Source organism: Arachis hypogaea, chromosome 18 (assembly GCF_003086295.3).
Source record: "Arachis hypogaea cultivar Tifrunner chromosome 18, arahy.Tifrunner.gnm2.J5K5, whole genome shotgun sequence".
NCBI lineage: Eukaryota > Viridiplantae > Streptophyta > Magnoliopsida > Fabales > Fabaceae > Arachis > Arachis hypogaea.
Genome location: NC_092053.1, coordinates 58,344,846 through 58,416,934, shown reverse-complemented (window position 1 = coordinate 58,416,934; position 72,089 = coordinate 58,344,846). Strand labels below are relative to the sequence as shown.

The following is a 72,089-nucleotide window of genomic DNA, read 5'->3' as shown; positions in this document are numbered from 1 at the left end:
ATCAAATCGATAAGATAAAAAAATGGTTTTTTTACATCAAATTGATAAGAAAAAAAGACAGAACTATTTTTTACGTAAAAAATTGGGAATGAATTAAAAGGATAAAAGAATGACTAAAAATATAAATTAAATAAGTAAACTGAAGAGAAGGAAAAATGTAAGTGGAAGTTATGCGTGAAATCAAATGATGAAATTTGCAACGGTGGATAAAGGCAATGGAAGACGAAGGAGGCGATGCAATTGAGGGTGTTGAAAAAAGAGAAGGCCGATAGTAAGAGAAACACATAAAAGTGTGTATGAAGAACAAAATTAGTAGATTTTTCTAAAAAATTACAAATAAAACTTTAATAGAATAATTAGAGTGAAACCAAACTACCAGTGAGACTGTGAGAGTACAACGTACTATTTTGTCCTTATAATTTATTTTGTCCTTATAATTTGTTTTATGAAATAGTTTGTTAGAGAATAAATATAGTTAAAAAAAATTAGAAACTAAAGTTATGGTCAATTCTTCGTATTGACTTTATATATATATATATATATATATATATATATATATATATATATATATATATATATATATATATATATATTTTACCAAAGATAGGAGACTCGAACCCGCAACCTCTTAATTGAGTATGGGGAGAGACTATACCATTTGAGCTATAACTCATTAGCTTAAAATTTGGAAAGATATGTGACTCAAACCTGCAACCTCTTAATTGAGTACGGGGAGTCTATGCCATTTAAGCTATAACTCATTGGCATTGACTTTATATATTGTTATAGATACATATTAATATATAAATAAAAGTATTAATCGACTTTAATAAACATAGACTTTAATAATACGTATTAAACAATATAAAAAAAATATTGATAAATTTTAATAAATATAGAATATATTTATAGGTAAATAAATAAATAATTTTTTTACATATAACTTAAAATAAGAAATATAATCTCTTTTATTTTTAAATAAATTAAATATAATTTGTATAACTGCATAAAAAATATAAATTTTTTTATTCATTATCAATTATCACGTCATAAATTTTTTAAAATATTAAAAAAATTATATTTAAATGTTATTTTTAATTAAAAATATAAAATATAAAATAATTAACTTTATTACAATTACTATTATTAGTATTATGAATGTATTGTCTATTTTTAAATTTTTTATTTGTTAATTATCTATTTTAATTATTTATTATGAAATTCATAATCTTATTTGTTATTAGGCATTTTATACATAGTAGTGTGCAATAACACATCTTTAAATTTATTCATTATGAAAGATTCTTTGAATAAATATTATATATTATACGATGAAGATAAAATATTAAAAAAATTATTGTTACTATTTTATCTATTAAATTTATTTTGTGAAATGAATTATTTGAAGAGAGATGATTTCTTCAAAATTTGGAGATCAAATTGTAATATTCCCTTTATATATTGTTTGAAACTGGATAATATAAAAAACTTGTTTAGATATTGAACACTCGATCTACAGTTATACAAAAAAAAAATACAAACTTTAGATGTAAAAATGGAATAAGATAAAGAGTACTTGTTTTTTAAATTTTCTTTTAAAAATTAGAAATCAGTACTCAAAAATAAAATAAACCATAAATATAAAATATCACCCACTTATATTATCATGACGTCTATTATTTGGACCAGTTCCATTATCGTGTGTTTCTATTCCTGTATTTTTTAAAAGATAGAATATAGATACGGCAATGGAGTTGGCATAAAAATTGTATCAACTCCCTTTCTTAATAAATGCATGTCAGAACCAAAAGAGAGCAAGATGCAGAAAAAAGATCGACAACAGTGAGGTGAGGAATATTTATAAGTGGAGCAGTTATTTAATTTACTCACGATTGCAGTAGTTATTTAACTCTTTCGTGGGTTAGTGACTTTTTTTTTAATTAAAAATCTAAAAATGTATTGTTACTATTTTGTCCATAAATTTGATTTATAAAATGAATTATTTGAGGTTAAATAGTGTCTATAAAAATTGGACACCAAACTCTGGTATTGGCTTTATATATTGGTATACAAATTGTAATATCCCCTTTATATATTGTTTGAAACTGGATAATATAAAAAACTTGTTTAGATATTGAACACTCGATCTACAGTTATACAAAAAAAATACAAACTTTAGATGTAAAAATGGAATAAGATAAAGAGTACTTGTTTTTTAAATTTTCTTTTAAAAATTAGAAATCAGTACTCAAAAATAAAATAAACCATAAATATAAAATATCACCCACTTATATTATCATGACGTCTATTATTTGGACCAGTTCCATTATCGTGTGTTTCTATTCCTGTATTTTTTAAAAGGTAGAATATAGATACGGCAATGGAGTTGGCATAAAAATTGTATCAACTCCCTTTCTTAATAAATGCATGTCAGAACCAAAAGAGAGCAAGATGCAGAAAAAAGATCGACAACAGTGAGGTGAGGAATATTTATAAGTGGAGCAGTTATTTAATTTACTCACAATTGCAGTAGTTATTTAGGAATATTTATAAGTGGAGCAGTTATTTAATTTACTCACAATTGCAGTAGTTATTTAACTCTTTCGTGGGTTAGTGACTTTTTTTTTTAATTAAAAATCTAAAAATGTATTGTTACTATTTTGTCCATAAATTTGATTTATAAAATGAATTATTTGAGGGTAAATAGTGTCTATAAAAATTGGACACCAAACTCTGGTATTGGCTTTATATATTGGTATATATATATATGGTGATATAAAGTACGAAAATGAAGAAACAATGATGTAATTATAAAAATGTATTTTGAGACACATCTCGAATGCTGAGGGGGTAATCATAAAATGGGAGTATCTCAGATGCCGTGATCCCGTTATGTGATAGGGTGACGGCGAGTCACATCTTAGGTGGACCCGTGATATGCATAAGTGCTTATATCAAATACTCAACATCTGCTAAAAAAATGATGGGGTCTCAACACTTGAGATAAGAGCAATTCCGTCATTTCTCTCTCAGCGTCCGAGATGTAGTTAAAAACTCATGGTACAAATGAAACTGGTCCTAATTATTGGATTGTTAAAAGCTCATGGGTCGCTGAATGGGACGAGAAAAAAAAGCATATGTGATGGTCTTGATTATGTGAAATCGTCATTGATGCTTCGTATCTCACTGTGTGCCTATTTTCGGTGGATTCAAGTTTTTCTAAGAAATATTTTGAGGATATTTTTTAAAATTTTTATTTATAATAAATAAATTAAAATTAATTTCTTTTATAAAAAAATACGATTTTTTTATAAATAATGAATAGGTATATTTTTATTGAAATAAATTAAATAAATTAAAATTATAAAAATATTTCATTTAAAATTTAGATGATTCTGGTTGAAATTAATAATTTAATTTAATTCAATTAAAACAAATATACTTGTATTATTGTACTAGTTATTTATGAGTACTATAAAATTAATATGAAAAATAGACAGTTTTATCTCAAGTGACATAATTTAAAACTACGTAATTTAAAATTGTCCATTTAAACCATAGCAATCAAGTCATGTAATTTAAAACTGTCATCCAATTATTTTTCTAAAAACCATATCATTTTAAATGACGTATTTAAATGGACAATTTTAAATTACGTGATTTGAGTTAAAATGGCTCATTAAAACTGTTTATCTCTCATATTAATTGAAACGTTACAATTAAAATGATTATATCTCGGAGCCCTCATCCAAAACAATTGCATTTATCTAAGATGTTTAGTATCCAATATCAACGCATGTTCTTATTACGGTGCATCCAAAATATGACTGGCAATCACTCTATCTCTATCACATAATATCCGAGATATACTCATTTTTTAAAAACCCCCTAGCATCCGAAATATGAGCGAGTATAATTTTTGTAATTACTTCACTGTTTATTTATTTTCGTAAATATTATATTTATTTAATTTAAATAAAAAAATCCATGAATTTTAGGAGAACATTACTAAAAAAAAGAAATAAAGAAAGAAAAGCTAGCAAAATAGTAAAATGAATTCGTGAATAAATGTGATGAACCCAGATAATTGTCAATTTACTAGCATCAGAGACAGTCAAATACAAAGGGCCTGTTTCTCTTTCAGCCCAACGTTCCTTCCTAATCCTATCAGTCATTATTTATTTTTAGAGTAAAGTGACAATTAGTGGTGTGTTTGGCAAATACGTTGGTGAAGAAAGAAGTGCGTTTGAACTTCTTGAAAGTTTCACTTTTATGTTTGGCAATTTTTTTCTTTCTAAACGCAGAAATGATTCTGCTTCTGAACCCACGTTGAGAAGAAGCTAAAATTTGTAGCTTCTGCGTTTCACTTTCATGGTTGCTAATTACCTTTAGAAAATTAGGTGAGAAAATTTCTTCCTTTTTACCAATCTTACCCTTCGTTTTCTTCTATAAAAAGGATACCAATAACTATAAGCTTCACAGTAGTTCTCTCTAGTTCTTTCTACTTTTTCATAGTTCTTCCTTTCATTTTTTTTCAATCAAAATCGTTCAGATTTGTTTCAATCACTAGTAAATTGAATATTTTAATTTTTTATTATTTTTAGTATTCATTTTCATATTTTAATTTTTAGTGTTACGATTTTTTATGTTATGTTTTTATATAAGTTTTTTTTATCATTTCTTATACTATTTTTTATATGTATATTTTTTATGAATTTTTTTTATTTTTGTTTGACTTTGTTTATATGATTTTTTATTTATTTTATTATATTTATTTTATACATATGATAAATATTGTTGATTTTTTTGTTGTGCTATAATTTTTAGGTATTTTATTAAATTTTATGATTTTTTTATTATTTTTTGTTCATATGAATTCTTTTTTTCTATCTTTTATTACATTGTATTTATGTTGTATATGAAATTTTTTTATTTTTTATTTATATTATTCATATGAATTTTATTTAGTTTTTATTGTATTTTTTTATTCATATGATATATATTATTAGTTTTATGAAATTTTTATTATTTTTTATCTGTATGATTTTTTTTCTATTCTTTGATGTACTCTATCTTTATTTTATATTAATTTTTTATTTTTTATTTTGACTTTGTAAAATTTGTAATTGTAATTATTATTTACTATGTTTATTATCAAAATTTTGTATAATATAAACTATGATTCTATAAAAAAAGACAAAATAAATAAAAAAATTAATTATAAATAACAATAGAGCCATAAATAGTGAAAATTTATAGTCCAAAATAATACTAAATTAAAGAGTACCGGTAATATTAGAAAAATTATAGAATATTTTTTTTTAATATTATAAAATTTATAATATTCTCTTTCATATTTTTTTATTGTATTTATTTATTTATATAATAAATATTTTTTATATTATTTTTGTTAGGTTCTGTTTTTGCATGTATATAAAAAAAATTTAAATTGATGTCTCTTTTAGTAATTTTTTTATCTAAAAGTGATTTTGAGTAGTATAATCCAAACAACATTTATTTTGCTATAATCAATTTTGATACAAATATTGCCAAACATAAATCACGTTAACCCAAACTTACTTTTCATCAAAATCAATTTTATGCAAACTCACGTTTGCAAACTGAAATCCAAACACACACTAGGTTTCTGAAGATTTCAACTTGGGACTAATTTAGTAGTTAGAGAAAAAAAGTACCAATTTAATTATCTAGAATAGCAAATGGTGGACACATAATGTTCTTTTATCAATTCATCAACTAATATATATACTGTTAATTACTCTGACGTGTTTATTTATGAAAGATAGTCGTATAAATAATAACTTTTAGAGTAAAATTTCACTTGTTTTGATAGAAATTATGATAAATAGAGAATAGTTGATAATTGATATATGAAAACTCAAAAGATAATAAATATTTTACTATTAAAAATTACATTATTTTCTTGCTCATGTGATAGTAATGAGATATGCACTACTATAAATAACAAAATACATATATAAACTCATCGCTTCGCATTATCTGGATTTAAAGAATTAATCTAAAAATCGAAATAAAATCAAGATATCATATTTTGGTAGTAGAATTATAACAACTGAGATATTGGATAAAAAAAACGAATCTGATTATAAGTTGTAAAGCAATAAGAATATACAGATAAAAATGAAGGGTGAAAGAAAGAAAAAAGATATATCAATGATATAGAATTCGAATATGTAAAGGTCTTATGGCTATGAGCAGTGGCCTCTGAGATGGATTATGTGATTGTAATCTGCATTGTTCTCCGTCGTAGGGGCTGTTGCAGTCCCTCGCCTAGGTTTGGATGTAAGGGCTGTGGCAGTCTCCCGCTTAATAAACCCCATTTTTAGGGTTTATCTTGTGCTTAATTTAGGGAATTTTATCACCTTTTTTCACATTTATCCAAGGAAATAGCATGGTTTCATGATTGTCTCCTAATTTGTGCTTAAGTGTAAAAACACACTTTTTGAACCTTTTATGTGTTAATTTTGATTCACCTTTGATTTTCATTTCATATCGCATTATTAACTAATAAAAGGATATACATATTCACTATTTATTATCTTAGAGGACCTAATTAATATATTTTTTTTCTTTAAAGATTAAGGGTGTGTTTGGGAAACTCGTTGGAAGAGAAGAAACACGGTTAGACTTATTGAAAGCTTCAACTTTTGGTTTGGCAATTTTTTTTTTCATGAACGCAGAAGTGATTTTGCTACCAAAACCAACGTTTACAAGAAGCAACTATGTTTAGCTTCTGCGTTTTCCTAACGAGCTTTTAGCAATGAATACTAACCATTTATTTATCTTTTACCAACTTTATCCTTCATGTATGTTATTATATTATTTATAAAATTCTTGTTATTTCTATTTATATGAGCTCTATTTTTCTATTATTTATTATTTTTATTTTTTTCAACTGTTTATTTGATATTATACACTTTTATAATTGTGATTTTTGTGTATTATGTTTGTTATTATCTTTTTATAATATGATTTATTAATTCTATTAGGTAAAGTAAATTAAACAAAAAATTAACTATAAATAATAATAATAATAATAAATTATAGCATACTAAAAAAGAGTACTAAAAATACTAAAAATATACTATATAAAAAGATCATAAAAAATTTTCAAATTTGTTTTAATTACTATAAAATAAATATTTAATTTTTTTTATTATTTTTAGTACTCTCTGTTATAATTGTAATTCTCATATACTATGTTTTAGTGTAATTTTTTATAACATAGATTATGATTCTATTAAAAAAATAAATTAAATAAAAATTAATCATAGATAATAATAAAATCATAAACGTTGAATTCCAAATTAATATTAAGAATAAGATTATTGAGAGTACTAGAATAAGAGTACGATGTAAAAAAAATATTAAAGTAACATTCTTAGTTAATACTTAAAAAAAATATAACATATTTGATTAAATATTCTTTTATATATATATATATATATCTAAAATTTATATTGTTTTATTTTTATTTAAAAATATATTTTATCTACTTTTATATGTTATTTTTATTTTAGTAAGTAAATATTAATTTTATTATAAAATTAATTAATAAAATCTATTTAAATATCTAAATTAGAATGATATGATAATATAAAAAAATTATTTAAGTTGAGGTCTATTTTAGTAATTTTTTATCTAAAAGTGATTTTGAATGGTATAAGCTAAACAACATTTATTTTACTATAATCAATTTTGATACAAAAATTACCAAACATAAATCACTTTAACACAAACTTATTTTTTATCAAAATCAAGTTTGCAAAATCAATTTTATGCAAACTCCCGTCTACAAACTATAATCCAAACACAAACTAACTAATCTAAGGTCAGCATCTTCGAGAATCTAACCGGTCACTTACTCACTTTACTCTTTATTTTAAAATTATTATTAGTTATTAATTAATGAAAATTTAGTAACCCAAAAAGAAAAAGAAAAAAAAAAAAAAAAACGAACAGAAACGAAGACGGCGTTCTCTTGGCACATGCTTGCAGCTATGGCTGATGCTGCAGCTGCAGAGTGTTGTGGTACGCAATATTCATGCGTCACAGCGAGCAACACCCTCTCATGGATCAACGCCATCGTCGATTTCATCGCCCCTTTCAACTCTTTAATTAATGCCCACGTCGTCAATTTCTTCACGGTGCAGTCACCACTAACAGTTTCTTTCGAGAAAGGGAAAAGAAATAATTTTTTTTTTTCAAAATCAGGGCTAACTTGGTATGGTTAAATTTCAGGATAGGCTGTGGGAGAATGTTGACAAGGAATGGATGGATTGTCTCCGCAGAGAACCTGTTCAGAATCTTCTTTTGATACCATCTGGAGTGGTGCAGGTTATTTTTTTGGTTACATACTTACATTCCTCATTTATTTTGATTTTTTTAAAATTGAATTTTCTATTTTTAGCTGGGGTTTAGGGTTCAAGTTGTAGGATAAATAGATAATTGCACTAGAATAATTGAATGGGAGTTATGCGGCATTTTTTGCTTTTGGTGGAGTTATCCCTTTGGATTTGAAGGCTTAATATCCTAGCTTATAATGCAGGTAAATAGGCGTTAAGGAATCCCTTTTTTTTTGGTCTTTAGATATCCTTTGATGCATTGAGGAAGCAAGGGTGCTTTTTTGGATTTTATTTTTTTATTTATAATAGAAAAAAAATCCGTGCTTTTTTTTTTAGTGGTAGGTGTTTTTGATTCAACAGATTTTGCCAGCTTTAAGGTTAACTTAACTTTGCTCAGCTGAGTTAGGCCATGGGATCTAAATATCTAGTGTGATATGTAAGCTAGGGTTGAGTGACAACCAAGTGCCGCTCTGCGGTGGTCGAAAATGCTTGAATTGCTGCTGGTTCTGTAGATTTCTTTCTGTAGTGTGGTAGATGTTCAGCTCGTGAGATTTTGGCATTGTTTTATATGATTTTCATAGATACTTAATTGTGCCGCGGTGGTCATGCTCTGTTGGGAGTGTGTGTGCGTGATTCATACAAAAGAGCACAGTAAATGTAGAAGATAGGTCTATTGAATTGGGAATTCCTTCACACCTTCACAATATATCAAGAATCCTAGGTGATACCAAAGTGGATTTCTCTCCGCTGGGGGACACCCTCTAAAATGCCGTCACAAAATACTCCTAATTAACTCTGTCCCTCTGTTTTTTACAAGCGTTTCCTCTACTCTTTTGGTCTTCCCTAACCATTTTTACCACCCAACTAAGTCAATTGAGTTGTCCTATTCTGGCCCTTTCCTCTCTTCTTGCTATATACTTGCTCAAATTATTCCTATTTCCTACCAGAGTCTCTGTGCGTTTTTATTCTTGATGGCAAGTTCATCTTGTGTGTGCGCGCTTTACTTTAGCCTCTGGTTTCCAGGTCTTTATGATGTTTCTTGATTCCAGTCCTAGAACTCTAGAAGGATTCATGGAGTGGTGATTTTTCTGTCTGAGTTCTTTCTGAATGATAACATCCTTTTGTGCTTTCTTCCTTTTGGAATCCTTCTTGTGTTTACCCTTGGAAAAAAGTCTACCTCCTTGCTTGCCAAATTTGAATAAATTCCTTCTAATCCTATTTGGAAAGCTCAGGTTTTTATATGCTAAATTAAGTCTGTAATTTCTGCCACCATTTTACTTAATTGTATGTTTAGTTGTTGTTATTTATGCATTTTGTGTTTTATAATTCTTATAGTGGTTGTCATTTATTGTCATCTTTCTTTATTTTATTTAGTTTTGTGTGCCAATGTTCTGCTTGTTTACCAATATTCCTCTCTAATGAAAAAATTTTCTGGCAGGACCACTGGCCAGCTTCTTTGAAGCAATTTATCCTAAAGTTAAGGGCTTTAGCACTTTGTCAAGAACAAGTAGATGTAAACACAGTATGTTCACCTTTACCCTTTCTGAACAAGGTTTATACATTCTATTTCGTTATTGCTTACTAATAATTAATATCACATGCAACAAAATCCAAGGATGGCATTTGAATTAACTTTTTGCTTGGACTCTTGGGTAGTTTTTACTGTGAAATAATCTCTGTTGGGGTAGTTCCATATTGATTATGTTTTTGTCCCTTTATTTATGAGCTGATAGAAACTTGGTAACAAGTAGCATTAATCTTTCAGGTGTTTTGGTTATATCAATCCTAAGTCATGTTGATTATCTTTTGATATTTTTGTTTGTTCATTGGATTTAGTAACACCAGATTTAGGCCTTTAGGGAATGTTGGTTTGTTTTCAGTTTCAATTTTATGTTCATTAGTTCTCACTGATATGCTGAAAATAATGCTATGTTTAAATTATGTATTTCTTTTCCATTATTTTTTTGAAGGAAATAGATAAAAATAAAATAATAAATCGTGTTTTCTCTATTTCCTTTAAAAAATGCTTAAAACAGGAAACTAGATCAAAACAAGCTAGCAATTTTGTAATTAATAATGAAGATATCAACTTAAAATAAAAATAGAAGACAAAGCAAACAGCTCTTGTTGTGCTCCATGGCAATTTGTTTAAGTTCAAAATACTCTTGGAAAGTTTTTTCAGAACATAATAAGAAAAGTCACTTGAAGAATTAATATACTTTCTGTGTCCAAGCCGAATGGCTGCTTGAAGGATTTTGAATTCGCAGTTTTAAATGTTTTATACTTGCAGGCATTACCTGGTCTGTATATTACTTCACTTAACACTGTTCTTGCTCAAGGCATGAACGTGAAGAAAAAACATGAAGTAAGTCAACGTTTATCATGCTCTTGTATTGCTTTCTTTATTCCGCAAGTTGTTCCCCTGAACCAAAGGCTTTAATAAGAAAGTTTTGAATGTACATTTCACTTTCATTTTCAGCAAAAGATTTATTGGCTTAAAATGTATCAGGTAAATAGAGTTTAATTTGTGCAGGTAGAAATACTTTCGGCTGTTGTAAGCACAGTCGCCAATAATGTTAGAGCTGATGCTGTTATTGATGTTGGTGCTGGTCAGGTGTGGCTTCATTTACTCTTGCTTACATTTTTTACATGCATGATGCTGAACGCAGGTGGGACAAGGCTTTGGGAATTCGGGTAGCACTTAGAAAAGACAGTTGAATTTAACTTCAGTGGTTTGTGCATGGGTGGATATGGTCTGTAAAAGCTTGCACAAGGTTAGGATGTTACATGGAAGTTAGTCCAATAACAAGAGATAGAGGGAGACCTGTAAAAACTAACATGAAATTGTTACTAAAGATTTTTTAGTGTAATGACCAAAATATAGGCATGATTTATGATGGGATACTTTCGCTTTGTCTAATCCACTTAGTTAATCCATCTATTGGGAAAAGGTGGTGGTGGCTGTTGATGATGATGATACTGATCCTAGGCAAGTTGAGGGACATGGTATGGTACTCTGGTTAGAACTTATCTTCTTTTGAGTCCTTAAGAGCTAGTTGCCTCAATGTTGTGCCTTCCTCTATTGATGATTGTGGTATGATAATTTACTTCTGTCATTTGCAATCCCTCGTTTTCAAAATTGCAAATCTGTGATTTACTACTTTGTTGTTTCCATTAGTTCCATCAATACCAATGAGGAAATTTTGTTTGTTTTATGCTCTATTTATAGGGTTATCTTTCACAAGTGCTTGCCTTTCAATATCAGCATCCTGTCATTGCGATTGATGCATGTTCTCATCATGGAAGTGTTACTGATGCACGTGCAGAACGAATTAAAAAGCACTATGTGTCACAGATGTTAAAATCTGGGTATGTTCTCCTTATTTACTGCAATGTTCACTTATATTTTGGGGTACCTATGAGATCCTTGAGGTTGTACAAAATGGGCAAATGTATGATAAGGAACAGAATGAAGTAAAATAAGCATGCTAGGAATTCCAACCATAACCATTGGATATCACATGACAAATACACAAGTTTAGGGGAAAAAAGTGATGTGAATATGTCAATATTTGTGTTTGGGAGGATGATTTGCATTTGACGATGTCTCAATAGGTGGTCAAAGTTGTCCATATTATTATTTTAATATCTACCGCTACTATTATCATTAATTACTGTTGTTGCTGTTGTTTTTATGAAAATTCATTTGTGTTTACTTTCTTTTTGCTCTAGATCAGGCATGTGGAGTTTGAATGTTCCAAAGACAATCACATGTCATGTATTGTCAATTGATACATTGAAAACTTTGGTTGAAGCATCTTTGCCTGTAGATGATGCTTTGCAATCCACATCAATGGGGAACCAAAACAAAGATCAAGGGAAAATATGTTGGTCCAGTAATGCAAAGAGAAAACCTTCAACTGTTCTTGCTGGGCTTCATGCCTGTGGTGACCTTTCAGTGACTATGCTGAAGTTAGTTTCGAAATTTGGATAAGTTGCTTTGTTTCTTCCTCTTACTATCCTTGAATCTCTTTTTAGATTAAACAATAATTTTCAGAAAGAAAGGTAGAGAGTACTTTACAAGGAGACAATAAAAGAAGTCAGTGAAGCAAACATTCCAATCCCTGAATAATTTTAAAATATAATCAAGAAAATCCAACCACCCAAATGATTTATAATTTCTTTAAAACTCACAACTTCGGGACTTCTGTCCAAACAAGATATCTGATAGTTGACTAATATCTGATCCATTTCAATTTTTGTCCATACATCAAAGCACCACCTTTTTTTCGCTGTGACCATTGATTTTCTCCATGTAAAGTTGAGAAGCCTGTTTTATATCATTGCCATTGTTTGTGTGTGTTACTTTTATTATATATTATATAATCTACAATTTACATTCTGCAATGTTGTAATTCATCCAAATTCTTTTTTTGTTAGGACTTTCATAGAGTGCCAAGATGTTAAAGCTGTTGTTAGTCTTGGTTGCTGTTACAATTTATTGTCTGAAGGAAGTGCTAAGGATGGTGAATCTGAATTTGGGTTTCCAATGAGTCATGCTGTAAGATCTGTGGGTTTATCACTTGCAAAAAATGCGCGTGATCTTGCTTGTCAGGTAAGTGATATTTTTGGTCCCCTCTTCACCTTTTTATATACTAGCTTACTAAAGGGAGGGTGAAACAGAGTTATGAGAAAATGACTAATGTTTTGCTAATCGTGACACCTTTCTTCAGTCAGGCTTGTAAGTTTTGATGCCATTTAAAGGCATAGAAATCTCCTAATGCTTTTCTCCTTTCACTATCTTGAACATGCAGTGCAGTTATTGAATATGGTTCAATTAGTGTTACACTACTTATTTCATTGATATGTAAGGTATTATTAGATAAAGACCATAATTATGCATAACATAGACCATTTAGCTTATTTGATTAATAACCATATTTGTGAAAAATAGTTACATACCCTAATGAGGAGGTGGCTCTGCTTTTCTTTCTGCAGCCAGGTTCTTGCACAAATTCAGTGCATGATTCAAGTAAAACAATACAAATTAAAATTTAGGAATATAATAATGCATGACTAACTGAATAAACAATGGTTTAAGCTGAGGAGTACCAAAGTGTGTTGTAGGTCATTTAGAATCATATAAGCATTGTCTTCCTAAACAGAAAATTGTGCTCCTGTCATTTTTCTGCAGGCGAATTCTATGAATTTACTATTTTCTTTATCCTTTTAAGTTTTTACTTTAAGTTCATGTGAGAAACATACCACACCAACTGCATTTTATCTTGCTAGAGTGCAGATAGATGGAGGAGCTTGGATATGCATGCTGGAATTCATAACTTTGAGTTGCATGCTTTTCGTGCTGCATTTCAAATGGTATTGAATTATCACTTAGTCTTGTCATCTAATTTATGTGTTACTTTCCGGATGTCTTTTGGATGAATGGTACACATTTCATAATATAGGAAGATCTATTGAGGAAAAGATGGTAAAATCTTTCCTTAGGCAATTTAATTTTGTCATGTATGGAGAAGTTCAGTAAAAGTCTTAAGAAGTAGATCAGATGGAAGGTGACATTAAGGCTAGATGTTGAAAGCATTTAGGAAAAAAGTAGAAACAAAATCCAGTTAAGAAGTACTATTTTGTTTTTATTGAATGGGGGCTATCTTGTGATTGAGTCTATATTTGTCAAATAGGAAGTGACAAATAATTAAAGTGAAATCGGTAACATATGGAGACAGAGTGCTTTTCTTCTTTTCCAGGACGGACTGAGTATTTTCTACACTACATATATGTATGATGTGTAATACCCATTTCTGGTCAAGAGACAAAGATATTCAATTAACGATGCATTCTTCTCTTGTACCTAGATGTGACATCTCTATGTATATTTGCGATGGCAGGTTCTTTGTAAATATTATCCAGATTTCACAATGAACACTCCTTCAATTGGCCGTAAAGGCAAGGCTCTGCGCCGGAGACATCAAAGGAGATCTGCAGAGTCCCATCTGCATCTTAAAGGAAGTACTGGTCATCTGAGGCAAGATTTTCTGCCTGTAGTTTCCACGGAATCTGAAACCGGTATTTTTATCAGTCTCTTTTGAAAGTTTATGGCTGTTATTGTTGAAAATCCATTTTTCTGTCAACTTTCCACCCAATGACTGAATAGTTGGACGAACAAGGAACTTGAGATGAAAAGAGATGGGAAGTTATGATCTCAAACTAGGGGATGAAGTAATCTTCTTGGCTACTTTATGGCTATTGGCAAGATAATGGCTATTTTAACTAGATTTCTTGAATGGATATGCACAAAAATTGGAAATCTTTGTTTTGTTTATTCTTGTCCAATTCTTGTCTTTTATCATTTTGTAGGAGACCTTTTTGTTTGTTATTATACATGTTACTCATATTTGATATTCATCTCTCTGTGAATCAAGGAAGTAGTTACAATAGTAGTTAGTAGACACTTAAAAAGTTGATAATGAGAGTATATTTGACACATTTTAAAGTACCTTGTGATTGTTTGGTGATGTGCGGTGGTGTTGGATTCACTGATGTACATGCTTAGCCTTTCTCAATGTGTTACAGACGAGATTTTGGCCCCTCCAATAGAAGTACAAGCTGGGTGTGGAGGGACTAAATCCCGCGACACATTTTTACATTTTGAGAACTTCTGCCACTCTGGATTGTCTCATCTTGGTATTAAGCTTTCAAATGATATAAACCTTAAAGGCATATGGAAGGAAGCAGAACCATTTTTGGTACGTCACTTTCAATTTCTTCCATTATTTAAAAGTTCAAATGTCTGTGGTTATAAGGTCTGTAGATCTTAGTTTTATTACTTTGTCTAGAAAGTTATTATTTCTTTTCCATGAAGGGTGCTTGGGTTTAATTTTGCAGAACGGAGGGAAGAGAAGGAATTTTATAGTGAAGTACTCTTCAGTCTTCACCCCTTTCCTTCCCACCCTTCCACTTCATAATTTTGTTCACAAACAGAGACTACATTTTTTCTTTACCTTCCAGTGGGGTTATTATTATTATTATTAATTTTGTTAATTCAATATTATAAATATTAATTTTCATTAAAAGCAGGATGCAAAAGTTATTCTTATTCATTTATTACTTGCTTAGTTTCATGACTAAATTTGCATATTCTATTTATATTGACATCGGCATCATTTAGTTTGTTTAAGCTCCAAAGTCCAAACAGGTCTTTGGGATTGTAAGCATTCAACTTTCATGTGTGAACGAGATTTGTTAGTGCCAAACAGTTGGTTGGGTTGGGTGGAGCTTTAGTTGGATTAATAGGGCATGCAGGAGATGAAATCATGAATCCAGCCCCCACATTGTTTTCCATGTTTCCAGTCGTCTAAAAAGTATGATTAATTGGATTACCTTATCATTAAAGTTGGATTTATTAGGACAATATTTATATGGAATCTATGAAATATTTGGCATGAAATAAAAATCGCATTTGGACAGACTGAATATTGTTTAGCTATTCTAAGTTGCAAATTTTTTTTTTCAAATATATAAATGCTATTTATTTTTTATATTGTGCTTTTAGAAGGATGGCATCACAATTTGATTATAAAGGAAATCATTTTTCTGCAAACTTTATAAAACTTGTTTTAACTGCTTTTCGATGTTAGCTAGTTTTACAAGAAAAGCATGAAATTTTTCATAGGCCTAGTTTGGTAAAGTTTTGACTTTTCAAAAATAGCTTATTAAAGCTAGCTTTTCAAAGATAGTTTCCAAAACTTGTAGTAACTATGTTTGATAAATAAAAATAAGTGACTTTCAATAAATACAAACTATAAAACTTGTGTTTAGTAAAATTATTTTTAACATTTAAAATGACTTTAAAAGATATAAATGTAATAAACTGCAAAAATAAATATAAATATTCATTAATATATAAGGCTATATTAGGTTTTTTAACTTAAAAAGTATAAGCTAATTTTGAAAAGTATTTCATAGGTGCTTCCAAAAGCAAAAATTTCAAAGCTAAATGCATTTTTTTTATTTACCAAAACAAAGTTAGGTTAGGTGCTTATGCTTTTAAAGTATAGGTCTCCAAAAAATTTTACCAAATCAGTTATAGTCTTCTGATTTAGTTATTTTTTATGCCATAATCCAAACATGAGAGAACTGCAAAGTACTTAATGTAGCAATTACGTGCAGGACCTTATAGGACCCTTTTGGTCACTCAGAGCTTCTCTCGGACCTCTTTTGGAAACTCTGATTCTGCTTGACAGACTACTGTTTCTTCAAGAGCAAGATAGCACAGTGGAAGCCTACTTGTTACCCATATTTGACCCAATGATATCTCCAAGAAATGTGGCCGTAATTGCAAAAAAGACTGACAAACATTTAAGATCCTCCTGTTATTGAAAGGTAAATAGCTTCTGTCTTTGTGCAATTGCTTGTTACTGAGTGTGTCTTCTGGTCCTGTTATTCAACCACAGTTATCCTTATATCCTTGTTTTGATCTATTGGCTATTGCTGCATTTCTCTTTTGCAGCTTTTATTAAAGGTAAGGAAGCATGAACGTGAAGCAAGCTTACTGACTGGCATCAAAAAGGTTTTTGAGATTTATACTGAAAATTAAAAATGTTGTACTAGTTGTTCTTTATTAGATATTTTTCATTCACTTAAACCATAGAGAGTACTAGTAGGATAAGGTTTTGTTGTTGTAAATGATATACTGTACTAGTATTGCTTCATTAACGCTTCGCTGCCGAACGGACTTGTGATTTCCGTAGAACTTCTCAACGTCAGTTAAGAGGATGAAATAGTGCCAAAATGGTACTTCCATTGCTCAATCCCATTTGCTTCCCTTGTAACACCTTTTCAGCTGGTTTATTTGTAAGAATTGTTATGTGGTTTGATTTTGAATCTTAATATATTTACATTTTATTTCTTGTATGAATAATACATTGCCATTCTTCTCAGATGTGGTTCAAGTATTATTTTATTATTCAGATTTTATTCTCATGGAATTAAATATATCCATAGAGAATGTGGAAATTGAAATGATATTTTGATTCTCTGAAATCAAATTTGTTTGGAAATAGCTTTTCAAATTTTGAACCAAACATAAAAATATGATATTTCTATCTTAAAATTTTTAGAAATTATTTATAATTCTTCCAACCACATACACCCATAAAATATACGGAATATAAATAGTAGAAATATTTACAAGCAATTAAGTGTAATAATCATTCAATACAGGCAACTATGTAATGCATAATCATGATGAGATTATTCATCGAAATGTTTGTTTTGCACACTTTATATAAAATTGTATACCGTCTCGCTTATCATTCATAATTCTTAAATGAAAAACATTATTCATATGCTGAAATTCTTGACATTCGCATAAAAATATAACTATTATTAATTAATCGTATATTTAAATGATTTTTTAATTAATAAATTTTTTTATGTAATTGTTAAAAAAAATGCTGATGTTAAAACAATATTTATTATAAAAGATGTAGACATACCAGAATCGTTCTTAAATCAATGTTCTACGTAAAATAAGTACAGTTAATAGTTTAATACAAAAATGCTGGTAACATAAGACGTGATTAAATAGCCTAGTACAGACAGTATATATATATATATCATGGTTGAGAATGAGATTCTCTTTGCCATGTGATATATACCTAAATAGAGCTATTATATCCACTTATTTGATAAATGATATGATATATTCATGTAAATCGGTCTATAGAAGCTGCTTGATTGAAAACCGAAACATAGTTGATAATTGAAGTAGATTACTCCATATTTCTCCAGTTAATCAATTTATTTTAATTCAGTCATTCCGTGATTTCGTCTAGTACTTGTGTCATCAATTCTTCTTTATCATGAACCATGATGCTCCAATAGCTAATCAGTCAAATTTGTTCTTATACATGCGTGCATTTCAAAATTGAAAAATCTGAACATTTTTCAGAGGCGCGATAAGTTTTTCTTTGTCAACATTGGGGTAATTTTGGAAAGTTAAAGGGGTCGATAAGACGTGTTTTTGACATTAATTGCGCTAAGTTCAAAGTTTGAGCGACTTGTCACTAATGAACAAAACTATTGATGTCTTTAGTATGTGGCGGTTTTGTCACATTATTATAAGATTTTATGTTAAGATACATTTTTTAATCATTGGATAGAATAATGGATAAATACTGACAATTAAGTATGGGAATGAATAAGCAGAAATAAGTAAATAACAGAATTCTTCTAAGAAAAATGATACTAATGTTGCCATCAACAAATGGTAAAACAGATTAAAATAAAGTTTGTTATCCAACTGAGATGACTTCAAAGCCTTTTCCATAGTTTCAGATAGCCAAGACATTACAGTCATAAATTGGTCAATTATCATGTTAAAAACAATGACCACATTCTTAGCATTTTCTATATAATTTCTGCCTTGTGCTCTGATGTCGCTACTCTTCGTTTAACTTCTCTTTTTATTTATTTTATTTTTTTGAAAAAGACATTGCATTATATCCATGATAATATTGTATGGTTTATTGAATTATATTTTGTAGAACATTTTAAATTTTCAAGAGTTAGTTAACCATCATTATCTTATTAGCATATCTGTATTTTACCTCTCTTAACATAATACATTAGTATGTTACATTGTCTTAACTATTTAGATATAATCTATATAGTGTTGACATGTGATGTTTCTTTATAATTTTAATCTGTTATATTATTTGTTACAGTGATAATCTATAATGATAATTCTTAGTTTTAGTTGGTCAATACAAATGACATATTTATTATATTGTATTATTTTAGCAGAACATATTAGCAAATAATAGTAGTTGACAGCTGATAGTTGAGACTAAAATGTTCTACCAAAACACTACTGATACTTTAATTTTTTTGAAAATGATGATAAATTATATTTTTATTTTGAAAAAAGAAATTGAATCATTAATAAAAGGAAACTTTTTTTTTTCTTTTGAACTGAATAAGATACTTTTCTTTATTAAATTAAATTTGAGATACATTTAGCCTAACCAAATTCTTTTTTATTTTTTTATTTGTGAACAAGAGTCTAATCAGGTAATTGAATAACAGTTACTTCAATTTCCCAAAATTCTGAAGAAGTGAAAAAAAAAAAAAAAGTAAAAAAAACCCGTCTCTCTCGTCGTCCCCCTGCTCTGGCCGCTACCAACCGCCCAGGCCACCACTGACATCATCACCGTCACCGTTGTCGAACTACTCTCCGTTGGCAGTTGCGCTGTTTCGACATTGCACTAAGAGTAAGTGATTGTGAGTCCTGTTCCCTCTTTTCCAATTTTTCTGTTCACAATCTCTTGCCTTCTTCTTTACCCAATTAATTAATTTGCCAGTTTACTATAATTTTAATAATAAAGTTGATATTAATAGATAATTTTATTTTTTGGTGACTATATTAATAGATAATTTAGATATACATAAAAATATTATATTGATAATAAATATAAATACGGTACTCCAAGAATACTATCATGTATATCTTTTTTAGAATAGAAAATTCAATATATTTTTTTATTAGTCATGAACATATATATATACAACTTTTGATATGAAACTATATCAAATATTTCCTATCTTAAAAAGCATAATTTACGATCCTAACAAATTAGAATGCATAATTTTCTATCCTAGTAAAAATATATATGGAAGTACTCTTGGAGTACCATATTTATACTTAAATTATAGAAATATTATTTCTATGTATATGTAAATGTATTTGTTTAATTGCTTTTCTGATTTTGTTTAATTGCTTTGGTGATAATTAAGAAAATGAAAGAGAACAGTACCTATTGGTTGTGCCAATTTTGAAGTTTTCTTATTTTTTTTGTCGCTGTAGATTCTATGATAGACTTGAAAACACAACGGGCTATACTGTTGGTGACAATAGCGGTTACTATTGTCCTGTTTATGGTTTTTCTCTACATGTGGAAGAAATGTAAGCGAGTTACTTCAATTTACCAAAATATTGAAAAAATAAAAAAATAAAAAAAAAAAGTCAAAAACCCGCTTCTAATAATAAAGTTGATATTATAATATTTCTATAATTTAAGTATAAATACGGTATTCTAAGAATATTCTCATGTATATCTTTATTAGAATAGAAAAGTTAACTTGTTTTTTTATTAGTCATAAATAGATATATACAACTTTTGATATGAAACTATATCAAATATTTCCTATCTTAAAAAGTATAATTTACAATCCTAACAAATTAGAATGCATTTCTATCCTAAATTATAGAAATATTATTAATATACTATTTCTATGTATATCTAAATTATCCATTAATACATTTAAATATATATAGAAATATTATTAATATAATATTTCTATAATTTAAATTATCCATTAATAGTTGATTTAGGTTTTGAATTTTTGGTAAGCTAATTAATTTTCTATTTCGCTGTTGCTGTGATTGTAATTATAAGATTTTTTTTGAATCAAAGGGAGCTCAACACAGTAGAGTGGAGCAGATAGCAAAGCTATAGTAAGAATAAAACAAGATAACATACAACTCCTAGACACTGTGACCCGGCCATCAACACCCAAAGCGCTCAGCACCACTCCATTCTTCGTAGAACGTAAACGATCTGTTAATAATGTCCCCTAATCTTGAACTCTTATTTCGGAAGAGCCTGTCATTCCTTTCTAGCCAAATTGTCCAGATAACAGCAAAAAATCCAGTGAACCATCTCTTCCTGTCTACCTTCCTTCCTGTAAAGCTCGTCCAACTCTCAAAATGTTCCTTCAAAGTACCTGGAAAGCTCCACCTTTGTTGAAAGGCCATTAGCCAAGCACACCACACCTGCCATGTAATCTCACAACTAAGAAACAGATGATACGCGGTTTCCACAGGCTTACCACAGAGAAGACACCTATTGTCCTGCTGGTCAATAACCCGTAATCTGCACAGTCGATCCTTTGTGTTGACCCTTCCGACTAACGCAAACCAAGAAAGGAGTTCAACCCTCGGGGGGACAAATCATTTCCAAACAGCACTAGTGAAGCTATAGCTGGTAACCTCCTCCGGTAGGACTTCCTCTTGCATCACTTGCACAAAGGACTTTGTTGAGTAGTCACCTGTTTTATCAAATTTCCATACCACACTATCTTCCCGCTCATTTATAAGCTTGAATGACTGTAAGATCTCATGAAACTGGTGTACTAAGTCCAACTCCCACTGGAACAACTCTCTCCTCCACTGGAAACTCCAAATCCACGCTAGCCCGTCCCAAAAGTCACAGTCTGCTATCACAGATTCATGAAGAGTTGAGACCGAGAAAAGCCTAGGAAACATATCTTTCAATACTCCAGCCGGTAGCCATCTATCCTCCCAGACTCGGATTGTTCTGCCATTCCCTAACTCCATCGACAACCCACTGATCATCTGATCTCTCAGCCCCGGCTTACTAACTTGTAGCTGGCATATATCCTTCCAAGGACCCCCTCGCGTGGGAGTAGGCTGTCCTCCCACCATTCTTGTAGGATGCATATTATTACAAGAGCACACCACTTTCTTCCATAAGGGACAGTCTTCTTTCGAGAACCTCCACCACCACTTAAACAGCAATGCAGTATTTCGAATCACCGCATCCCCAACTCCCAACCCACCTGCCTTCTTTGGAGCCATAACCACTTCCCACTTCACGAGCGGTACCCCGTATCTCCCATCCTCAGTACTCCACAGGAACCGTCGTTGCAGGGAAATCAACTTCTCTGCCACTGTCTTTGGCATCTTATATAAACTGAGGTAGTAAATCGGCAAGCTACTAAGAACCGCCTTAATTAGGACCAACTTACCTACTTTGTTAAGAGTTTTTGCTTTCCACAAACTCAGTTTGTCTTCCGCCTTATCAATCACCGGTTTTCATGTCTTAACCAGTCTCGGATTTGCTCCCAGGGGAATGCCCAGATATCTGACTGGTAATGAAGCCTCTTTACAACCCAGTAACCGACACATCCTCCGGACCCACATCCTCTCACAGTTGATCGGTATAAGGCTGGACTTTTCAAAATTAATGGCCAATCCCGACATGAGCTCAAAGCATCTGAGTAGCCGATGATAATTCCTGATGGTCCCCTCATCAGGCGGACAGAAAAGAATAGTATCATCTGCAAACTGCAAGTGAGACAACTCAATATTATCTCTACCAAGCAGTAACGGAGTTATACAGCCATTCCTCACCGCCTCTCCAATCATTCGATGCAAAACATCCACAACTAACACGAACAGAAATGGGGACAACGGGTCACCTTGCCGTAGACCCCGTTTCATTTTGAAAGGCTTCGAAGGTGATCCATTGACAAGTAGTGACATAGATGCAGTGGTGACACACTCCTTTATCCAACCTCTCCACCTCTGGCTAAACCCCATCTTCTGCAAGACAATATCCACAAAGCCCCACTTGACTCTATCATAAGCCTTTTGGAAGTCCAGCTTTATTATTGCGGCGCTCTTTTTTCGTGTTTTTAGCCAGTGCACTGTTTCACAGGCGATCAGGGCCCCATCATGAATTTTCCTGCCCTTAACGAAGGCGCTCTGAGTCTCTCTTACCAACCCCGGCATTACCTTTCGCATCCTCCTAACCAACACCTTGGATATGACCTTATAGACACACCCCACCATACTAATCGGCCTGAGGTCCTTTATTTCTCTGGCTCCAGTAAACTTTGGCACTAACGTCACCCACGTAACATTCGAGTCTCTAGGAAGTGTAGCCGATAGGAAGAAGCCTAGCACCGCATCAGTGAACTCCCTTCCTAAGTCATCCCAGCATTTTTTTATGAAGTTCATGTTGTACCCATCACTACCTGGCGCCTTTGTTGACTCACAATCCCACACTGCCTCCTTTATTTCTTCAACAGTTGGCAACATCTCTAGCTCCAGTGCCTCTTCCTCGTTGATCTGCTTTACAAGCCCGTCCCTGAACCCAATCACAGGCGATGTCTCCTGGTGGTACAACCCCTTATAGAAGTCTCGAATAGCCGTCTTGATCCTCGCCTGGTTCCTTATCAACCTCCCATTAACCATTAAGGAATCAATCCTATTTGACCTTCTTCGTGCTGAGGCTAGATTGTGGAAGTAGCGGGTATTTTTATCCATTTTCTTCACGTGCCGCGATCTGGACATTTGCTTCCAATGAAGCTCCTTCCTGATATACCATTTTCTACAGAAGCTTACCAACGCTCTCCTTCTTGCTTCAATAGTCCCATCAGCCGTGCCAGTACTTACCATGTCATCTACTTTCTTAATTTCATCCTCCAGCTGTGTAATCCTTTGGTCCATATTCCCAAAATTGGCTCTATGCCATCTGCTCAGTGGAGTCGTCAGAGCCTTTAGTTTATCAATGAACTGTCCCTCCCCCAAGTTCCTCCACTCCTCCTTCACCATTCTCAAGAACCCATCATGGGTAAACCACGAATCCAAGCTCCGAAACGGTCTTGGTCCCCTGCTAATCCGGGTAACCTCCAAGATCATTGGGCAATGGTCTGATAACCCTCTAGGTCTCCCTCTCAGTCTTGTATCAGGAAACTCTTCTAGCCACTCTAAACTAACCAGTCCCCTATCAATGCGGCTACATGATTGCCCTCTGAACCAGGTGAATAAGCGATCAGTTATTGCCAAGTTCACTAACTCTATATCCTGTATCCACGATTTAAACTCTTCTGCGGACACTGTTAAAGAGGTAGCACCCTTTCTCTCTTCTACATGAGTTACCTCGTTAAAATCCCCCATATAACAGAACGGTACTTGGCATAACCCAGATAGGAAGCTCAACTCTTCCCACAAAATGAGTTTTTCTGCCCTTTCATGTGGCCCATAAACTAGACAGAAAGCACAGGAAAAGTTAGTTTTTAGCAGCACACCTTCCAAGCATATCCAGCGAGCCCCTTTATAACAGTTGTTCATCCGAAATACCATGTCGTCCCACATTAATAACAGTCCCCCCGCAGCACCAACCGAACCAACTAACTCCCATTTAACTGCGCCATTTCCCCACAGTTGCGCTATATCAAAATTTGTCACCATCTCTGTCTTAGTCTCTATCAAGCCTAGCATATGCACATTAAACTTTCTCCGAAAATTCTTAATCATACTTAGTTTACCAACCCCCTTCAATCCCCTAATATTCCAAGAACTAAAAATCATCGTATAGCACTTATACACACCTTTTTCCGATTCTTCGGCCGACTCCTCCGTGCTTTCTCCTTTCGCTTAGCCTGTTTTTTTTTCTGCTCAATTAACTCATTCTGTGCTTGTAGAATGGCCATGATGTCATCTTCCTCATCATACTGCACCGCTCCAGATTCTACTGCAAGCTTCCAGGCTTTTCGGTTTTCTTGCATATCAGCTGTCCATTTGTTCTCTGATGTTTCCGTCTCAGCTTCGCTCGCTGCATCAGGAGGGGCCCCTTGCACACCCGCTGAAACTCTCCCCTGAACACCAGTATCTAACTCTCCCTGACAGCCACTGTCCCTGCCCTCTGCCAACTCATCTCCCAAGCTAGCCCCATCCCCTTCCAACGGAGAGCGCGACACTCCCTTGCCGCTGACCTCAAAAGAACCAGTGCCATCCCCTGCACGACCTGGATTCCCCCCAACGAGATCCACTGCCCCTCCTCCCTCCACCAGCCGCGGCATCATCAGCACCATCCCTCCCGCGAGAGCACTGCCTACCTCCCTCACCGGTGCCCCGCTCAACCCCTGTGCCCCCAGACTCGCCTCACCTTCCCCGGCCAGGTTTGTGTCTCGGCCCAGGTCTCCCTCAGCAACCTCACCCGCGACGTCAACAGCCTTGCACACGCCACCCATCCCCATCATCATGTGCGGCGACCCAGGGTGAGCATCCGCCTCCACAGTCATCGTCGTACTCACCAAGGCGAAGCCCCAATCTGCGTCTCTTCTCCTCCCCGCATCACACCTGACCACGCCGCCGTGGTCTCCTCCCCCAGCCTCATCGCCCAATGTAAACGGATCACCACTCCCATACCTACCCGATTGAGATCCTCCCTCCGCATTACCCACAACCCGCTTCGCAACAGGCCCAATCCGCATCCCCTTCACGGAACCAGCATGAGGAGTACATGGGCCTCGGGAAGTCAAGCCCAACGTTGCCCCCTTTGGCTTAGAGTAAACAAGCTGGGCCTTAGAGCTATTAGAGCCCAAACAAATCTGGCTTGTGATTTCTCCCACAGCAACCACCCGGTCCGCATTAAAGTCCCACGACTGAGTCCTCTCTGACGCATCTTCTTCAATCTCAGCCCTTCCTCCCCTGAGATCAGCAACCGTATTCTTGGCCGTTACAGAATTTGAATTCAAAGAACCGTTGCTCCATTCATCCAAAATATCGGCCGTAATTACGCTTCTGCCCTCTGGATCCCCTTCCATCCTATGCGGCAAGGCTACCTCCTCAGCCGCCGGACCCAACCACTCCCTCTTCATCGGATTTCGAGTACTGCTAATGCCCTCCATGCTCCCAGCAACCCCTGGCATCACATCAGTCACCACCACCCCCTCCAAAGAGCCATATTCATCACTGCCAAGTTCCTCAGCAATTACCTCAAACTCCGTTGACCCTACAGTTAAATAAAACCTTTCCGAAATAGATGCCACCCTCCAAGTATCGATCAGCATGCGACCAGCCCGGAGCGACAAACTTGGGGCTGTAACGTTAGCACAAGCCACAACCTCACCCCACTGGCTACCAATCGCACGAAAAGTATCCTCGGACCAGGCATGTAGTGGAACGCCAGAACACTTAATCCACACTCTTCTCCTCACACTCTGTTCCTGATCATTCCAACGGCACATACTATGGAAAAACTGCCAGCGGCCATCCCCACAACCCTCCAACGCCTCCTCCGCACTCTTTGTACTCTCAAATATCAGCAATGCCTTATACCTCCCCAGCTCACAGATTTTAACAACGTGAGGCCAAGCCTTCCTGCTGAGTTCATTCAATAGTCTGAAGTCAATTGGTCTCACAGTACTCCCAATCACACTCCTTTGCAGCCATTCGAGATTGGTCTTGGCAACAGAGGCTTTCAGCAACATTGCCCCCATTTTCTTGGAATCCTCCTCTATGGCATGTGTTGCAATATCTAGAGCACTCGGCCTGCCCCTGCACCATGTTTGGAGATGGCTGGATCCCAACTGTGTGCTCCCTTACCGCGTTATTGACCTTAGCCTGGCGGTGGTGTGGCCTTCCCTCCGCCACCACCTCTGCCACTCTTCGTCCCTTAGAAGCATCCCTCCTATACTTAGCCTCCCCTACATAAAGCTCTTTCCCCCTTAACAGCATGTGATTCATTTCAGCAATAGCCTTCAGCGCTCCTCCCTTCGTAGTATATCGTATGAAGGCAAATAGGTAGATCTTCCCATTTCTCGTCTTTCTTGAGAGGTATATGTCGTTGATCCGTCCCGTCCAAGAGAATAACCCAAAAAACTCGCGTTTTGAGATATCCGCTGGTAAACTGTCCACGAAAACACTGAATGAATCTCCTTAGGTCTTTCTTGTAATTATAAGATTAATTTAGGTGTAGTTGTTGTTGTGATTGTTGCTTTTGTTGTTGGCAGTTTGCTGTGATTGTTGATTGCTGCTGTTGCTGTTAATTGGAACCACTGAAATTCGGAAATGAAAAAGGGAAAGAGGAAAGGAAGAGGGAAAAGGGAAAGGGAATTGGGATTCTTTCCTTTGTATCATCAATTCTTCTTTATCATGAACCATGATGCTCCAATAGCTAACCAGTCAAATTTGTTCTTATACACGTGTGCATTTCAAAATTGAAATGTCTGAACATTTTTTAGAGGCGATAAGCTTTTCTTTGTCAACATTGGTAGTAATTGTTGTGATAAGGATCAACGTGGATGTCCATTCTCAAGAAAGAATGAACTTTAATGAATGTTGAAAATAAAGACCCCATACATGTATAAATAGGGACACATATCTGAGCCTTTATACACACATCAATAATAAAGCTAATATTTTTTTCTCTCTCTCTCTTTCTTTATAAAGCACTTCTTTACTTTCTTTCTTTACATACTACTAATATAATATTGATATATTATCTTTATAGTAATATAATAGTATTGGTAAATACTGATAATAGTATTTTCTATTTATACTTTATTTTATTATTTCTTCCTTATTTATTTATTTAGTTATTTTACAACACGTTATCAGCACAAAGCTCTAATGAAATTTTAGGAAGACTTCAGGTAACAAATTTTTATTATGTCAAAGCTTTTTCATCTTGAATATAATGCTTTTGATATATCTGGAAATAATTATTTATCATAGATAGTAGATGCTAAAATCCATCTTGATTTAATGGATCTTGAAGATATCATTAAGGCTGAAAATAATACATCCCAAAAGGATAAAGCCAAAGCCATATTTTTCCTCCGTCGTCATCTTGAAGTATGATTGAAAAATGAACCACATTAAAAGATCTTGCAGATCTGTGGAAAGACCTTAAAAAAAGGTATAATCATCAAAAGACGGTGATACTTCCTCAAGCTCGATATGTTAGAGAAAACTTTCTCGACCTTTCATGTCTCGAATATGCTCCTGCAGCAGCAGTATCGAGAAAAAGGATTTTAAAAGAAAAATATTTTGAGTTAATTTCTTGCCTTCTAGTTGCAGAACGCAATAATGAGTTACTTTTAAGAAATCATGAAGCGCACCCAGTTGGTGCCACCCCATTTCCTGAAGTAAATGCGGCAAATCATAACTACAGAAGAGGTAAATAGCAAGGTTTTAATAGCAAGAAAAATTATGGAAGGAAAAAAAATTATGTTCACAAGAAAGGATCTCACCAGAAGTGGGATAAAGAAAGAAACAATGTGCAAAGTAAATCAATTGAGGATAAATACTTCTGTTGTGGTGGAAAGGGCCATTGGTCACGTACCTGTCGTATCCCAAGGCGCCTAGTTAATTTTTATCAAGCATCCTTAAAAAATGATAACAAAGGAAAGGAAACAAATTTTGTTTCAAATTATGAAAATTCCACCACTCATTATGATGTATCTAATTTCTTTGAGGATCTTGAAGGGAATGTTGGCCATTCGATCAATGATGGAATAGTTTAATATGTGTGTTTGTTAAGTATTCATGTGAATAATTTTTACTGTGTATGCACTTTTGTTCATTTTATTATTATTATTATTATTATTATTATTTGAAGAAAATGGCAAGGACATATTCTGAAGATATTTGCCTTGCGGATAGTGCAAACACTATTCTTAAAAGTAATATATATTTTACCCATCTTGTGCCAAAAGATGAATATGTTAATACTATTATTGGCTCGAGCAATGTGATAGAAGGCTCCGGAAGAGCTATACTTTTGTTTCTTGGAGGAACAAAATTTATAATAAATAATGCACTATTATCTACCAAGTCCCTTAGGAACTTGTTGAGTTTCAAAGATATTCGCCGAAATGGATATCATGTTGAGACAATGAATGGGAAAAATCATAAGTATTTATGTATCACAACTCATCATTCAAATAAGAAAGTTATATTAGAAAAATTATCCTCACTTTCGTCTGGGTTGTATTATACCAAAATTAGTGCAATTGAATCACATGCCATTGTAAACCAGAAGTTTACTAGCCCAAATGAATTCATAATTTGGCATGATAGATTGGGTCATCCGGGAACAACCATGATGAAGAGAATTATTGAAAACTCTCATGACATTCACTAAAGAACCAGAAGATTCTTAAATCTAGTGAATTTTGTTGTGCTGCATGTTCTCAATGGAAGTTAATTTTAAGGCCATCACCAGTAAAGATTGGATTTGAGTCCCCTGAATTCCTAGAAAGGATTCAAGGTGATATATGTGGACCTATTCATCCACCATGTGGATCTTTTAGATATTTTATGGTCCTAATAGACGCATCTTCAAGATGGTCACATGTGTGCTTATTATCTTCTCGCAACCTGGCGTTTGCGAGATTACTGGCTCAAATTATTCGATTAAAAGCACAATTTCCAGAAAATCCAATCAAAGTAATTTGTCTTGATAATGCTGGTGAATTTACTTCCCAAGCTTTTGATGCTTATTGTATGGCTAATGGAATAAGTGTTGAACATCCAGTAGCTTATGTTCACACACAAAATGGGTTAGCAGAATCACTTATTAAGCGCCTCCAATTAATTGCTAGACCCTTGCTTATGAGAACAAATCTCCCAACCTCGGTTTGGGGGCATGCTATTTTACATGCCGCAGCACTTATTCGATTGAGGCCAACGAATTACCATCAATTCTCTCCTATGCAATTAGCTTTTGGTCAGCAGCCAAATGTCTCCCATTTAAGAATATTTGGATGTGCGATATATGTTCCCATTGCACCACCTAATGGCACCAAAATGGGACCCCAAAGAAAATTGGGGATATATGTTGGATATGATTCTCCCTCTATAGTGAGGTATCTTGAGATACAAACTGGAGATGTATTTAAAGCCTGGTTTGTGGATTGTCATTTTGATGAATCAAAATTTCCAACATTAGGGGGAGAATAAGCTTCCTGAAAAGGAACTTAATTGGAATGCATCATCGCTGATGCATTTAGATCCTCGATTAGGGTAATGTGAACTAGAAATTCAAAAGATTATACATTTGCAAAGAATAGCAAATGAATTGCCTGATGTATTTTCCGATACAAAGAGGATAACCAAATCTTATATACCAGCGGAAAATGCCCCAATTCGAATTGATGTCCCAGTAGGACAAGTAGCTACTGAAGCAAATTCACGCCAGAAGCGTGGTAGGGCAGAAAATGTCCCAATTCAAATTGATGTCCCAGTTGGACAAATTGCCACTGAAGCAAATACACGCCAGAAGCGTGGTAGGCCTATCGGTTCCAAAGATAAAAATTCTCGAAAGAGAAAAGAGGTAAATACTATTTATGTTGAAAAGGACATAGTAAAAACACATGCAGTTGTCCAAAATTCTTATATAACGCCAGAAGACATTCAGGTACCTGAAAATTGTGAAAATAACGAGATCTCGATAAATTATGTCTTTACAGGAGAGAAATGGGACCGAAATAAGACAATTGTCAATGAAATATTTGCATATAATGTGGCATTGAATATCATGCATGAAAGTAAGGATCTTGAGCCAAGATCAGTCGAAGAATGTTGACAAAGGAATGATTGGTCAAAATGGAAAGAAGCCATGAAGGCTGAGTTAGACTCACTTGCAAAATGTGAAGTCTTTGGACCTGTAGTCCGTACACCAGAAGATGTAAAACCTGTTGGATACAGGTGGGTATTTGTGAGAAAACGAAATGAGAAAAATGAAGTTGTGCGCTATAAAGCCCGACTTGTGGCACAAGGTTTTTCACAAAGGCTCGGTATAGATTATGAAGAAATGTATTCCCCTGTAGTGGATGCGATAACATTGTGTTATTTGGTCAGTTTATCTGCATATCATAAACTACATATGCATTTAATGGATGTGGTATCAGCCTATTTATACGGCTCATTAGATCGGGATATCTATATGAAAGTCCCTAAAGGACTAAAGATATCTAAACCATCCAATGAATATTCGCAAGGGTTATACTCAGTCAAATTGCAAAGATCTTTATATGGTCTGAAGCAATTTGGACGAATGTGGTATAATCGTCTTACTGAGTATCTGACCAAAAATGGATTCAAGAATGATGATATCTGTCCATGTATTTTCATAAAGAAAACTGCATCTAGATTCATTATTATTGCTGTGTACGTTGATGATTTAAATATCATTGGAACTCCTGAAGAGATTCCAACAATTATAAAAACTCTAAAGGAAGAGTTTGAGATGAAAGATCTTGAAAAGACTAAATTTTGTCTCGGCCTGCAGATCGAGCATACAAAAAATGGAATATTTATTCAGCAAGCGACATACACAGAGAAGATCTTGAAAAGATTTTATATGGATAAGTCACATCCATTAAGTATCCCAATGATCGTAAGATCTTTGGATGTGGAAAATGATCAATTCCGTCCTAAAGAAGAGAATGAAGATATCCTTGGTCCTGAAGTACCATATCTTAGCGCCATTGGAGCACTAATGTATCTTGCTAATAATACACGTCCCGATATATCATTTGCTGTGAATTTATTAGCAAGGTATAGTTCCTCTCCAACCAGAAGACATTGGAGTGGAATCAAACAAATCTTTCGATATCTTCATGGAACGGTTGATATGGGATTGTTTTATCTCTATGGATCCAAGTCACAATTAGTTGGCTATGCAGATGCTGGATACTTGTCTGATCCACATAAAGGGAGATCTCAAACAGGATACCTGTTCACATATGGTAGTACAGCTATATCATGGAGGTCCACGAAACAGACGATTGCTGCAACATCCTCTAATCATGCTGAAATACTAGCGATACATGAAGCTAGTCGCGAGTGTTTTTGGCTGAGGAGTATGATCCAATATATTCTATCATCATGTGGACTGATTGATCAGAAGATAGCTCTAACTGTCCTGTTTGAAGATAATACAGCATGTATTGCTCAACTTAAAGGTGGATACATCAAAGGTGATAGAACAAAGCATATTTCTCCCAAATTCTTCTTCACTCATGATCTTCAAAATCAAGGAACAATTGATGTCCAACAGATCCGCTCAAGTGACAATTTGGCAGATTTGTTCACAAAGTCACTCCCAAAATCCTCCTTTGAAAGATTGGTACATGAGATTGGGATGCGCCGATTTCGAGACATTAAATGATGTCGGCAAGAGGGGGAGATTGTACTCTTTTTCCCTTGGTCAGGTTTTTTTTCCATTGGGTTTTTCTTGACAAGGTTTTTAATGAGGCAGTCCCCATCACTAAAGGATATTGTACTCTTTTTCCTTCACTAAGGTTTTTTCCCACTGAGTTTTTCTTTAGTAAGATTTTAACGAGACAATAATTCTAAATGGACATCCAAGGGAGAGTGTTGTGATAAGGATCAACGTGGATGTCCATTCTCAAGAAAGAATGAACTTTAATGAATGTTGAAAATAAAGATCCCATACATGTATAAATAGGGGCACATATCTAAACTTTTATACACACATCAATAATAAAGCTAATACTTTTTCTCTCTCTCTTTTTCTTTATAAATCACTTCTTTACTTTCTTTCTTTACATACTACTAATATAATATTAATATATTATCTTTATAGTAATATAATAGTATTGATAAATACTGATAATAGTATTTTCTATTTAAACTTTATTTTATTATTTCTTCCTTATTTATTTATTTAGTTATTTTACAACAGTAATTTTGAAAAAGACGTGTTTTTGACATTAATTGCGCTAAGTTCAAAGTTTGAACAACTTTTCACTAATGAACAAAACTATTGATACCTTTAGTATGTGGTTGTTTTGTCACATTATTATAAGATAAATATTATGTTAATATACATTTTTTTTAATCATTGGATAGAATAATGGATAAATACTGACAATAAGTATGGGAATGAATAAACAGAAATAAGTAAATAACAGAATTCTTCTAAAAAAATGATACTAATGTTGCCATCCACAAATAGTAGAACAACTCAAAGTAAGATTTGTTATCCAACTGACATGACTTCAAAGCCTTTTCCATAGTTTCAGATAGCCAAGACATCACAGTCATGAATTGGTCAATTATCATGTTAAAAACAATGACCACATTCTTTGCATTTTCTATATAATTTCTGCCTTGGGCTCTAATGTTGCTACTCTTTTTCGTTTAACTTCTCTTTTTATTTATTTCATTTTTTAAAAAAAAGTCATTGCATTATATCCATTATAATATCATATAGTTTATTGAATTATATTTTGTAGGACATTTTAAATTTTCAAGAGTTAGTTAACCATCATTATTTTACCTCCCTTAACATAATACATTAGTATGTCACATTGTCTTAATTGTTTAGATAAGATGACAATTATAGTGTAATTTCACTCATTTGCGCTAAAAGTATTTAAGTAATTTTTGAATTAATGAATTGATGATTGAGATTGTTGTTTTTTTTATGTATGAACTGTTTTGTTGTTGTTAATAGATTTATAAATTTCTGAACCAATGAATTGATGATTGAGTTAGCTGTTTTTTTTTTTTTTTATGTATGGACTGTTTTGTTGTTAATAGATCTTTAGAAATAAATTAATGATATGCATAATATCTAAATTTGCACCAAATAATTATTTAAATTTGTATTATTACATTAAGGGAGTACTATCACCAAACTATAATTATCGACTAAGATTTGTTATGTTAAAAATTTTTTAATTTTGTTTTATTTTAGTTTATATATTGGATATTTAGTTGAATAATGTTGAATTGGATTTAGTAATATTGAATGGGTTTGAATTGAATTTGATTATACTTTTTAGTTGAATTGTATAAAATTTTATCATGATTGAATTTTTTTTTATTTTTTAAAGTTTAGTATCCATAGATATTCGTAGGTGATGCCTTCGAGGGAAATAAACGAGGATCCATGACGGAATAGGGCGGGAACAGGGGGCAATTTTCTAAATGAGAATGAGAAAAAAAATTCTCTTCTCATAAATATCCATTATCATCTCTAAGTGTAAGTGAGTGCAAATAATATGATTAACCAATTAAAACGAATCAATCTAATATAATCTATTCTAGTACTCAACGGGAAAGATAAAACTGGATTAAACCATTCTCTTTTGGACTAGTATCGAATTCAATCTTGCTGAAACGAATCCAATAAGAATACTCGATTATCTTATATATTTTTAAAAGATATAATCTATAGTATTGACATGTGATGTTTCTTTATAGTTTTAACCTGTTATATTAATTTGTTACAGTGATAATCCATAATGATAATTCCAAGTTTTAATTGGTCAACACATATGACATGTTTATTATAATGTATCATTTAACAGAACATATTAGCAAACAATGATAGTTGACGGGCTGATAGTTAAGACTAAAATGCTCTACTAAAACACCATTGATACTTTTAAATTCTTGAAGATTATGATAAACTATATTTTTATTTTGTAAAAAGAAACTGAAACATTAAAAAAAGGAACCATTTTTTTTCTTTGAACTAAATAAGATACTTTTCTTATTAAATTAAATTTGAGATACATTTAGCCTAACCAAAATTTTTTTTTATTTCTTTTATTTTTTGGACAAGAGCCTAACCAATTTAAGTGCTGTTTTGATTTTTTTTTTTGTTTTTTGTTTTTTTTTTTTTGTTTGGAAACGGCTGTATATTATTGAAGTGGGATTCCTAAAATATGCATAGCAGCCTGATTAACGTATCTGATGGTATTTCTTTTAGCCGCAGAGTATTTGTCTTGTAAGAGGCTAAGAGCGCATTTCTCTTGAAAATCGAAATGTGATAAGATATAAAACATTGTAAAATAATCTTACAATTAGAAATTAAAAGTCCAAATATGTGATCTTGAGTGTGTGTGGCCCGCAGTGCATTAGCAACAATGATACTATCTATTAGGGGGTGTACATAGACCGGTCTGGTTCGAAGATTCGGTCCGACTCCAAACACTTTAGGGGTTAATTTAATCTGATTTTATCGGGTCTAGGGTTGGGTAAAAGTCTCAAAAATAGATCCGGTCCGGGCTATAACTCGGGTCACCGGAACTCGGCCGAATGGTTCGGTCATCATACATAATTAATATTTTGTGTTATTAGTGATGGATGATGGTTATTTTTATGTGGAATTCAAATATTGTAAACCTTAATATTTTGTGTTATTAGTCATTATAAGATTATAAGTTAATGTTTTATGTTTAAAATGCACAAGACTTTAGACTAATGTATAATATTGTGTTATTTGTATTGATTTAAATATTTGGTGTTATTAGACAATATTAGTATTGATTATGGTTATGTTTTAATTTTAGAGAATGGTTGGTTCTTGTTATATTTTTTTAAGTGAATTTTACTATGTGAATTGTAAAATAATGGTTGGAGATTAGGTGATTTTTACATGCTCAAGACCCGGTTTTTATCCAGTTTTCACCCGGCCCGAAGGTGCGTAGGTTTCAGAGTCTAAAATCGGGTTAGAATCTAAAAATTAGGCCCAGTCTATATTTCGGGTCGGGTCTGAATTAAGCCAAACCCCAGTGTGACCCAGCCCATATACACCCCCTACTATCTATCTCCACGACTATATTCCAAAAACCACAGTTGAGAGCAAAATCAAGCCCCAAAATGCAGGCACAAGCTTCCGCAATGATGCCGTCGTGATCGATACGGTGCCAACTCCGGATTCGCTCCAATGTGGCGTCGACGTTCACCTTGAAACTTTCAGGCGGCATTGCTTTGGCTCCCTGAAGGAGGCGCGGTTGATCCCGTGGTTGCTGTCGTGGCCGGTGCTTGTGCGGCGAGGTACTCCACCCATTGGCACTGGGACTCACAAGCAGGAGCTTCTGGTGAGCAATTTTTTTTTGTGTACTTTCTGGCCAGTGATTTTGTTCTTCAAATATCAACTTGTTTCTTTGCATCCAAATGCTATGGACACCAATTAAGAACAATGCTCCTCTTTCTTTGTGAATTTGCTGTAAATTGAATAAAGAATTAATCTTAGCATACAAGCAATTAGCATTTACAAGGCTTATAAGTGCAGAACTTACTAAAATTCTGAATGCGCTACAATTCATACGTACAAGTCACGCGTTATATAACAGACTTTAGTTTCAATCAAAATCAATTAACGCGCGAATATCTCTCTTCCAATCTTCAAAAGATTTCCTTACCTTCTTTGAATCTCTTGCCAAGTTTATTCGTTCTCCTTCTCGCGTTCTTCCCTCATCTTTTGGATCCTTCTTTCTTCTGCGTTTATCACTTCTTTGGTCTTCGTCATTCGCCTGAGTTTTGCAAACTGTAATGCTAGCTTCGTTTTATTTTGATTTTCTGGTTTCTAAAATCAAATTTTGAAGTCCTTTTGAAGATAATGAATGATTCAACCTCAGATTGTTAGCGCAATCACGGCAAAGTGGATTCAATCTCAGATTGTCAGCTCAATCACAGCGAAGTGGATTTTGAATTTGAATCGAACGAAGTTCCTGAGGTTTGATTTAGTTTCAGTTAATTTTGATTGTCTAGCTGAATAATTCGTGAAGCTAGACTGTGAAATTAATGCGTGAACATAATCTGTGGATTGAATCTAATGTATTAGTTTTTATTAATTATCTGCAATTTATAGCAGACGTTTGGGTGTAGATAAGAACTTTTTGGGTGTATTTTTATGGAGGTTTGGGTGTATTTACAGTTTATAGTTTTGCTTGTTATTTTTAATTGACTTGTTGTCGTTTGGGTGTATATCAGGAGTCCTTGGGTGTATGTTACTTTGATTGTTATTTTTTTTATAAGGTACAGAAATTCTATAGTATTTTCTTGTTTTTAACATGTTGTATTTTGCAGTCTCTCTCTGTTGTTGATGAGCAACTTGTTCCCAAGGTAGGAATGACTTTTAAAAACCTTGAAGATGCTGCAAAATTTTACAAGGACTATGCCAAGGCTGCAGATTTATTATATCCAGTTAAACCTCTTTCATGCTGTATCAGTGGTGCATCCAAATTTCAGCCAATATCAAGGACGTGTTATGAATTATCAGTTCAGGGAACCAGCAACAGTGGATAGTTTTTTGGGTGTATAGTTACAGAATATGGGTGTAAACCATAGTTTTCTTGAGTGTATTTTTGAATTTTCTTGTGTTTGACATTTTACATATATATATATATATATATATATATATATATATATTTCAGAATCTGCTGTTTATATTATAAATTATTGTTTGTTTGTTTTTTTATTTTGGTATAGGGTTTAGGGTTTAGGGTTTAAGAGTTTAGGGGCTTAGGGTTTAGGGATAAAGCATTAGGGGATAGAGTCTGGTGTATATTTAACTTTCCTTGGGTGTAAAATGAGATTATGGGTGTAAAAATCAATGATTTGGGTGTATAATAGGTTGGGTGATTTAGGGTTTAGGGTTTAGGATTTAGGTTTTTAGGGTTTAGGATTTAGGATTTAGGTTTTTAGGGTTTAGGGTTTAGTGTTTAGGGTTTATGGTTTAGGATTTAAGTTTTAGGGTTTAGGGTTTAGGTTTTTAGGGTTAGTGTTTAGTGTTTAGGGTTTAGGGTTTAGGTTTTTAGGGTTTAGTGTTTAGTGTTTAGTGTTTAGGGTTTATGGTTTAGGGTTTTTATGGATAAATCATCAAGGGGAATAGATGTTTGGGTGTATAATCAACATTCTTTGGGTGTAAAATGTCAGGTTATGGGTGTATATTTGGTTTGATATTTTCTTTCATATTATAGTACCTGTAAATCAGACATTTTCAATACACCAGAGAGAGTTTAATTATGGAAAAAAAATTTTACTTATAATTGGATCAAATATATTTACAGCATGTGTTCAATTTCTTACAAGAGTATATAACAGTTACATTAATCAGTGTCAATATCATTAGAATCTATCTGACAAAATGGACTCAATAACAATGAGGATGGTCTGGACAGTCTTATTGCATGACTTCTGCTAATGGCTTCAGCTTTGTCTTGATTCATTTCATGGAATAGAAGACATATATTTGTTCTTACATTTTTTACAGCTTATTTTTTGCCTTCCATTTTTACTGCAATAAAAAATACACCCATAGATATCAGTCAGATACACTCATAGATCAATCAGATACACACAAACCGATTTCATAAGTATTTGATGAGATCAGTTCAAAATGATGTTCAATTGACTCAAACATCGATAAATATACAAGCTCAAACAATATTACAATGTCAAGCAATATACAGTCAAGGACAAGCAGTATTAGAACATTTGCAACAGTTGACTATATTAAATTATATGAGTTCAGAAATATACACCCAACACATTATGCCATATACACCCAACAAATTACGCAATATACACACAAAAATCAGTTAGGAGAAGAACTAGAACAAGAAGAACTGTAAAAGCTAAAACAAGATGAACGATAAAAACTTAGATCAGGCACATACACCCAAACCAATTTCATAAGTATTTAATTAGATCAGTTCAAAATTATGTTCAATTCACCGAAACATGGATAAATATACAAGCTCAAGCAATATTACAATGTCAAGCAATATACACCAAGGACAAACAATATTAGGACAGTTGCAACAGTTGATTATATTACATGATATGAGTTCAGGAATATACACCCAACAAATTACGCCATATACACCCAACAATCAACCATATACACCCAACAAATTAAGCAATATACAGCGAAAAATCAGTTATGAAAAGAACTAGAACAAGAAGAACAGTAAAACCTAGAACCATTTTGAAGAACAGTAAAACCTAGAGGAACTTACAAGAAGAGTAAAACCTAGAATAAGAAGAACAGTAAAAACAGTGATATGAAATTTAGAACAAAAAGATCAGTAAAACCTAGAAGAACATAGAAGAACAGTAAAACCTAGTTCTTCGATTTCGAAATCAGAAACAGAAATGTGAAAAATGTACAAGATGAGTAAAATAGTAATGTACCTTGAATAATATTTCTTCGTTTTTTCTGAAGATTGTTGATGGAGAGTTCTATCTTTGCGACGAGTTCGACCTTGAATAATGTCTCTTCACTTTGGAATGTTGCTCGAAACTTTGTGGTTTGTGTTTTGTTTGAAGGAGAAGAGGAAGAGTTAGCCATGACGAGCGCTTATTCCAAAGAGTAACCGTTTGAGTGACGCGCGTGGGTTGACGCTCCATTCAAAGAGAATGAGTGCGCGTGGATAAGTTATTGTGCTGAGTTAACTTGTAAGGCTTGTAAGCCTTTTTTACTTGTATGTGTAGCAGACTAGCAGGTCCCTTGAATAAAATCCATTGGGTCATTTTAGGACAACTACATACAAATTGGGCCAAATGCTTAAAGTGGCACATACGGTCCAAAATGGCCCAAAAGGCCCAGACGGCCCAAAAGGCTCAAACGGAACACAAGCAGAGACTACTCCAGTCCCCACTTACCTGCTCGGCTGCTCCACAGCACGCAGACCACTGTTAGGTTTTCTATTTTCTCTCAATTCCTTCTCTTCTCTTATTCTCCCAATATATCTTTGACCCTTTCATCTTCTGTTCTCAGCACGTAATCTCCGGCGACGCAGATTGTATTCCCACCGGTGGCGTTAGCTATATCATCTTCTTCTTTCGGGGAACGTACGGATTAAAAACAAGTAACTGAATGCTTTCATTTTATGCATTTTAACGTTCATAATTTCTAGTAGCTTGCTTCTGCTTAAAGATCACATTCTCACAACTGTGTCAGTTTTCTCTCTCTCATTTTTTATTTTTAAATTTAGTTTGTGATTGAATCTAGAGAAATTACTACTAGTGTCATTTTCTCAGTTTGGTAAATGCTATTTATTGTTTGAAAATGCTGCTAATTAATCTTGATTAGTTTCTTAAGGCATTCTTGTTTCTTTAACCTGATGAGATTTTTTATTTTTGTTCTTTTACATATGTCTAGAACTATGGCTGGTAAAGCTGAAGGTATTGATCACAGGGAGCCAGTTAATGAACAAGCAGTTGCGAATATATATGCGGCAATGAGGTCTGAACTCAACCAAATTCACTCGAAAATCACCGAGCTGGAAATGGAAGTTAGCGAGCACTCGCTGGTAGTTAATGCCATTCAGCCGCTCAATCCCTCTAGGCGATGCTATCGAATGATTGGGGGTGTTCTGGTCGAGAGGACTGTGAAGGAGGTCTTGCCTGCGGTGCTGCGCAACAAAGAGGGACTCGAAGAAGTTATTAGCAGGCTCAATGAAGCATTGGAAAAGAAGAAAAAGGAGATTGTTGAGTTTGAGGCTAAATATAAAATCAGGATAAGGAAGGCTGATGCAGAGGTGAAGGATGAATCCGGTAGGAAGGAAGGCACTGCTCAAGGCGTTCTTGTTGGCCCTGCAGGTGGAAGTGAAGCATAGATCAGGTTTTACTCTGTTTCCTGAGAATGTTAGTATGAAGTCTTCTATACTCTTGTACTTTAACATGTTGTGGTGTTCTGATTTGTTTGTGAGGATTGGCTTAAATAACAAATGTTACATCTTTTGATCTTCTGTTCAATTGCTTTTAGAGGAACTTATGTTGAGCAAGTCTTATGTAAGAAATTGTTCTTAGACATGTTCTCATGTAGGATTTTACTGCAAGTACATATGATATGATTAGTAATTGCTTCAGCTATTTTTGGTTTTGTCTGTCACGATCATTTCTATAACTATAAGTACCTATTTCTTTAAGTTTCTTTTTTTAGGATTAGAAAGAACAGTAATCTTGTGTGCAAAGATGAAGCCTACCTTTGATGAAATGTTAAAATGCTTAATGTGTTTCGTGTGCATAATTGTAGGCCCTATGACTCTGTTTGGGTACCTAATGATAAATGGAGTGGGGTGAATGAAGTGGAATAAAATTAAAATTAAAGTTTTACTTGTGGAAGGTATTCCATGAAGATGATTCCATATATCCTTGATTTGAGAAATAAGCAACTCCTTCCTCCTTCCATATTCAAGGTGCAATTGTGCAACAGGAGATTTTGCTTGATGTGCTCTCTAGTACTTCTGTTACCATAATCTCTTGAAAGCCAGGTTGTGAAATTGTGTTTCTCGCAATATCAACCCCATGTCCTCTTGAATTTTTGTTTGGGACTACATAGCCAAGATCTGTATGAAGCTATAGTTTGAAGATAATTCCGAGTGAGGAGTCTAAATGAAGCAACCTATAGAGGTGTCTTTTAGCCTTGCATCTGGTGTCAAGTAGCCTATTCGAGCTTAGTTTAATTGATTCTCCATTCTTTAACAATTTGGCCAGATTGATTCTCCATTGTTTAACAGTTTGGCCTGTTCCGATTTCGGAGTCAAGCTGGCCACTTCATTTTTTCAGTCCACAAGAATCTGTCTGTATTTGTGTATGAACTTTAGTTTGGTTGATTTACCAATGTGGTTAAACAGTTTGAATCTACATTGTGGTGTAAGAGTTTGGTATATTGGATGAGAAACTGAAGCTCTTTGCATTTAACAATCATACTCTAAGATGATGCATGTATCCGATTGTGTCTATTGATGATCTTGTCATTATCAGCACGATGATTAAGCGTCAAGAAATACTTCATATTCTATTGCATGTTTGAAAGCTTTATACACTAGAGGAAAGGTTTTGGCCCATTTTTTGTTTTAGGTACTATTTTAATCTTTTCTTTTTATTTTTTTCTTTTATTTTTGGTAGAAAAATAGCTTCCAATCTTTCAGATAGAAAATTGAAAAATAATTGTGGGACATTTCCAATTATACTACCTCTCTTTTCTCTTCCACAGTGCCTCCAAAGTCTCACCTTGATCAAATTGTTATACCAAAGGAAAAATTAACAATAAAAATGAACAATATATATGCTAAAATGTGTATTGTATTATTTAGTAATAAGTATTTGGAAATAATACATTTTTAATATGATTTAGATTTTAAAAAATTATAACGACGTAAACCTTTATGGGTGATTGAAACATTTAAAATAAAGTTATAAAATTGAATGTTAGAAATAATCTTAATTTTTTTTCTAAAGTTTTAGAAACAAAAATGATATTTGAGTCTATTTTTAAAATTTTATTACATTTATCATATATAATATTCAATATTCAAGTTGACTCATTTATTCAAAAAGTTAGAAGGTAGCTAAATCCCCTTCAACCCTTGTCCATGTGCATCGATAAAGTTCTGTGTGTACGTACGTTAACCTATTTGATTTGAGTAAATGATACGTTCACAAATCAAAACGACGTCGTTCAGGTTCTTTTAATATTCCAGAATTCCACCTCTTGTTGTGCAAAAAACCCTAGTGAAAACAAAAACCCTTCTCCACCCCTCTTGTGCAGGTTTAAACCCCAATTCTCACTGTTCCGCCATCAATGGCTTCTCCGGCAAACCCTCCAACTCAAAGCAGGGTATCAACCGAAACCATTCAGAAAGCAATCGACGCACTCCTCAAATGGCGCAAATCCAATTCCACCGCCAAACCCCAAAAACTCTTCGACAACGACGAGGAATTTATCTACCTCGTACTCACCCTCAAGAAGATACCCCAAAAGGATCACACTAACGTAACCCCACGCAAGATTCCTCTACCCTATACCCTCATCTCCCCTTCCTCTGAAACTTGCCTCATCGTCGACGACAGGCCCAAATCGGGCCTCACCAAGGCCCAAGCCCAATCTAAGATCCAGGCTGAGAAGGTCGCCGTTTCGAAGGTCCTCAAGCTCTCGAAGCTCGCCTCCGATTACAAGCCATTTGAGGCAAAGCGGAAGCTATGCGACTCGTACGACTTGTTCTTCGCGGATAGGAGGGTGGTTCCTCTTCTTCCGAGGCTGTTGGGGAAGCAATTCTTGAAGAAGAAGAAGGTTCCGGTGCCCTTGGATTTGAAGAAGGGGAATTGGAAGGAGCAGGTTGATAAGGCGTATTCCTCGGCGTTGTTTTCTGTTGGGAATGGGACTTGTTGCGTTGTCAGGGTCGCTAAGGTGGCGATGGCGAGGGAGGAGGTCGTGGCGAATGTGACCGCGGCAATTGAGGGAATTGTGGATGCTGTGCCGAGGAAGTGGAAGAATGTGAGGTCGTTTCATGTGAAGCTGTTGGAGTCGCTGGCACTGCCGGTTTATCAGGCTGTGCCGGATGTGAGGTTGAGGATTGAGGGAGGAGACAGTGAAGGAGAGGCTATGGAGAAGGAGGGATTGAAGAAGAAGAAGAAAAAGGGGAGGATTCATCAAGTTAGGTATATGGATAGTGATGATTTTGAGCATGCGGATAATGATAACGGTAGTGACTTGGTGAGTTTGAAGATGAAGAAAGGAGATCAAGTGAAAAATGGGGCTTTGAGTGGGTTGAGTAATGTCAAGCGAGAGACGAAGAAACGCGGGTTAGTTCAGTGGAATGGAGCAGATATGGCAAAGAAAGTAAAGCATTAGATATTTTTTTATGCTCAAGAGGATTTTGCTGGAATCCACTGATTTTCTTTTATTTTTCGAATAGGAAGAATTCACTGCTTGATTATGTACAATTTTGCTTGTTGAGTTATCTAGCAGATTTTGTTATCAGCATTCTATAATTGTGTTCTCTTCTGTTGGTCATTTTATCACTTGCTAATCCAAATATCCTATACTTGAGCTTAAACAAGTGTCTTCACTCTTCACTCCAAATATCCTTTTAACTTAAAGGTTTATGAATGAAATGATAGTAGAGTCACAATAACACACTTGATTATGCTTATTTCACTTGGACCATTCCAGATATTTTGCTCTTCTTTGTATGCTTCTTCCATGAAAGATCTTGTTACCGTATTTGTAGACATTTATGATTTGTCGGGCTTAGCTTCATTTGTTTATTGGTGCATCCTTCTGAGAGATAGTCCTTAGAAATTCACGAGAGGTGACTACCTGATTACACATAATGCTAGTGGTTAGCAAACATCAAGCATCTGTTGCAGTCCTGGAATGAGATGGTACATTTCCTATATTTTAAAGCTATTTTGAATTTTGTGGTTTGAAGGGTACCGTTGGATCAATGGTTGAATTGTCTCTATGTGATTTAAAGTCATGGGTTCAGGTTATGGATTCAGCCACGGATACTTATATCAGGTTAAACTGCCTACATTACACACCCTCTGGACGTGGCTTTTCCCAGAACCTTGCTTAACGTGAGATGCTTTGTACTAGACCGGACTTCTATTTTATGGTTTCCCATATTAACTAGCCAAAAATATTGTACAAGATGGGCTTCCATGTTGTTATTCTTGTTGATAAGCATGTATTGATTGCTGCCCCTTACCAAGTAGTAGCTAGTAATCCTAGAGAGTAAAAAGATTAGTTTGTTATGCTAGTGGTTTTATTCCACTGAGCTGCCACACCCCCTTTCAATGTTTGTGCAATTGTGGAATACGAATTATGAATAGAATACTGTTAATTCCCAAATTATCTCTGGAACTTCATTGTTTTGCCGAATTCCGGAAAATATTCACCAAGGTTGCTAGAATGGTATCCAATCTTGATTCTACCAAGAAATTCCCAGCTAAAATAATTAAAATGGCTATAATCTATCATTATGGATTTTTGTCTTTTTGGGACATGGATCGCTAAGGAAGTTGGTTGACATTACAGCAAGTCTCATGGTCCTTCATGTTACCAATTACAAGATTCATGGGAACTTGGAAGAATATGACGAGTTATTATTGTGGTTGACACTTGTTCTGAGCATGTTTTATAATTTGAGCGTATATTCTGTTCTTGTTTCGATCGTTTTTTATCATTCGCTAATCAAAATTTCCTGTACGTGACAATGTAAGATCTATATGCTTTTCAGAAGGTAAACTTAGAATTTGAGAGAACAAAGTGGCTGCTTCATTTTCAACCATTTATATGTTCAGGTAAACAAATTTGTGTGACTAAGTCTGTAAGTTCCAAAAAGGTTATTTTTTAAAAAAATTTCAACTCAACACAACAAAAATTTTGAATTAATATAAACATTCTGTGAAAACAATATAGAATTTTTTAAAATCAACACAGAAATTCAAAAAAACTAACACAAATTATAATGAAATAACATATGAAGAGAAAGTGAAGCAGAGGAGGAGAAAATATGCTGAGACAGGACTTGTGGTTTTAAATTAACTTGATTTTCAATTATTATTTGGACATCTGAAATAGAAATTTATAAGATAGCAAGGTCGGATCTACTTATATTGTAGGACTACTTATATTGTAGCGGAAGCAATCGTCCCTACTATAATTTGGAATTGTTTTTAATAGTATATTATAATAATATTTATTTGTTCCCATTAAATTATTAAATTTGAGTCCACAATAATTTTTTATTCAATTTTTGACATTTGATAGTCAATTTAAAAATTTCATATTAGATATACATTATAATGATAAATTCTCAAATTTAAATGACATTGGTGTTCTTTTTAAGAAATCGACTTGAAAAAATATTATCTATCCATTGGTATTTTTTCTTTTCAAATTAGTTTTAATTTTTTCCATAATAATTACACTAATTGAATGAATTTTTTCAACTATAAATATCATTAAGATCAAAGCTAATTGTATGAAAGGGGGATTTTAAATGTTTTTAAATAATTGTTTAACAACATATATATAAAAAAGAGGCATTTTAATTATATTATCAATAAAAAATTATTCAATCTTTTCAAAATATAAAATATAAAAAAATAAAATTTTAAATTATATATTATTATTTAAATTACTATTTTAATTTTTTAATTTATAATTAGATATTTTAAAAATTAATTATATTTTATAATAATAAAATATAATTATACCAACAATTATGTTATATATACATAAAAAAATAATTACTTATATAAAATAAATTTTAAAATATAAAAATATATATTAAAAATAAATTAAATAATATATATATTTATATACAAATTTATAATAGATAATTTGATAACTATTTTTTTTATATAAGTATAATATTTTTATTATAAAAAATATCATATATATTTCATCTTTATTATTAAAATTTTTTAGATTTGTCATTGTATAAGACACATAACAAGTTCTAGGGATTGAGATAAGAGTTTAGATACACGTACTGGCAGAAACAGGATAGTCCAAACTCCTTGGTAGTTATTTGGGAGACTGACCTAAATAATGCAAGCTTATAGAGTTTATTGGCCAACGTAATTTGCATTATTCAGTTACTATAATATTTAACCCCTTCAATGGTTCCTCGCACCGTATATTTCTTTGCCGACACATGACAAATTTCAAACAAGACATTTATTTAACAATTAAGTGGAAATTAGAAGAAAGAATTTTATCAAGTAAAGTCGATAAGAATGAAAGATTTTGTCGTGTAATAGTGTTGACGTGATTATGCGTCTTATAACTTAATTACGATTACAAAAATGATGCTAAGACGTGTGTAAGTAGGTATGCTAAAGTAGAATCTACGCATTGGGGGATTGTTAATTGCCGTATGGCATGGGGTATATTCCTACTAGGCTTTCATATTTTTCCACCGATTAGATGGTTGATGGTTCAACTTTGAAGTAGATATTAGATAACCACAGTTACTATTGGCTATTATAATTAAAAATAAAAAAAAATATAGGTGGACAATGAAAATACTAAATAATATAAATAATAGATATATAAAATAATTATCTTAATATTAAAATTTAGGTGAATAATTTAAGGTATAATATGTTTTTATTTTATTAAGCCAATTTTAAAATTTATTATTTATATTATTCACAAAAATTATTATCTATCTAACAAAAATCTTTATGTTCTGTAGGTAATTTTAAATTCCACCGAATTCTTCTCCGCTTTGATAAATATACAAATTTTTTTGTTAACGTACTCTGCTCATGTTTAGACTTCGTCGTTTGGCTTTCACTCTAACTCCTACCTATGTAGTTTCTTTGGCTTGGATTTCTCAAAAATGTTTGAATTTGTTTTCCTTTTCTCCATGTAGTATATTTTTAGGATGTGTTTGATTCAAATATTAGTTGTTCATACTATAGTCTAAAATTTTGATCAGGTCAAAAAGAAAGAAAGAAAGTTAAAGTCTATTAAAAAAGATGGTCTTTTCTATTTCTATCCGATTTTTTGAAGGTTGGACACAATACAGGTAGTCCATCTTATTTATTTAAATAAGTAATTACTTTTTATAAATATTTTTTATTATTTCTACCCAATTTAAAAAATAAATCTTAACATTAGTTTTCATTCTTAAAAATATACAATATTTAAGAACGAGATTACTTGGCATATAACATTTTTATATTTGGTTTATAAAATTTAATACTTTAAAATTTTGTATAATATTCATGAAAATAAATAATTTTTTGTTTGGTTGGATCTAAATTTTTAATTATATTATATAATATGTCAAAATTGTCTTTATTTTATTTAAATTAAAAAATTAATGACTAAACTTAATAAATACATAAAAGTTTACATATAAATATATTTTAAGATAAATTTAATATAATCATTTTTAGATAAAAAATTTATTTTTTTTTAAAATATTCCTAATATCAAATTTTTTTATTTTCTTAAAAAATTAAATATAAATTCAATTAAATATTATTATTTTTTACATTAAAACTTTTTTGAATTTACAAAAATATCTCTAATAATAAATTTACAAAAATACTCCTATTAACAAATATGTTTAATTAAAATTAACATTATCACAATTAAATTTACTAAAATATCCTTAATAAAAATATCACAATTAAATTAACACAAAATACTTATCTAAATTTTTAAAAATTCCATAATTCATAATTCATCTCAGAATCATATTTGAACTTATACAAAATAAATTTCAACATTTCTAAATACGTGTTAAGAACTTAAAAACGATAATCTAATATAATCCATAAAAATTTAAAAATAGCAAAATTTAAATCAATTTCTTTAGAAATGGTAAAAATTTTGCTAGTTGAAGTTAGAACATTATGTGGATCAGATTATTGTCCCTTACAATGATAAAGGAAGCCTTCATTCTATCTTCAACGCCCAAATCAGGAACATCTCTCAACAGTGTCATTAGCTTCATTCTGTGCTCAATTCCTTCTTTCTCATGCTTAAAACAAGAAACCCTATCAACTAGAAGCAATTGAGAATTGCAAGCGGAAGGAGTGGCGCCAAACTTGGCCCAGCCCAAGTTTGGCGCCAGGTTCAGCAACTTGAAGTGGTCCCCACGCCTCAACGAGTCAGCACGAGATTTCTTAATTAATTTTGATTAAACTTTATTTTATTTTACAATAGGAAAAGATATTATTTAGTTTTAAAAAATATATTTTACATTAATTAGAATTAGATATAAAAGAAAAAAGATTCAACCCTTCGGGTCCTCATATCTCTTCTCTTCTATCTCATTTCGCAATTTACAGTTTTATGAATCCTAGTTTTTCTCTCTAAACCATGAGCAGCTAAACCTCCACTGTTAAGGTTAGGAGCTCTGTCTATTGTATGGATTGATACTATTATTTTTCTGTTTTAATTCATGTACTCATTTCTATTTCAAGAATTATTTTCATTCTTTATCTTATGAATTTGGGTGGAACGGAAGTATGACCCTTGTTCTAATTGAGTTCTTGTATAACTTGGGAAAGCTCTTTACTTGAACAACAGCTTGAAAACAATTTTTTCTAAATTTCTAATTATCTGGACTTAACGGGATACGTGACATATAATCCTCTTATATTTGGGTAATTAGGATTTTTGTGGCATATAACTAGAATTGAACTTCACCATCTAATTGGAATTAAGTGACTAAGGAATTGGCGATTGATAAAGGTTAGAGGAGACTAAAAAGGTCTAAGGAATTAAGGTTTAGTCACATATAGTTTGCCATCAATTGAATCTTGCATGATTAAAATAGTTAGTAAGAAAAGTCAGTCCAGAAGATAGATATCTCTGAAGCCTTAACTATTTCTCCATATATACTTCACAACTTGTTTATTGCTTGCTTTTCTGATTCTCTGAATTACTGTTTGATGCATTTGAACTCTCAACACTCTTTTTTGTTTGTCTAACTAAGTAAATCACTTAACCATTGTTGCTTAGTCGATCAATCCTCATGTGATCGACCCTCATTCACTTGAGGTACTACTTCGTATGACCCGGTGCACTTGCCGGTTAGTTTGTGTGTTATAAATTTCGCACCATTCACTATGCGGTGCAACTGAGCACATTCATAACCCAGGACTTTGTGAGTAGGGGTGATACCATCAATCAAAGAAATATGTTCACAGACATATGTCAGAGCATCACTGAAGGAAAGACCTACCCCTTCATCCTACTTACCCGAAGTGTAAGCACAAGCCCCAACATCAGTGTATTTCAGAAAATCACTGATAGTTTCATTGTTTAGTACAATGCTCGGCTCTTGACATAAGAATAAATACTGCCCTCATAGTAAGTCATATTGGCATAAAACTCTTTGACTAAAAGGGGGTACATTAGCTTTTTGATGTTAAAAAGATGATTCCAGTCCAGAAATTCCAAATTTTCAACAAAAGAAAAACCTTTCTTTCTTAGATTTGGTAAATCAGCAAGAAAAGAGGGACACAGGGTACGGTACTAAATAACTCCTTCATAAAAATCATTATTCAGGGCAGACTGACGTGGCAAAAATTGGTGAATTAAGAATTGTTATGAGATATGCGTTGCAAGTATAGTTCTTAATCAACCAGAAATTCGCTTATCAATTTAGAAGGGTTGTCACAAAAATTAAAATTAAAATACTGGGAGTATGAATCCCAGGTCGTCTCCCAACGAGTTGCAGAAATGTGTGCTATTTTATTAATCAGATGTTTTCAAAAAGGGTTTGAGTTGAATAAACAGGAAATTAAATTGGGGAAATTAAGTAATTTAAATGAAAGCCTTGACTGGGAGTAGATTAGTTGGAAGCCCTATTCTTGTTGAAGTACTCTCAAGATTAATTGATAATTGAAGGTTGCTCTGTTTAGTTATCCCTTACTAGGTAAGGGAAAGTCAAACAAGTTGGAATGCTATTTCTATTCACAAGTTCCAATCCGCTCAATTGAAAAGGATTAGTGTCAGTGACTAGAGAGCATTCCAACAATAAACCCAATTACAATTTTTCTTTTAAGCATCCTAACTCAAGGGTTCCTTTCAATCAACTCCCCATCAAGTTAGGGAACTACTCGCTCATTGTGAATGTAGAACTCATAACATAGGAAAGGGAATTAAAGAAAGACATGATAAATAAAACTCAAAGGAATCAATTAAAAATAAAAGTAATTCTTGTATTAATAAATTCTAAAATAATCCAATAGTAAAATTGAGTAAATTAAAGGACATGGAAGAGTAAAGCCAAGTAAAGAAAACGAACTAGAATGACGAAGTCTTGATGAGGTAATAACTCTTCTCAATATCCCAATGCAAAAAGCAATAGAAATAAAATCCTAAGAACTATGAATGTGTAGAGAGAAAACCTAGAGGAGTAAAACTAGATCTAAAAACTAAAAACTGTGTAGAATGAATGTTGTCCTTGGTTTCTGCATATTTTCTGGCTCTAGTCTGCTTTTCTGGGCCGAAAACTGGGTCAAAACAGGGCCCAAAATTGCCCCCAGCGAATTCTGCAGATTATGCAGATCGCGCACATCACGCGATCGCGTCATTTATGCGGACGCGTCATTCGGCGTTTTGCTTTGCCACGCGGGCGCGTCGTCGACTCATCCTTGATTGGTCTGACCTTGATGCATATTCCTGCTGTAACTTCTATTTCCTTCAACAAAGTTAGAACCAAACTCAAAGCGAGAGGGGTGAGAGTTCATAGTAGCAAATAAAATTAAAAAGGGAAAAAAACAAAAATAAATAAACAAGTAAAAGAAAAATATTTACAATAACCAATAATAAGGCACACGTTAGCAGTTCCTCGGCAACGGCGCCATTTTGAAGAGCTGAAGATTGATGGTTTAGAAGTTATAGTAAATACTCGTTGCAAGTATAGTTACTAAACCAAGCAATCAACCTTTCTTGCAAACGTTTTGGTTGTCACAAGTAACAAACCCCTAAATAAATTGTTAACCGAAGTATTCAAACCTCGGGTCGTCTTCTCAAGGAACTGCAGGAAAGTATGTTCTTATTATTGGTTATGGAGATTGTAAATTCGGGGTTTCAAGAATGAGGAACAAATATGACAAATAATTTAAATAGCAATTAAAGTAAATAAATACTGTAAAGCAAACTTTTGCAAGGGATGAGAAATTGGAAGTCCAAATTAGTTATCCTTCTCAACAATAAAGAAGATTGAATCTTAATTCCACTTAGTTAACCTTTGCTAAAGCAAAGGAAAGTCAAGGGATTAATTAGTTTGACCTTCGAATCCTATTTATTTCCTAAGAAAAGATTGGGATTATTGAAAGTCAATTCAATTAGCAAAGATAACAGTTATCAATTATGTTGAGCTAAGATAACTCCTGAGTTACTGATTTCTTAACCAAGACCAAAGGGAAAAAGTAAATTTGTTGGAATAAAAATGTCTTCAGATTGAAAGCAATGGTGACATAAATAAAGGAAAGCAATAATAAACTGAAATACCTCAAATAACATTAATTCAAATAACCTGGAACATAGAAGAATTCATAAATTAAATGGCAAAAGTAAATAATCAACTAAAGTAATGGAATGAATAAAAGTCAAGGGGAAGCTTAAAGTAAAGGAACATTAAACCTGGGATCGAGAGTTACTCCTAAAACTAAGAGAAATCTTAAATCCTAAGAGAGAGAGGAGAGAACCTCTCTCAAAACTAAATCTAAATCATGAGAAGTAACTAAATTTGCGAGCTCTCCTTGAATGGATGCATTCCCTCACTTCATAACCTCTGGTCTATGCCTTCAGGACTTGGATTTGGGCCAGAAAGTGCTTCAGAAATTGCTGGGAGCGTTTTCTGCAATTTCTGGTGCGTGGCCTCTGTCACGCGTCCGCGTGGGTCACGCGGTCGCGTCATTCGGAGCTTTTCTTGTCACGCGGTCGCGTCAGTCATGCGGCCGCGTCATATGTGTTTTGCTTAAGGCACGCAGTCGCGTTAGTCATGCGGCCGCGTCGCTGTTGATTCGTGCTTGGCATGCGTCTGCGTCGCCCATGCGATCTCGTGGATGCCAGTTTCTTTAGAAACTCCGTTTTGTGCTTTCCTTCCATCTTTATATGTTTCCTTTTTCATCCTTTAAGTCATTCCTTCCTTAGAAGATTTGAAACTACTCAACACACTAATCACGGCATCGAATGGAAATAAAGGTAATTAAAATAATTAATTTTAAAGCATAGAAAACATGTTTTTCACATACATCACATAATAAGGAAGGGAAAGTAAAACCATGCAATTAATATGAATAAGTGGGTGAAGGATTGAATAAATCACTCAAACTAAGCACAAAATGTATCATAAAATATGGGTTTATCAAATGTCCAACTTCCTTACAGTGGTGACAAGTCACCTTGCTCATGTCCTTCTTGTACTCTTTTGAGCTTGACCCTTTGTACTTGCCTTTGTTCCTCATTATCCTTCTGAGTCTCCTAGCAAAATACAAGTTCATCATCTGAAAAATCATTACTAGACCCACTCTCTTTTGATTCTATTTTTGACTTAAGGATAATTCCCTTTTTTTTTAGTCCGGGTTTGTGTGTGTGTCTTCATAGGAAAGAAGTTTTCCTCTCAGCTCATCATATGTTACGGGACTTAGATTATTACTCTCGGCTAGGATAGTGGCTGTTGTTTCCCATTCCTTCGTGAGGCTTCTAAGGAGTTTTCTCACTAAGGTTTGTTCTGAGTAGGTTGTACCCATAGCATCGAGGTTGTTGATTATGATTGAGAATCTCTCAAACACTTCATCAATACTTTCTCCATCCTTCATGTTAAACATCTCATATTCTTTTTGCAGCATATCAGTCCTCGTTTCTTTGACCTATTTAGTGCCTTTGTGTGTAACCTGGAGTTTCTCCCAGATTTCTTTGGGTGTCCTGCATCTAGACACCTTTTGGTACTCTTCAAAGCTAATAGCACAGTGAAGAAGGTTGATGGCTTTAACATTCAGCTCCACTTTCTTCTTGTTGTCATCATTCCATTCAGTTTCTTCTTTTGGAGTCACCACTCCAACAGCGCTTGTTTTGGTTGGAATTTTGGCGCTGCTTACAATAATATTCCATATGTTGTAGTCAATGGATTAGATGAAGATTCGCATCCTCTCTTTTCAGTAGGCATAGTTCTTCCCGTTGAAGAAGGAAGGCCTGTTGTTTGACTGGCCTTCTGTTAGAGTGTAGGCAACTATGGTTGTGCCTAAGTTGTTCGCCATTGGACCTTTGCTCCAAGCGGTGAAGCTTGATTCTTGAGACTTTGGCTCTTGATACCAATTGAAGGTTGCAGAAGGCTTAGAGAAGGGAGGTTGAATCTATGACTTTCTTTTACTTTAATAAATTAACCCTTTAAATATAAACTTTCAGTCTGAATCTATTTAAACTCAGCAGCAAAAATTTATGAGACAATTTTTTTTGTCTCATGAATATAAAAAAACAGAACAAAGAAGGGAAGAGAGAAGCTGTCACCATTATGTATCCTAGTTCAGTTGCCTTGTGCAATGCGACCTACATCCAGTCTCCACCACAACAGTGGTAGAATTTTCACTATAGTTAAAGTATTACATACACTAATTCCACAGGATTGACACAATCCTTTTCCTCTCAAGTTCTAACCTAACTTGACTTGGGTATGCTAATACTTAACTCTTCACTCTTAGTGCTAACCCAACTAAGAAAGAGGTACCTTTCAGGTACAGGATACAAGACAATGTAAACACCTAAAGAAATCTGAAATAACTCTAGGCTTTTCTCTCAAGTGTATCACTCATCCTTTTATCACTCATAGGCTTTTCTTGATTTCTCACTTTCTGCCTTTTACCACTCAAGAAATTACAAAAAAATACATTAAAAATGAAATTACAATCTGTAAAACATGAAGGAGATTGATGCTTCAACAGCCTCTATTGCTATGCGATGAACCAGATTTGCTTGACTTTGATTTCGTTCCTCATTCTGGCGGAATGCTCCTTTAATAGAAAGCACTGTCCAAGTTTATGAACTCTCTCAGAGAAGACTTCTCAGAACATGAAATTCAAACCTTGGTTCTCTCTCCTTGCTTCAGCTGAAACAAAATTTTTCTTTTTGTATCTCCTTACATGTTGTTGAGATGCTCTTTTCCAAGTCAACTCCTCAAGCTGTGAGTTACCAGCTTAGCCTTTTACTTTCATCCATTAATCCCCAATTTGGAATTTTGAAACAGATCTCTTTTTCTTGACCGAATGCCTCAAAACAGCAAAGAAGAAAAGTTTTTAATGGAAATCCTATATCTGAACCCTTGAGATACTACTTTGTCCCCAAGAAATAATCTTGGCCTTTGATTCACAGCACTGTTTACCAGAGATCACCTTTTTCATGTTTCCCAAATTGAATTGGCAGAGAGTCGGGGAAGAAGAGAAGAAAGTAAGATGTATGCAAAAGGAAATGAATCACCTTTAACTTCTGACTTAGCTTAAAATGGTTTGATTTGGGTAATTAGACCTTTTCCTTTTGGATTAAGCTTTCTCTTTCTTTCTTTTATGGTGAAAAGAGCAATTGGACGAAGCTCTCTCTCTTTTGTTCTGATGCTGACCGAAGCAAGTAAAGAGAGGTAAGACTTCAATCTTGGATGAAAAGCTTGATGTAATGAACTTGGACTTGGGTTAAATATGATTTCATTCATCCCAGCTGAGTTTTTGGTGCACGAATTTGTTACATGTCAATGTCAATATTACTATTTTTCACAAATTCGCACAACTAACCAGCAAGTGCACTGGGTAGTCCAAGTAATACCTTACGTGAGTAAGGGTCGAATCCCACGGAGATTGTTGGCTTGAAGCAATCTATGGTTACCTTGTAGCTCTTAGTCAGGAAAACAATTCACTTATCAAATTGAATTGCGAGGAATAAAAGAGCATGAAATAAATACTTGTTATGCAGTAATAGAGAATATGTTGGAGTTTTGGAGATGCTTTGTCTTTTGAATCTCTGCTTTCTCCCTGTCTTCTTCTTCACACACGCACGTCCCTCCTATGGCAAGCTGTGTGTTGGTGGATCACCGTTGTCAATGGCTACCATCCTTCCTCTCAGTGAAAATGGTCCAGGTGCGCTGTCACCGCACGGCTAATCATTTGTAGGTTCTCGATCATACCGGAATAGGATTTACTATCCTTTTTGCGTCTGTCACTACGCCCAGCACTCGCGAGTTTGAAGCTCGTCACAGTCATCCAATCCCAAAATTCTACTCGGAATACCACAGACAAGGTTTAGACTTTCCGGATTCTCAAGGATGCCGCCAATAGATTCTAGCTTATACCACGGAGATTATGATTGAGGAATCTAAGAGATATTCATCCAATCTAATGTAGAACGGAAGTGGTTGTCAGGCACATGTTCATAGGTTGAGAATGGTGATGAGTGTCACGGATCATCACATTCATCATAATGAAGCACGAATGAACATCTTAGATAGGAACAAGCGTGTTTGAATAGAAAACAGAAGTAATTACATTAATTCATCGAAACACAGCAGAGCTCCTCACCCCCAACAATGGAGTTTAGAGACTCATGCCATCAAAGAGTACAAAGTTCAGATCTAAAAATGTCATGAGATACAAAATAAATTTCTAAAAGTTGTTTAAATACTAAACTAGTAACCTAGGTTTACAGAAAATGAATAAACTATGATAGATAGTGCAGAAATCCACTTTTGGGACCCACTTGGTGTGTGCTGGGGCTGAGACTAAAGCTTCTCACGTGCCTGGGCTGTTTTGGGCGTTCAACGCCAGGTTATAACCTGTTTCTGGCGTTGAACTCCAACTTGTAACCTGTTTCTGGCGCTGGACGCCAGACTGCAACATGGAACTGGCGTTGAACACCAGTTTACGTCGTCTATCCTTGAGAAAAGTATGGACTATTATATATTGCTGGAAATACCTGGATGTCTACTTTCCAACGCAATTGGAAGCGCGCCAATTGGACTCTTGTAGCTCCAAAAAATCTATTCCGAGTGCAGAGAGGTCAGAATCCAACAGCATCATTAATCCTTTTTCAGCCCGAATCAGATTTTTGCTCAGCTCCCTCAATTTCAGCCATAAAATACCTGAAATTACAGAAAAGCATACAAACTCATAGTAAAGTCCAGAAATATAAATTTTTCCTAGAAACTAATGAAAATATACTAAAAACTTAACTAAAACATCCTAAAAACTACATGAAATTAACCCCAAAAGCGTATAAAATATCCGCTATTTTAGGTGGTGGTAATTTTTCAATTACCTCTATTTTAGCTTGATCCATCTCTATTCCCTTGTTTGAAATTTTATGCCCAAGGACAATCCCTTCAGTCACCATAAAGTGACATTTTTCCCAGTTTAAAACCAGGTTGGTCTCTTGGCATCTTTTCAAAACCAGTGTCAGGTGATCAAGACAGGAGCTGAATGAGTCTCCATATACTGAGAAGTCATCCATGAAGACTTCCAGAAATTTTTCCACCATATCAGAGAAAATAGAGAGCATGCATCTCTGAAAGGTTGCAGGTGCATTACACAGCCCAAATGGCATCCTTCTGTAAGCAAATACTCCAGATGGACATGTGAATGCTGTTTTCTCTTAATCCTGGGGATCTACTGCAATTTGGTTGTAGCCTAAATAGCCGTCCAAAAAGCAGTAATAATCACGACCTGCTAGTCTCTCTAGCATCTGGTCTATGAATGGTAAAGGAAAATGATCCTTCCTGGTGGCTGTATTGAGCCTTCTGTAGTCAATACACATGCGCCACCCTGTAACTGTTCTTGTAGGAACCAGTTCATTTTTTTCATTATGAACCACTGTCATGCCTCCCTTTTTGGGGACAACTTGAACAGGGCTCACCCAGGGGCTATCAGAAATAGGATAAATAATCCCAGCCTTCAGTAATTTGGTGACCTCTTTCTGCACCACTTCCTTCATTGTAGGATTTAGCCGCCTCTGTGGTTGAACCACTGGCTTAGCATTGTCCTCCAATAAGATCTTGTGCATGCATCTAGCTGGGCTTATGCCCTTAAGGTCACTTATGGACCACCCAAGAGCTGTCTTGTGTGTCCTTAGCACTTGAATTAGTGCTTCCTCTTCCTGTGGATTTAAAGCAGAGCTTATGATCACTGGAAAAGTATCACCTTCTCCCAGAAATGCATATTTCAGGGATGGTAGTAATGGTTTGAGCTCGGGTTTAGGAGGTTTTTCCTCTTCCTGAGGAAATTTCAGAGACTCTTTCAATTCCTCTGAATCCTCTAGATCAGGCAGAACATCTTTAAAGATGTTTTCCAGCTCTGATTCAAGACTATCAGTCATGTTGATCTCCTCTACCAAAGAGTCAATAAGATCAACTTTCATACAGTCTTTTGGTGTGTCTGGATGCTGCATGGCATTGACAGCATTCAACTTAAACTCATCCTCATTGACTCTCAGGGTGACTTCCCTCTTTTGAACATCAATGAGAGTTCTTCCAGTTGCTAGGAAAGGTCTTCCTAGAATGAGAGTAGCACTCTTGTGCTCTTCCATCTCCAGCACTACGAAGTCAGTGGGAAAGGCGAATGGCCCAACCCTGACAATCATGTCCTCAATCACGCCTGATGGGTATTTAATGGAGCCATCAGCAAGTTGGAGACATATCCGGGTTGGTTTAACTTCTTCAGTTAAACCAAGCTTTCTGATAGTGAATGCATGTATTAGGTTGATGCTTGCCCCAAGATCACATAAGGCTGTCTTGGTGCAATTACCCTCTAATATGCATGGTATCAGAAAGCTTCCGGGATCTTTAAGCTTTTCAGGGAAGCTTTTCAGAATGACTGCACTGCATTCTTCAGTGAGGAGAACTTTTTCAGTTTCTCTCCAATCCTTCTTATGACTTAAGATCTCTTTCATGAACTTGGCATAAGAAGGTATTTGCTCAAGTGCTTCTGCAAATGGAATCTTTATTTCAAGAGTCCTGAGATAATCTGCAAAGCGAGCAAATTGCTTATCCTGCTCCTCTTAGCGGAGTTTTTGAGGATAAGGTATCTTGGCTTTATATTCCTCAACTTTGGTTGCTGCAGGTTTATTTCCTACAGACGTGGTTGAAGAAGCCCTTTTAGAGGGGTTGTCATCAGCACTTGTGTGTGTTTGATCCCTCACTGGCAATTAAGTGCCAGGGTTGGAAGCTGGAGTGACGTTAGACGCCAACTCCTCATCTGTTCCTGGCGTTTGAACGCCAGAACTGTGCTTTCTTTGGGCGTTCAACGCCAGTTCCTTGCTTGTTTCTGGCGTTGAACGCCAGTCCTAAGCATGGTTTGGGCGTCCAGCGCCAGCCTTCCACCCAATTTCTGGCATTTTAGCGCCAGAATTACTTTTCCCCGAGCTCTTACTGTCCTCAGATGGAATTTGGGTAGTTTGCTCATTTCTTGGCTTCCTGCTGCCTTGAGGTGGGGTATTTAATGTTTTCCCACTTCTTAATTGAACTGCTTGGCATTCTTCTGTTATTTGTTTTGACAGTTGCTGCTTTGTTTGTTTTAATTGTTCTTCCATATTTATATTAGCCATCCTTGTCTCTTGTAGTCTCTCCTTGAATTCGGCTAACTGTTTTGTTAGAAAATCCAATTGCTGATTGAATTCAGTAGCTTGTTCAGCAGGACTGAGTTCAGTAGTCACTGTTTTAGCCTCTTCTTTCATGGAAGGTTCGCTGCTTAAGTACAGATGCTGATTTCTGGCAACTGTATCAATGAGCTCTTGAGCTTCTTCAATTGTCTTCCTCATGTGGATAGATCTACCAGCTGAGTAGTCTAGAGACATCTGAGCTCTTTTTGTAAGCCTATAATGGAAGATGTCTAGCTGAACCCACTCTGAAAACATGGGCATTTTCTTAGCATCTCTCTGTATCTCTCCCAGGCATCATAAAGAGATTCATTATCTCCTTGTTTAAAGCCTTGGATGTCCAGCCTTAGCTGTGTCATCCGTTTTGGAGGAAAATATTGATTCAGGAATTTTTCTGTCAGCTGTTTCCATGTCTTTATGCTAGCCTTAGGTTGGTTATTTAACCACCTCTTAGCTTGGTCTTTTACAGCAAATGGGAATAGTAATAATCTGTAGACATCCTGATCTACTTCCTTATCATGTACTGTGTCAGCAATTTGTAAAAACTGTGCAAGAAACTCTGTAGGTTCTTCCTGTGGAAGACCGAAATACTGGCAAATTTGCTGCACCATGATAATGAGCTGAGGATTCAACTCAAAGCTACTGACCCCAATGGAGGGTATACTGATACTACTCCCATATGAAGTAGTGGTGGGGTTAGCAAATGACCCCAGAGTCCTTCTGGACTGTTCATTTCCACTTAGATCCATGATGGAGAAAGGGAGATGATGTAAATAGAGAAAAAATATTTTTATTTATTTATTTATTTATTTCAAAAATAAAATAAATTAAAATAAAATAAATAAAAATGGGTGAAGATTTTCGACAAATGGAGAGAGAGAAAGAAAAAAAATTGTTAGGAAGTTTTGAAAAAGATATGATTGAAAGGATTTGATTGGAAAAGATATGATTTGAAAAAGATATGATTTTTAAATTTGATGACTAATTTAATGCTAATTTTTCGAAAATTATGAGTAGAATAAAGAAAAGATATTATTTTTTTTTTTATTTTTGAATTTTATGATGAAAGAGAAAAACACACAAAAGACACACAACTTAAAATTTTTAGATCTAATGCTCCTTGTTTTCGAAAATTTTGGAGGAAAAACACCAAAGAACATCAAACTTAAGAATTTTAAGATCAAAACACAAGGAAGACTCAAGAACACTTTGAAGAATCACAAGAACAACAAGAACATGAAGGAGGAACACCAAACTTAAAATTTTTAGAAAACCAAACTAAAATTTTCGAAAATTATAAAAAGATTAACAAGAAAACACCAAACTTAAAGTTTGGCACAAGATTTAATCACAGAAAAATTATTTTTAAAAAGAAAGATTTTAAAAAGAAGATACCCAATTACCAAGAACATAGACCAACGCTCTAGCCAATTGGGCAGTAAATGTAACACTTGTTTTGAAGAAGTATTTTTAATAACTAAGAATAAAACTTTTTTTTTAAAGAAAATAAAAACATGTAATTGATACCAAAGTTAAAATATGAAACTAAACTCAAACAGAAGAACTCAATTATCAGTTTATAAAATTTTTGAAAAATTAAAAAAAAAATTTCAACCAAAAACAATAATAGAAGACTCTAAACCAAAAAGAAAAATTTTTCCTAATCTAAGCAACAAAATAAACCGTTAGTTGTCCAAACTCGAACAATCCCCGGCAACAGCGCCAAAAACTTGGTGCATGAATTTGTTACATGTCAATGTCAATATTACTATTTTTCACAAATTCGCACAACTAACCAGCAAGTGCACTGGGTCGTCCAAGTAATACCTTACGTGAGTAAGGGTCGAATCCCACGGAGATTGTTGGCTTGAAGCAATCTATGGTTACCTTGTAGCTCTTAGTCAGGAAAATAATTCACTTATCAAATTGAATTGCGAGGAATAAAAGAGCATGAAATAAATACTTGTTATACAGTAATAGAGAATATGTTGGAGTTTTGGAGATGCTTTGTCTTTTGAATCTCTGCTTTCTCCCTGTCTTCTTCTTCACGCACGCACGTCCCTCCTATGGCAAGCTGTGTGTTGGTGGATCACCGTTGTCAATGGCTACCATCCTTCCTCTCAGTGAAAATGGTCCAGGTGCGTTGTCACCGCACGGCTAATCATTTGTAGGTTCTCGATCATACCGGAATAGGATTTACTATCCTTTTTGCGTCTGTCACTACGCCCAGCACTTGCGAGTTTGAAGCTCGTCACAGTCATCCAATCCCAGAATCCTACTCGGAATACCACAGACAAGGTTTAGACTTTCCGGATTCTCAAGGATGCCGCCAATAGATTCTAGCTTATACCACGGAGATTCTGATTGAGGAATCTAAGAGATACTCATCCAATCTAATGTAGAACGGAAGTGGTTGTCAGGCACACGTTCATAGGTTGAGAATGGTGATGAGTGTCACGGATAATCACATTCATCATAATGAAGCACGAATGAACATCTTAGATAGGAACAAGCGTGTTTGAATAGAAAACAGAAGTAATTGCATTAATTCATCGAAACATAGCAGAGCTCCTCACCCCCCAACAATGGAGTTTAGAGACTCATGCCGTCAAAGAGTACAAAGTTCAGATCTAAAAATGTCATGAGATACAAAATAAATTTCTAAAAGTTGTTTAAATACTAAACTAGTAACCTAGGTTTACAGAAAATGAGTAAACTATGATAGATAGTGCAGAAATTCACTTCTGGGGCCCACTTGGTGTGTGATGGGGCTGAGACTAAAGCTTCTCACGTGCCTGGGCTGTTTTGGGCATTCAACGCCAGGTTGTAACCTGTTTCTGGCGTTGAACTCCAACTTGTAACCTGTTTCTGGCGCTGGACGCCAGACTACGACATGGAACTGGCGTTGAATGCCAGTTTACGTCATCTATCTTTGAGCAAAGTATGGACTATTATATATTTCTGGAAAGCCCTGGATGTCTACTTTCCAACGCAATTAGAAGCGCGCCGATTGGACTTCTGTAGCTCCAGAAAATCCATTCCGAGTGCAGAGAGGTCAGAATCCAACAACATCAGCAATCCTTTTTCAGCCCGAATAAGATTTTTGCTCAGCTCCCTCAATTTCAGCCAGAAAATACCTAAAATTATAGAAAAGCACACAAACTCATAGTAAAGTCCAGAAATATGAATTTTTCCTAAAAACTAATGAAAATATACTAAAAACTTAACGAAAACATCCTAAAAACTACATGAAATTAACCCCAAAAAGCGTATAAAATATCCGCTCATCAGTTTTACAATATTTCTTTGGGCTTTGAGTGTTTTAAAGCCCACTGAGAGACTTGTTTATTTTTCTATCTGTTTGGGCTGCTGTAACTATTTTATTTCTTTAGCCTGCAACACTAATTAAACACAATTAAAGAACTAATTGGATTATTAGCCTAATAAAATACTGTTTGTCAACATCAATTGAAATTAGTTAATTTCTTAACTCAACACTCCCTGGGTAGATGCAAGAGTGTGGCTCATCCCACTTGCTCTGGTTATGATAAATTATGTATAAAAAGTGCAAATATATGATTTATATATGTTGTTATGGCTAAAATGAATGATTATGAATGAATATGAATGATAATGAGGCTTTTGCACTTATTTTATCTGGGATACAAGTTTCTCTGGGTAAAGAGCAGTGGCTTGCCACCACGTGTTCCAGGTTGAGACTCAATACTCTGTTGACCCTACGTCGTAAGGGTGACCGGGCACGTATAAATTCCCTGGAATGATACCCCCATTGAGCATATTTTTAATATATGAGAAAAAGCTATGCATAGACTCTTGGGAATGCACGACGGAGGATAGTCCAGGGTTTAGCAGTCGGACTTATCGGGTTGGCTTGATAATCGACAGATGAGACTCATCAGCCATAGAACAGGCATGCATCATATGCATATGTTTGAATTGCTTGCTAGTGCTCTAAATGGGAATGCCTATGTGACTTTAATATACATATATTTGGATATTTTCACATGTTAGCTTACAAGAAAATAAGGGCAATTTACCTATATAAAATAAATGTTGCAAAATCTTTACCTGATTACAACAATTGGAAACTTGTTTCATGAATGTCTTGTTTCACTTTCTATATAATCTATGGGAGCCAACCACGGTTTCCAGATTACACATAAACAGTGGCTGGCAACAAAGGTTTACATGCGAAAAGGTTGTCAACGTAAACTGTGGGAGGCAGCCACGGTTTACTCTTGGTGAATGCAACACATAAACCGTGCGTGGCAGCCACGGTTTATGAAGAAGATGGTGTGTGCATAAAACCTTGGAAGCAGCCACGGTTTATGCATGAGCAAGTATAAATATAGAAGCCATTGCTGGTGAGGACGGATCACATTTGAGCATTGAAAATTTTGTGAAGTTGGTGGTGTGAGAGAGAATCCAGAGAGCTTTTTGGTTTAGGGAGCCGGATTGAGGTTTTGAACCAGTTGAACAGTGGACCGATGGAAGACGAATCTCGTATGTACCGGTTAAATGGCGTTGCGCATGTGGCTGGATATATCGACCAAGAGGTTAGTTAAATAACTTTATTATTATTATTCTTATTATCATTATTATTAATAATGCTAGTATTGTTGTTATCATTATTAATATTATTATAAATATTATTATTATTATTTTAGTTGTGACTTTTTAATTTTGATTATTTTTATAATTATTATTATTATTACTATTATTAGTAATGTGACTTGTTAGTATTATCGTTATTATTATTATCGTTATTGTTATTATGGTTATTATTAGTATTGTTATTATTGCGAGTTGTTAGTATTATTAGTGTTGTTGTTGTTACTTTTGTAATTCCTGTTGGTATTGTTAGTTTTGTTATTGTTGTCGTTATTAGAACTATTGTCATCATTAGAGTACATAGAAAATCAATGTTGGTGTATAACAATTTTTTAAAATTATATTAGATGTTGTTAGTATTGGTCGTATGTTGAAGATTTCCTTATGCATATTTTTGCAGCCTACTAGGATTATTAGCGGTGTCAGGAGACAACAGAATATGCCTTTACACGATCGGATTATACCGTATCTAGAGACCGTAGGCCTGTATCACTTGGCTAGGCTGAACAGTTAGTGGTTCTGGGTTGATGAGCCTTTACTTAGCGCATTCATTGAGAGGTGGAGTCCTGAGACCCACACCTTTCATATGCCCTTTAGGGAGTGCACTATCATTTTGCAAGACGTGGCCTATCAGCTGGATTTGCCGATCGATGGAGAGCCTGTAAGTGGGTGCCTGACCGACTTTGAGAATCTAATGGAAAATGAAAGACCGGCATGGGTGTGGTTCCGCAAGTTGTTTGGGGAGTTACCTCCACCGAATAAAGTCAAGCAAATGACAGTGTGCTACACATGGTTCCATGAGCAGTTTCGGGTTCTCCCAGCAGATGCTACTGACGAGATCGTGCGTATATACGCGCGTGCCTATATTCTGATGTTGTTGTCGTCTCAGCTATTTGCGGACAAGAACGCAAACCGGGTCCACCTTCGCTGGTTGCCTTACTTGGCATCGTTGGACGACTTAGGTAGATATAGCTGGGGCTCGGCGGCACTGGCCTGATTGTATAGATGTCTTTATTGTGGGACAAACAGAAACGTTGTTAACTTGGTGGGGCCACTTCAGCTACTACAGTCTTGGATTTTCTGGAGGTTTTCGAGTTTGAGGCCTAGTTGTTTCAATATCTTTGGGTTTCCGCTTTCATCCAGGTACGGATATATTATTTTAGGTCCATAACTTGTTCTATTAAATGTGTTGTTACCCGTATTGACATGCTTTTAATGAAACTTGTAGGTGAGCTGAGTATCTACCGAGAAACGATGCAGTGGATCAAAGAGTGGTGGCTGCACGCCTTTGTTTGGATAGATTGCGTGTCCATGATGTGAGTCGTTTAGTTATTGCTCTTACAAGTACTTGTTCCTGTATAGAGTTATGGTTTTAGCTAACGTTAAAACCTTCGAAACAGTTTGTGTGGGAGCCTTATTCTTCTCCCGAGATGGCTGCTGTTATTCATCCGGAGATACTAGTTGACAAGCACCGTAGGCTATGGACGGCAGTCACTAGCCTGATATATTTTGCCGCGATTGAGTGGCACCAGGTGGATAGGGTGATGCCGCAGTTCGGCGGGGTTCAGCATCTCCCTCAGTTTGCTCTGAACATAGATTGGCTCCATGCGAAGGATGGAAGGGGTGGAGACCGATGGTTCCCCAGATATTATCAGGAGTGGCATCAGCATTGGGAGGACCGTTTTGATTCAGTCATACTGGTCGACCGAGTAGCTGACCCCGGTCCGTCAGCTGAGTACTTGGACTGGTGGTGCCGTGTGGCCCACAGATTCCTATCTCCAGAGGTTGCATTTCAGGATCCGAGGCCGATTTTGTTGACGGAGGAGGCTCGTCACAGAGGATCGTCACAGGCACCTCCCAGGGTGCAGGTTGTCGACAGACCGGATAACAGGCGAGTGGATCAGCGTCGGCAAATAGGTACACATACCACCGATCGAGATTGGCGATGGCTTGACGACCGTTTGGATGAGGACCTAGCTGGTCTTGATGATGGAGGTGTTGTGGATTATCGTGTTCCTCGACATAGAGCCAGACGACAGGGTGGGCGGGATGGCAGTGGACGGGCTCGAGGTAGAGGACCATCCACTGAGGACCATCCCCAATTGTAGCACCTTCGTCCGCCTGTTGACCCAGAGCCTCCAAGTTTAGAGTGGAGAAGTGTGGAGGATACTGCTGTGTGCCAGAACTTGAAGGTCCGTGTTGTGCATGTGGATTAGCACCTGTATCATCATCACTGTCCCCAATGATATCTGCAGGTTCCTGGTTAGAGTCATCGTCCCGCATTACAATCTCTACTCGATCAGGTTTCCAAAAGCCTTGATCTTCATGAATTATGCTACCACCTGTATCCGCCTCAAATGCCTGCTTCCAGACCCCATGATTCTCCAACGGTACAGAACTAACTGCCTCTGTTCATTCTAAATCAGCCGCGAAGGAAGGGGATGCGATCTGCGGAACAGATAGCCGGGCCGCAGGCATCGAACTAGACGCACCGCCCGCGGCAGTCGAGCTATGAACTGGAGCTAATGCCCCAGAACTATCGACACCAACCTCCAACTTTGCGAACAACTCGTGTATTCTGACCTCCGAAAAACTCCTAACACAATGAAACAGAACCCTAATATCTTCATCATCCGCTAGCACAAACGTATCATACTTAACACCGGTCGAGACACCTGCGATAGGAATCTTGTAGAATAGCTTCTTCACCCACTTGCTTCCAAATACCCCAAACTTCTGCAAGATGTTGTTCTTCATATCTGACAAAGTGCTTGATGAACTGATGAAAACACTCAATGGTTCTCTGTCAGTGAACTTCACACCATTTTTTTTGCTTCTTTTGATTTTCCCAGAGCAATGCACTAAGACAAGAAAACTCTCTTCCTCACTTGACATTGTGATAATGATATCTCCTCAGCAGCTTGAATCTCACTCACATATATATAGATTTTCTCTCCTCATAAACCGTGGGGAGCTCACAATGGTTTATGCCCATTCGAACCCCTTCATAAACCGTTGCTGCTAGCCACGTTTTATGCACATTTGTCCTCATAAACCATGGCTGCTTCCAACGGTTTCCATCTTGCATTCACCAAGGGTAAACCGTGGCTGCCTCCAACGGTTTACGTTGAGCTCTTCTTGCATGTAAACCTTTGCTACCAGCCACAGTTTATGTGTAATCTGGAAATCGTGGTTGGCTTCCACGGATTATATAGAAAGTGAAACAAGACATTCACGAAACAAGTTTTCAATTGTTGTAATCAGGTAAAGGTTTTCAGCATTTATCATATATAGGTAAATTGCCCAGAAAGTAATGTTAACGGCGCATTTTTTACCTGGTATAATCGTGGCCCGAAAGTGTGTAGGTTTCATCGGGTCTAGAATTGGGTTCGGCTCTAACAAATAGGTCCGGTATATATTTCGGGTCGGATTTTGGTCACATCAAATCCGATTTCACCCAACCCATGAACACCCCTAAATTTGAAAAAGAGGTAGAGAAAGTGACTCTGCTAGGGTTTAGTTTGAATTTGAAATGAGGAAGAGAAAAAAGTGAAAGAGGAGATTAGGATTAGTTGAGTAAGGATAATTTAGTCTTTTTACTTTGTTACTCAAATTTTATTCTCACGGGAATCAAATATATTCAAGAAAAGGTGGAAATTGAAATGATTGTATTTTAATTAGGGCTGGCATTATATACCGTACTCGCGGGTACTCAACCCGGACCAACCCATTCGGGTAGGGTATGGTGCGAGTTTACCTGCGAGTAGGGTAGGGTACGGGTTCAGGGTATACCTTATCCTACCCTACTCGCACCCCTAATATATTATATAATATATATGTAAAAGTTATGTATGTAGTGAAAAAAGTAAGTATTGAACTCATAATCTTTCTCTTATAAAAACTTGAAATAACCACTAAGTTAGTTGATGATCATATTATTTGTAATTTTATGTTGGATTTCTTTAAGATTTTATTGTTTTTAATTTTAATTTGAACTTAGTTTTTTATTTTCTATTTTATTAATATGTATGAAATTTGGAATGGTTGAATTTTATATTTGCTTAAAAATTTTTTATTTTTCTACAGGTATGGTCGGGTAGGGTAGGGTAGAGTTTAGAACTTTAAGATGCGGGTAGGATTAGGGTGGAGAGATTTTCAACCCGCGAATAGGATAGGGTAGAATTTAAAAAAAAAATTTAACTCGCAGATAAGATTAGGATAGAGAGCAAACCCTACCCTATCCTACCCATTATCAGCCCTAATTTTAATTCCCAAAAATTAAACTTATCTGAGAATAATCTTTTATACTTTAAATCAAACATAAGAATATAATATTTTTATTTTAATATTTTTAAAAATACTTTATAATTCTCCCAACTACACACCCTTAAGTAATAAGGATATATCTCTCATTTCATTCAACAGGTCTCTGGCCAATTCCCTCTATCAAAATAAAAGCCATCAAAATTGATTTTATATATTTTGGTAATCATATTTTGGTTTGCTTCATATATTGCAATAATCGTAATAATTAATTTGTTAGAGCATATATGAATTATGAGACAAGGTTTAATTTGGTCTTTAAATTTTTATCCGATTATTTTTTTTTTGTTTTTGGTATTGTTTATTCGATTAATTTGATCCATGAGTTTTAAATATATTAAATTTGGTTCTTAAGTTTTATAACCATGAATTGAAGTAGTCTTTTAGTCACAAATCTATTTTTGTTTTTTAAATTTTAGTTTTTACACTATTTTCTAATGTGATAAATTAAGGATTAATCCTTCGTAAATTGAAGTCTCCTTTAAAATTTGTTGTTAGCCATAAATTATTGCATACATAAAGTAAAATTTAAATTTTTTGACATTTATTTAAATAGATGAGTGAACTAACTACTAGATCAATATCTAATTGTCACAAATCTAATTAACAAAATATTTGTGTACGTAGTTAACTGCCGTTATGATATCCTAATGGCTAGCTAACATTGCACTAAATGTGTGAAACTTAATAGAGTAAACTGGCCATGCATCCATATCTATAAAATTTAAGAGACTAAATTGATTTCTATCATATTTAGTCTTATCTTTACAAAAATATATGTATATTTGGATTATATTCTATTCATAAATTAAGATACCAATTAAGAGTTTTCCCAACTACTCCGAAGACTGAAGTGTCTGGTCAAATATGAATTTGATCTTCACATGTTGATTAAGTACCACATGTGTGGTTACATTCGTGTTTAAGTGCTCCAAACCAATTAAAAAACATCTAATCTGTTCCACATTTGGGTTTTGCAGTGTGTAATTTCCCTATCAAAAGTCACATTTTGAGTGCTAGTAACCTTTATCCTTGTCATTAGTGGGTAGTAATGTTAGAATGGCAAGTGTGAGTAAGCCCTATATTTTTGGCATTTCACCAAGTTTTTAAGTCTAAACGTCTAACCATTTTGATGAACAGAAACCTTCTAATTTGTTACCTTTTGGATTGTGGGCGGCTTCATTAATTACACGTGGCACCAAACTAAATAAGGCATGTCACGTGAACTTGGTATTATCAAAATGACTTTAATTTGTCGTTTTTTAGATTCATATATAGTGCATGGTTCTTCCTTCCAAATTTGATGGTGATTTCTTAGCAAAATGACATGAATTGTTGCTATCAACCAAAAGAAGAATGACTTAAGGTACAGTTGCATTGATGCATACCCTCTTGTTTTAATCAGACTAGAAAAATTAATTAAAAAGCTTATATATATATAATGTATGCACTTTAGTGGTTTCAGATAGGCACAACATCACTCTCATTAGCATGAAATTCGTCAAAAACTTTCACCATTTTAGTTTGAATGGAAACTAACCGTACATGTTATGCAGACATTGGATATTGATCATTTATTATAAGGTGCATCAGCTAGGTGAGTGGCTAGACTTTTCAAACCTTTAAGAGCCTCGTCTATTGATTACTACTCAAAATATAAGATATAATTTAAAAAATTTATAGTGATATTCGGTTTTGTATTCCTGATATATTTTGAATAGTTATGACAATTAATTTTTGTATTTATGTGATAGCATATACTTAAATATGGGAATGGATATTGTTACTCTTATTCTGATGTAATGTTTTTTTTTAATAAATTTATATTAAAAAATTATATATATATGGAGTAATTTTATTATTTTCCTCAAATGTAAGTATAGTTATCTGTAAAAATTAAATTCTATATACTATATTTAACGAGAAAAGGATAATTGAATATAGACACATGACCAAAAACCTTATGATTTCTTATATAAATGTGTGTGCATTAATTTATTCTCCAAAATTAGACTCAATGTTGTAATCCTTAATGATTACCATTTCTTTGGTTGGCTACATAAATACTGCATTGACTCTTCTCCAAATAGCTTCTTAACTAAGTAATTATTATTATTGTAGAAATTTGGTTTAATTTGTCACTTACTGCTATATATATATGCCTTTGGTTGTCACATTCTAGATATATATCACCATAGATTTACACAATGGATCAATTTTAGATTCTTTTGGCTCAAAAGCATGATCCTTTTGTGTCAGATGCCTTAATATGATTGGCTTAACACTCATATTCCTAAGCTTTGTTTCAAGTTTAATTTGACTTCGATAACAATCGTTTCCCCTTTATTTTTTCTTGCTTTACTTTCATGTAATTAGTGGATTCTAGCTAGTTTCTACCACATTTGGATGATTGGTAATAACTTTTGATTTGTTCTTTTAGTTCATGTATTATTGGTGCAGCGTTCCCAGCAAGTACCAGAAAATGCATGAAATATGCATGCGTGTTACTTTAACTAGTGGTAGGGCAATCTTTCACTAACTATTGATCTTGGATTCCAGATGATCAGAAGAAGCCCAAATTAAAATCATAGAATATATTAATTAATTAAAAAAATATTGGGAACTAATATTTAAATAGATAATATTAGTCAACTTTTTCTCTTTATTATAAAATTATTTTTTTAACCTTTTATTTTCAGAGATATAAGGCTTAGAGATAGAATTTATGATATAAAATTTAAAGTTTAAACTTTAAAATTTTGGATTTAAAATTTAAAATAAAAAAAATTAGTTAATAATGTTGAACAAAAAGATTAACTCCTTAGTCGAACTCATTAATTAAATGAAAAATCATAATAAGATAAATATGTTCTTAACAAAAAACATTTGCAATGAATCAGACTTATAAGTCCAGAAAAAAAATTAAATAAATTATTGAAAAGAAATTACATTAGATTTATAGGTCATAGAAAAAGTAGTGAGATTTTGAAAATAGTACGTAGCATTAAATTTATAAGGTTCAGTTTGGGTAAATAGTTTAATTAATAATTAAACTCTTTTAAAAAAAATAATTTAAATAATAAATATTTATATTAAAGTAGTTTATAAATAAGTTATTTTGTATTTGATTTTTTAGTTCTAAAATTATTTATTTTAAAAGAAATATGATAAAAAAACTTTTTATTATAAAAGAAGTCATTTTTTTTAATTTCTTTATAAACATTTAAATAGCAGTTTAAAAAGCTACCATTTGATTTTAAAAATTACGCCAAATATTAATACCACTATTTTTTATAAGTCAAAAACTAAAAAATATAACTTTTAAAGTTTCCAAACGGACCCTAACCCTTTTATAGAAGGATGAATTGAGTCAAACATACAAGTTTTTAAGAATCTATAAATCTAACATTTCGATTTTTCAGGAAATTATTTGGTATTTTATTTTTCTGAAAGCTAGACTTATATAAGTCCGTTAAAAATTTCTTTAACGATATCATTGTTCTATTAATTTCTTTAGAATAGGTAAGACATTATATTGATTAAAAAAGTTTAATTTGAGAAAATGTCTATATATGTTTATTTTAAATAAATATATTATTTACTTAATTAAAATTTAGACCAATATATAAAACTAAGTACTTATAGTTGGAATTCAAATAAGAGGTATCTACTATCTAGTAAGAGAAATGAGTTTATATAACAATAATAGGAGCAACCCAGCGTCATAATAATAAGATGTTGTATACAAATGACTAACATTTAAAAAAAAATCATATGATTTTTTTTTAATTCTGATAATTCATTTGTACAAGAAAAATAAGCAATTTGGATGGGCAATAAAACTAGTTATTTTGATAGGGTATTTTTTACAGTTACTAATTGTATAAAATATTCAGTATTGTTAGAGAAAAAATGGTATAAAATTATTTTTAACGGCTATTCAATTATCCAAAAGGTTTTATTGACAATATATACTTTTATTAACACTTTTTTTTACAATCAATAATAACCAAACGTTAACAAAGATATTGTCAATAAAGAATGTTTCAATAATTAAGTGATCAGTAAAATGTATATATATATATATATATACTAATACTTTTTTTTTTTGACAATTATTGATCGTGAATAATATTATAGACTTTTTATGACAATTAATGAACATTAAAATATTACATTCGAACATTTTTTTATAATTATTGATTGTCAAAATATTCTTATAAGATAATTATTTTTTTCTATACTAATGGTCTTTGCCGAATATGCTAATTTTTTTTTCTACAATGTTTTAAACTATAAGGCCTAAATTTAATTATTTATGTTAGTCTCATAAACTCAGTTTTCTAGTTTTCTCCCATAGATAGCTCCCAATATATATAAGTATATGGATATTTTATATACACAAAAAAGAATGTGATGGAACAAGCTATGGCCTACTTTGAAAAAACTTGATCCCTTCTTA

The 72,089-nt window shown here is 34.0% G+C and overlaps 3 protein-coding genes across 14 annotated transcripts; all 3 read left to right on the top strand.

Annotated features, from left to right (window-relative positions):
- Positions 1-7,952: 7,952 nt before the first annotated feature.
- On the top strand, positions 7,953-17,341 carry LOC112771517 (uncharacterized). Its single transcript, XM_025816285.3, has 13 exons — positions 7,953-8,189; positions 8,284-8,379; positions 9,826-9,909; positions 10,678-10,752; positions 10,921-11,001; positions 11,617-11,756; positions 12,120-12,359; positions 12,828-13,002; positions 13,680-13,763; positions 14,291-14,468; positions 14,976-15,148; positions 16,572-16,784; positions 16,912-17,341. The coding sequence occupies exons 1-12, from the start codon at positions 8,031-8,033 to the stop codon at positions 16,779-16,781; spliced, it is 1,695 nt and encodes a 564-aa protein (XP_025672070.1). The 5' UTR covers positions 7,953-8,030; the 3' UTR covers positions 16,782-16,784; positions 16,912-17,341.
- A 22,050-nt stretch (positions 17,342-39,391) lies between these two features.
- LOC112771339 (prefoldin subunit 2) lies at positions 39,392-41,478 on the top strand. Of its 12 annotated transcripts, none has more exons than XM_072224221.1 (4): positions 39,392-39,469; positions 39,548-39,638; positions 39,932-40,393; positions 40,808-41,478. In XM_072224221.1, the coding sequence occupies exon 3, from the start codon at positions 39,936-39,938 to the stop codon at positions 40,386-40,388; it is 453 nt and encodes a 150-aa protein (XP_072080322.1). In that variant the 5' UTR covers positions 39,392-39,469; positions 39,548-39,638; positions 39,932-39,935; the 3' UTR covers positions 40,389-40,393; positions 40,808-41,478. The 12 variants fall into 12 exon arrangements, with proteins under 12 accessions (XP_072080322.1, XP_025671833.1, XP_072080324.1 ...); XM_072224223.1 differs by having other exon boundaries at positions 39,402-39,469; positions 39,932-40,416; XM_072224224.1 differs by having other exon boundaries at positions 39,419-39,464; positions 39,932-40,416.
- A 594-nt stretch (positions 41,479-42,072) lies between these two features.
- On the top strand, positions 42,073-43,613 carry LOC112771806 (uncharacterized). The gene has a single exon (XM_025816624.3). It carries the CDS (start codon positions 42,359-42,361, stop codon positions 43,406-43,408), a length of 1,050 nt encoding a protein of 349 aa, XP_025672409.1. The 5' UTR covers positions 42,073-42,358; the 3' UTR covers positions 43,409-43,613.
- Positions 43,614-72,089: the final 28,476 nt, after the last annotated feature.

Coding starts and splice junctions, on each gene's coding strand:
- LOC112771517 (XM_025816285.3), top strand. CDS start 8,031: ATGCTTGCAGCTATGGCTGATGCTGCAGCTGCAGAGTGTTGTGGTACG. Junction 12,360..12,827: donor CTTTCAGTGACTATGCTGAA/GTTAGTTTCGAA, acceptor TTTTTTTGTTAG/GACTTTCATAGAGTGCCAAG. Junction 13,003..13,679: donor CGCGTGATCTTGCTTGTCAG/GTAAGTGATATT, acceptor TTATCTTGCTAG/AGTGCAGATAGATGGAGGAG.
- LOC112771806 (XM_025816624.3), top strand. CDS start 42,359: ATGGCTTCTCCGGCAAACCCTCCAACTCAAAGCAGGGTATCAACCGAA.
- LOC112771339 (XM_072224221.1), top strand. CDS start 39,936: ATGGCTGGTAAAGCTGAAGGTATTGATCACAGGGAGCCAGTTAATGAA.